The sequence below is a fragment of the Melospiza georgiana genome, chromosome 7, assembly GCF_028018845.1.
Source record: "Melospiza georgiana isolate bMelGeo1 chromosome 7, bMelGeo1.pri, whole genome shotgun sequence".
Lineage (NCBI taxonomy): Eukaryota > Metazoa > Chordata > Aves > Passeriformes > Passerellidae > Melospiza > Melospiza georgiana.
The window spans coordinates 14,633,587-14,704,567 of NC_080436.1; the positions used below are offsets into that span (position 1 = coordinate 14,633,587).

The 70,981-nt window shown below is 43.2% G+C and overlaps 2 protein-coding genes and 4 non-coding genes across 6 annotated transcripts; 5 read left to right on the forward strand and 1 right to left on the reverse strand.

The window, feature by feature from the left end:
- Positions 1-17,172: 17,172 nt before the first annotated feature.
- SUMO1 (small ubiquitin like modifier 1) lies at positions 17,173-26,991 on the reverse strand. The gene is made up of 5 exons (XM_058028418.1): positions 26,878-26,991; positions 21,832-21,906; positions 20,557-20,634; positions 18,874-18,945; positions 17,173-18,039 (listed from the first exon to the last, which is right to left on the reverse strand). Exons 1-5 carry the CDS (start codon positions 26,887-26,889, stop codon positions 17,971-17,973), a joined length of 306 nt encoding a protein of 101 aa, XP_057884401.1. The 5' UTR covers positions 26,890-26,991; the 3' UTR covers positions 17,173-17,970.
- A 3,813-nt stretch (positions 26,992-30,804) lies between these two features.
- NOP58 (NOP58 ribonucleoprotein) lies at positions 30,805-55,135 on the forward strand. The gene is made up of 15 exons (XM_058028302.1): positions 30,805-30,920; positions 33,101-33,177; positions 35,177-35,229; positions 37,340-37,464; positions 38,469-38,605; positions 39,772-39,836; positions 41,135-41,269; positions 42,136-42,281; positions 43,231-43,357; positions 43,988-44,151; positions 44,856-44,990; positions 46,172-46,233; positions 48,741-48,874; positions 53,722-53,843; positions 54,528-55,135. Exons 1-15 carry the CDS (start codon positions 30,876-30,878, stop codon positions 54,582-54,584), a joined length of 1,584 nt encoding a protein of 527 aa, XP_057884285.1. The 5' UTR covers positions 30,805-30,875; the 3' UTR covers positions 54,585-55,135.
- On the forward strand, positions 35,475-35,563 carry LOC131085967 (small nucleolar RNA SNORD70). The gene has a single exon (XR_009114701.1). It is a non-coding gene; the product is annotated as a small nucleolar RNA SNORD70 (small nucleolar RNA).
- LOC131085968 (small nucleolar RNA SNORD70) lies at positions 40,404-40,491 on the forward strand. Its single transcript, XR_009114702.1, has one exon. It is a non-coding gene; the product is annotated as a small nucleolar RNA SNORD70 (small nucleolar RNA).
- On the forward strand, positions 42,377-42,460 carry LOC131085965 (small nucleolar RNA SNORD11B). Its single transcript, XR_009114699.1, has one exon. It is a non-coding gene; the product is annotated as a small nucleolar RNA SNORD11B (small nucleolar RNA).
- Positions 43,525-43,610, forward strand: LOC131085964 (small nucleolar RNA SNORD11). The gene has a single exon (XR_009114698.1). It is a non-coding gene; the product is annotated as a small nucleolar RNA SNORD11 (small nucleolar RNA).
- Positions 55,136-70,981: the final 15,846 nt, after the last annotated feature.

The window sequence follows — 70,981 nt, forward strand, 5'->3', positions numbered from 1 at the left end:
CAGTGAGGATCCCAGTATCTTCTCTGCACACACATATGACAAACAAAGCAGCAATGCTACTTTCAGCCTGCTTTAGTTCTCCAGCTGGATGGAATAATTTTCACTTGTTTAACAATAGAGTTGGGAAAAACACAATACTTCACTTCAGCATTAATGGGTTTGTGTTTCTTTTTACCATACAGAAGAGCAGGACCTGACAAAATAGATCCTTCTCAGGAAACAAGTCAGTTAAAAATAAGTTGTGTGAAATTTAGCCTAATTTATGTGGCACCATTTGTTAGGTGCATCGACCTATAACTTGCTTCTCCCTCATTTTTCTTCTAGTAAACAAGAGTACTGATGCTGAATTCAGAGAGCCTCAAACTCAGGATTGTCTCTCTCTGGAGTTTCAGATTAATGCAGGATAAAGAGATTAAGTCAGACTTTGGTTCTGTGCTGCATTCCTCTGACATACCATGGATACCTGAGGCAGAACAACAAGGTAGCATCAATTCTGTGAAAGGTGCGAGATTTTCCATCAGTTCCTAATGTTTAAATGCAAGCTTGTACATTTTCAAATCAATAAGGAATTAAGGGTGAAGGAATTTATTTTCTAAGGTGAATAGATCAAGTACAGATTAGACTGATTTAGCAAGATTTTTGTCTCCTATTCCCCTTTTCCCCCACAACCAGATATTATCTTGAGGGTCATTGCTGCACTTTTCTTTCCAGGTTAGGAGAAAAAACAAACAATATCCCATTTTTCAAAGCTTCACCAACAGTCAGGTTTCCTTGCCAAATTTTTATTACAAGAACTGTGAGCAAACGGAGGGTTCTCCAGGTGCCTTACACCTTCCACTGATGGTTTCAAAACACAGCAAACTGCAGCACTACCACAAAAAATGAAACAAAACCCACAGATTAGTGCCTATATGTCCATCCTCTCTCATTTATTCCCCTTCCATGTTCTCACTCTGATACTGCCTCATCAACATAAGCCAGCAAAAGCATTTACTTGAATGGATTTGAGCTTAAAACTAACCAAGTAAGAAAGTAAAGCAAACCTCAAGTAAACCTCAATGTAACCTCATTAAAAAGCCATACATGCTTTTTGGCTGGGCAAAGGATGCAGTTATTTAGTGTCAGCTGCAAAATATTAATGAAAATAACTCTCAAAAAGAGTTATACTGGAACCCTCTGATCTAAACTGCTACATTCTCAAAGCTTTTTGAGAAGTGATATACAGAGACTTTTGAAAACATGCTATTTTTCTCCCTTCTGGAGAAGCAGGATCACACTTATCTTCCTGGCCAAAGTCAGAACCCCCCTGAACCCCATCCTTAGTACCAGTACTGGTACCTCCTCTCAACTAGTGCTTCATATCGAGTACTAGGTGGGAGGAGGAAGTTCAGGCACAAGTTTAGAGGGTATTGGCTATTTGGCATTCACTCACCACACAGGCATTAAGCAGAATGTGATTTATTTCATTTTCAAAGCTGAATGAACTGCCATGAAGAAAGGCACCATTACTGTGTGCTAAAAATATCCAAGCACAGGGGGAGCACAGAGGAGTTGGTGCACTGTAAATTCATATTCCAACATATTGCACACTAACTTTCCTGTACAGACAAGCCCTTAGACTAATAGGCACCTGGGAGTCTTCAAGTCTGAGTGCCCAATAAATAAAAAGCCTATTTTATTTTATTTTTTTTACTAGTGCTCTGGAACCAAGCTCTGATGTCCCTACTCAGACAATGCTTCCATTGAAATCAAGTCTTGGTCTATTATTAAATACTATTCCTTTTTCAGCTGCAAGCTTTCCAGGTTAGAGGATAGGGATTTCATATCAAGTCAAATCATTAATCTCTGTCCAAGGGAATTGTGCAGACATTTATTTTGATTTTATATAGGTACCTTGATACTGCTTAATTCAACAGACTTGTGCTGGTGCCTACTAAAGTAACTCCCTGCATATCCACCAACTTCCAACTCAGATGAACAGAGAACAAAAACAAAGCAAAACAAACAAAAATTTTTCAAAGTTGATCTCCTTTTAAAAACTGTTCCAGACTCAGATTTGTTTTGGACAAAGTCAAGGACTATGTTCAAAAATCATTAACACAGCTTTCAGTTCTACTCTCCCAAGCTGTAAGAACGCAGTGAACACTCAGAGCAGCCAATGGTGTGTTAGAAGGCTCCACTGCACTGAGCTCAAAGTACCTTGAGGCTCAGTTGTGTGAGCTGCCTCCCCCAACCACAGCAATCTCCCATACCGAGACAAGCTTGAGTAGAGCCCACTGCACTCAGTGAAACCGCCAGACAAGAACTGCCAAAAGTTCACAACCCAGTTTATCAATTTCCCAGTCCCAGTGAGCAGTCCTGTTTCAGCAAACCTGGCTACCCATATCCTGGCACTGCCCAGCATTATCTGCAATTCTGCACAGCTGCAGGGAAGTGACTGTAGAGGTGAGGCTTGGGCTAAAAAAGGAGACCTGTCCAGCATTTGAGTGTTAGCTCTAGCTGCAAGAAGATGCTCAGATTTTGACACAAGAACTCCAGGTAGCACACAAAGGAAACAATCACATCCATGGTATTTTCACTCCCTGCTATACTTTGTGCTTTTTTAGAATGATAGGTCAATGGCAAACATTTTCCTTCTAGGCAGTTCACTCATTTTTACAGTGGTGTTCATGGTAAGTTTGACAGCTTTATCTTTTCTCAGCTACTTACAGCTGCAACTCCATTACTTTGAAGTCAACTTGGATTTGGTTGGAATGAAGTGCAGACAGTGACTAGGCTTAGCATGTCACCTGCATTTGTTATCTTGCAGTAGACAATTTAATCAATTATAGTTTTTTGTCTAGGCACCAGTACAAGACAAAAACGCTGATCAGCATTTCACGGGGTTGTTTCTTCACTGCTAGCAGGCCATTTAACTTCTGATAGACCATATAAAAAGGTCTTCCCAGGGGCTTAGAGTGTTTGGGCTGTTCTTTTTATAGTGCAGAAGGTCATTAATGAGCAAGCAAAAGCAGTGTGGAAATAGCTAGACCAGTCTTGTTGAGTTAATAAGAAACTGTCATTCTGCTTCAGTACCTTCTCATTAAGCCTAGCAGTGCTCACGTCTAAGGAGACTGATGGTACAAATCTATTTTAATGCTCAATTTAATTCCTCAAGATTTGAATCAAAGAAAGTTTACGACTCCCTTTTTTCCCTTGGCTTTATCTGTTCAGCAATTTCTGAGAAAAAAATCACATTATTTTCTTTTACAAATGCAGCTCAGAAGCTGAAATTCATATTTTGAAAAAGAGCCGGATGTACCTTGACTTTTCTGAACAGAAGAACAGGCACCACAAAACAAATTTTGTCCTCTTGTTCTCATAAAAGTCTATAAAGATAGACACCATATTATCATCCCATTCATATTTTTATGCAGTAGAGTCTTAAAATAGCTTAGTTGTTGGATTTAAGTGTCACACAAATTAAATTCTCCATTGCTTAAATAGGATCAAGGAACAGATACCACCTATAATTGAGTAAGAAGATCTGATCATGCAATGACAACAATAAAATCAGAAAGCCACTTCTTGCTAAGAACAACAAAAGCTTTATTAACTCCTTAACTGCTCTCCTATGCCCCACTTAATTTAGGTGCTTGGACTAGAATCTTAACTGCATTCACCTGCCTTTGTTGTTACCTCTGCAGAGAATCAGCTACCTGCTGTTCAGAGCTTTTGTTGCCAGATCCATTTTCTCTTAAGCAGCTTTCACTGCTGTGATAACTATTCCAAGGAACTGACTTAATAGAAGCTCAGCATCACCCAGATGCCAGGAAAATGCTGCTCAAATGCTTAAAATTATGCACAAATGATTCATGTGCAACAGAGGTGTCCCTCAGCCTGGCCATACAGCTCAGTTAAGTGACGATGGGGTAACACAACATCCTTGCTGTCCAGCTGCTGATGCTTGGTCACTGCAGGCTCTGTTTCTACCATCACCTCAGATGAGGCACAGAAAGCCATGCTGGCACCAATGCAGCATTTGGTAACTTTGGCCTAGCTTTAGGCATATGGATGTCCAAGAGAAGAGGGAAGGAACAGATTAGAGAGAAGTTCATCAAAGGAAATTGATGGAAAAGAATCACATGTTCCCTTTTGTACTCTACATGCACAAAACTTTCATGTGTGTATCAGGCCAGAACTGCTAACACTGAGCAGGGTGAGTTCTCTCCTGCTGTTTTGAACACTAAAGAAAACAGTCCAGTGCATTAGTGAGGGAGTTTCACTCTCTTATCTGTTATTCTCCAGCATTTGTTAGCTGAAGCTCTTAACTCTCCTGGCTACCCATTGCTCACACCAGGGAAGTTCCTAAAGCACACCTTTTCACACAGCATGGGTTTCATCTCATAGTTGATTTCTCCTTTCTGAACTCCACACATACAGAATTTCTTGTTAGTAAGCCTGTAAGGACTGTACATCCCAGCTCTGAAAACTCCCTCCAGGGCTGTTTCCACAGAACTCATTTTTATGTTAGTTTCTTTTGCTTTTCTTCTCCTTACAACAACCTTCCAAGAAGCCCCTGGATCTTTCAAGGCAAAGCACCACTTCCTGCAGTGCAGATACTGTGGTAAGGACCTGAAGTTGCTGAAGATTTGAAACCTCAAATCATGGAGGTCATAGGAAGGTGAAAAGCATTTAAAAGACTTAAAAAGAGGTGAGAAAGATAAGGTGCATCCCAACACACCAAAAATATTGCAGGATCCCAGTAATGTAAATAAACAGTTTTTACTATAGGCCATACTGGTTTTGTGGGATGCTTTAGAAACCCACTGATCTGAGATAACTTCAGAGAACTCTCCCATTACTGTAATTCCGTGAGTGTTTCCCGTTATTTGTTATTCACTGCTGCAGATTCAGAGCAAGACAACTGCAGACTTTTTCCCTCCCAACTACACGTTTGCCAGAGGAGCACTGGTGATTTCCTCAGTACTAGAACTCTTGAAGGTAGTGCAGCTCCCAGGGAGAGGAAAAAGGATGATGTTAGTCAAATCTATAGTACATACCCCCCATTACCTCAAAGCAGATTTAGGCTAGTGTTAGAATCATACCAAGCATTGTCACAAGCCATTCTGCACCGTGTCAAGGCACAGTGGTGACAGCATGAGACCACAGAAGCAGCAGCATGGCTGCAGTAACTACCAAAAAAAGACTTGATCTGCATTTTTCCTAGTGAGGAAGATTGGGACAGCAAGGCAGCAGAAGTATATAGCCCCTAAGAACAATAAGACCTAAACATCCAGAGCAGCAAGCATACATGCTGTTATTGTTCCTGATACTTTCTGAAGCTGCTCAGCTCTGTGAAAAAGTAATTTACATGCTTCCTACAATATGAAATAAGAAATAAAATGTAAAATATTAGTGAGAAATATAAAAATATTAGCGAGAATTCACACAAGGCGTAAGAGCTTCTGAAGGATCAAACAAATGTGAACAAAACCAACATTGTCTCAGGAAGTTTCTTTTTTGTGTTGTGGTTGTCATTGAAAAAAATACTCATCTTTAAAGTCCTCTCTCCATTTTGGTATTTTTATTACATAGCCTGCATGAAATAGGTTAGGCTTTTCTTAGCACATATTGTTGACCCTGGGTACCTGAAATTGGTCTCCTGAAGTCAGAACTCCATACATAAAGAAGAAACTCTGTTAAGCAATACGTAATTTCCTTGCTCTTGCCTTTGCACTTTAACCTTTAGTGACAATCATAAGATATGTCAGCAAAATGCTGTTTTTGTGCTGCCATCACTGCTTCTTTCCAGCTGTCTCATCAGGGCCAGCCTCAGGTTGTACAGGGCTCTCTCTGTGTGCCAGTATCACACACAAGCTGATACCTGACTCCTTCCTCAATTATCACTGAGTCCATAAAATCAGCCAGCATGGAGGAACTATGCAGGCGTTGCCTCCTTTCTGGAGACAAAGATACTGGAGTTTTTCTCCCTCAGGCAAGAAATAAGAAGTGTGAGATGTGATTTGTGATGAAATTCAGAACCACACTAAACTTGCCTGGTTTCAGATTTCATTACCCCCACAGTAGAAGGGTTTGGCAAAGTAAGAAATTCTGCCAATTAAGAACACATAACATCAAGAGTTCAGGAAGCTTCCAGCATGCAGCAAGATGAGAAGTTTCAGCTTTGGTCAAGCTTTCTGTTGAGATTTGTTCGGGCTTTCAATTCTTACAGGGTTTTGCTTCTGGACCATGAAGCTGTCAAGAAACTACACATACCCCAACAAAAGTAAATAGACCCATTTCAGCTTTGCAAATAGTCCTGGGCAACAGAACAGCTGGGAATGCTGTGTTCCTTGCAATATGCCAAAAAGGACTGGTGCACAGTCACAAGGAACAGTCAGAAGCTCAGAGCAGGGTGATAGCAACAGCCCCACCTAAGGATGCACACTTTCAACATTGCTAACTGACAATTTAAAGAAGAACAGTTCATAGTTCATGTTGTTATGCTGAATTTGAACCCCAGCACATTTGACATCAGTTCCAAGACTCATAACTACATACTTGGAATTCATGTCTTTCTTTCTCTGCCCTTTCCTGACCAATATCCCATGGCACATGAGATTGCCCCCACAGTATAAATTCTTTTGAGAGAAGGTCTGCACATACCTTGGGGTAAGTTATTAAAGCCTACACACTACAGGAAGTATAAAAACAGCCGAGGCATGGATCTGGGCCTTTAATGTTGGGTGATCCCTGTGCAAATTTGTCCAGATATTGTGGGGAGGGGGAGCAAGTTTTTAGAAAGTGAAGATCCTTCTCTACAAGAATTATCTCCTTTGAAATCCACGTGAGCTTTTAGAGTCACACTGTTCAGCGTTGTGCCCTGCCAGCAAGTTGTACCATGTATGCAGCTTTCCACATCCTTGAAACAATGGCTCTCTCTGCTGGTGCCCTGACATCCTGTACCACAGGCCAGCTCTGAGAGGAAAAGCACTGAATATCCCCAAGCAGAATGGCTTCCTTTTCTCAGGAAAAATCTGCTCCTTCCTCTTCAGGACCGAAGTTCATTCTTTTAACACAGGTTTCCCAAGTAGTGGCCTTAAAATATATATTGAGAGAACAATCTTTTACTGCTAAATAATTGCTTATTTCTATAGTTTACTTTACTCTTGTACTTTCAGATAAACCTAGCAAGAAAACTGGGGCTTCATCAGGAAGAGACGGAGATTGCTGCTTATCTGCAAGGGCTTACAGATGTGCAAAACACATTGAGAGGTTAAGGCCGGAGTAAAACAAAACCTCAGGATTTTTCTGCACCTTCCTAAGCTTTCTCTTAAGTAGAATCAAGTCTAAATTTTGATTGTTCATTTTATTGTTACTCTCTCTGATCTTTCAGTTTTTTAGATACAGGATATAGAGCTTGAATCTGAAACAACAGTTGAGATCTCCCAGTCATCAGAAAATGTGGGAAACATTCAGATAAAAACAAGTAACTCTGAAAAGCACTAAACAGAGAGAAGGAAAGAAAATACCCAATTGACAGCAACTTTGATCTTGTAAATCCCTATGGCAGCAAAACTTCCTGCCCCTTCCCCTGCAATGTCTTTGACTATCTATTGCTGTTAAAAACTGGTTTCAATCATGGTTCAGACACCAATGGCAATATATTAAGTGCTGTCTGGCTTGTGGCACAGATTCTGTCTGCTTTGTACCATCAGGATAAAGTTAAGGTGGCAAAACAATCACTCACTTGGAGAAATTGTACACAGTCAACTCTCAAGTGATGTATGTGTGCACAGAAGTGCAGATACTACTGATTAATGGTAGAACAGCACTGTTCCTTACACACCCTCCCAAGGCCCTGCAGCCCTGAAAAAGCACAGCTGGAGGAGCAGAGGACAAGCTCTGTCTCAAAGCACACTGTGAGATGCCATCCCTTCTCCCTCAGCTGTTGGTCTAACCAGTGCTCTTAGGGGTAAAGGGGACCAGGAGGTCTCACTGCACAGTACACAGCCTCCCTGGTACACTGAGAACAGGTAGCAGCCAAAACAAAGACCAGCAGCTCCCCAAGGGCAAACAGCAGTTCCCCACACAAATCAGTGGACATTGGTTTAACTCTCACATAAATCCTTAACTGTAATGTATACAGGAGAACAGTTGCCTTTATTTTTTCCTCAGCAATTCTGCGTCACTGGGAGAGATTTAGATAAAACCACAACACTTGGATCCTATTTATGATTTGTTTCCACACATACCTGCACTACAAAAAAAAACCCAACATAAATATAAAAAGATTGACAGAAAGATCAGATTTACCTCTAGACTGAAATGTTTGTTTCCTGAAAGAACAATCACCACAGTATCTCCAGCATTCCAGTTTTCCCTGGCTCAGGCCATCTTGCCTCCAAGAGCCACCGCAGCCAGCACCTCCCACACTGCAGCAGGCAGGAGCAGAGGGGCTGTGGAGATGAAAAAGGGTGCTTGCAGGTGCTGGCAGGGACATGTGCTGAAGAAACTCCCATGAAATGAGTATAAAAACAGAGAACAAAGACTTACCCAGCGTGTCCTTCCTTCCTGGCTGTGGCTACTGCAGCCCGGCAACTCTGCCACCACCATCCACCGTGCAAAATGGCTGCTGCCTCCTCAGGGCACCTGTGGCCACCATGGAGGGACAGTCGGGCTCCCTCCCCTCACGGGTGCCTTTGCAGCCACACTGAGGGACAACCGGGCTCCCCTCACAGGTGCTGTCCCACCTACACTGAGGGACAGCCAGGCTCCCTCTCCCCACAAGTCTTCTCCCAGCCACACTGAGGGACAGCCAGGCTCCCCTCACAGGTGTCTTTGCAGCCACACTGAGGGACAGCTGGACTCCCCTCACAGGCGCTGTCCCAGCCACACCGAGGGACAGCCAGACTCTCTCTCCCCTCACAGGTGCTGTCCCAGCCACACTGAGGGACAGCCAGACTCTCTCTCCCCTCACAGGTGCTGTCCCAGCTCCCTCAGCACATCCTCACCCCTCGAAGCTCCCGCTCAGAGGGGCAGCAGGGGCTCAGTCCCGGGACAGGGCACTGAGGGCCGCCATTCCCCAGCTCCCTCTCTCGGCTGATCCCACAGCCTCACAGCCGGCATGGCTTCACACAACACCTGCCCCTAGGGCTGCCCCATGCCAGAAAGAGCTCCCCAGCTCATTTTTCACCCTAAGCACAGGTGTAGCCAAGCTCAGGTAACTCCAACTCTCTTTTAGCAAGAGGATTTGTGGGTTTTTTCATGTACTTCAGCATCACTCACACAGGCAGGTACGGCATGTCCCTCACACCAGGTATCCATGGCTCTTTGCTCACCTGCCCCAATTTCATGCTCCCCTGCCAATTGGCCAAGGCAGAGGTGCTGGGAAGAGCTGTGGGAGGGAGCCTGGGAGCATGAAGAGCCCTCAGCCCACCCATCCCACTGCCCACTGAGTCCAGACCCCCAAAACCTGCAATTCCAGGACTGTAAATACCCAAGATCAGTCTCACAAAAAACCTGGAGCCCAGAAGCACTCCCCAGTGCCTTCTTTAAAAGAGACACCACACAGCAAAGTAAAGCAGCTGTTCAGGTATGCATCTTAAATCTCTAAATCTCCTGGAAAAGATTTCCTCAGCCCTAGTTTAGAACTGCAGAAATACTGGCTGTCAATAGCACTCCCATTTCACCATTGTGATCCTCCAGCTGACCACTCAGCTAACAGAGATTTATGCTTTTTTAGACCTTACCTGTTTCCTCAGTGTCCTCTTTTCTGGGGCTGGAGGAAACCCCTGTACCTGCCCCCTCCCTTGCTACAACTTCAAAAACATGAAAAAAAATACAGGAAGAAATATAAAGTATGCAGAGGTTCAAGAATACAGCTTAAGTAACAATATTTTGGGACAATAAATACTAGCAAATTAGCATAAGAGTTATCAGGTATCACAAAGGCAAGTATCTACTGGAAGAAAAAAAAAATATAAAAAATTATATAAAACATTTACTATATAGCGAAAACAGGCACCATTGGTCACAGTGACTGGAAAACTCCCACAGAGTCAAAACAACTTTAATAAGTACTTAAAGCATATATCTTTCAGAAATTTTAAATCTATGTTAATAACAGATAAATAATCATTTACAGAATATAATTAATAATGCACTTAAAGTTTATATTCTTGTTCAGATTCTTCCTGAAAAATGCCAAGAAGAGAAATATTCACAGGAAAGAGAACAAAAAAGGCAGAAAGGCAATGTCAGAAGTGAAGAGGAAGAAGGAACAATAACAGAAATGGAGAAGAGCAGTAGGAACAAATGGAAAAATTGAAGGTAGATCTGGAAAAGGAACAAGAGAGGAGCACAGAGGACTTGTGGTTAGTCAGGATAATGTTCTCATTGAGAAGGGAACATTTGAATGGAATGAGGACAGAGCTACTGTTGTCTTTGCTTTCCATTTGCAAGCCAGGAACATGTATCTACACCTAAGGATGTTTCAGCATGAAAAAACAGACAACAACAAAGCATCTTCTAACATTACAGAAGACTAACAACAGAGTGTGAAGAAGCCAGGAAACTGCTTCAGCACTCCCGGGCAAATTCCGAACTCTCAAACACGTGCATAGATAAAGTTCCATCTTTTAGCAGCATATTAGATTTTTCTTAAGTTTAGTATTGCATGTATGTCTTCTAAATTAACTTTAAAAAATATTTTAATCCATTGTCATTACTCTGAATTCTGACTTTTCAAAGTCTTTGTTGATAATGAAAAAAATCAGTATCAACAGTGAATCAAAGGCATTAAACAAATTTAGGTTTTCAACCTACTGTACCTAGCTTACAGTGAGTTTATGAAGATGATATTCCACACTTTCCATACAACGCTAAACCCACTACTGAGTGTTTTGCCTGACAAAAACCTCAGGACGTGGTTATAAAGATCTTGTAGCAATGTAGGTTATTCCTTAATGATATAAGTATATTCCATTTTTAAAAAAAAAATATATATATATATATATATATATATATATATATATATATATATATATATATATATATATATATATTAAAAGGCATTAAGAGCACTTTTGTTCTTTACCTCTGCTGACATAGCTTTAGGAAAAAGTCCAAAACCAAACGCAACAAACACTTGAGGCAAAGCTCTGGGAAACCGATCAGTATCAGAAACAAGCTCTGGTGCAGTATAATTATCACATTTCTAATCACCTTTTGAAATGTTCTGCTCCCACAAACAGCGCATTTGACACCATCTCGTCCTTCGCGTCCCTCGGGTCATTGGAACGGCATTTCCCGGGAACAACAGCGACCTCCTCGGGCGGCCTCGCGGAGCTGCAGCCTACCTGGAAATGCCCGAAGGCACCGCAGCGCGTTCCCGGGAAAACAGGCATCCCCGAGAACGCCAGCAGGAGAAGCAGCATGTTTTAACCACGTGTCTGAAAAGAAAGGCTTAAAAACTTATATACTTTTAAATTTAATTAGTGTCATGCCCCGCCTAACTTTAATTCAGGAAAAGCAAATAGGCATTCAAGTGAAACTGCTGGACTGAGAACACCAAGATGGCTGGGAAATACCCTGAACCACATTCAGTGAGGTGGAAGACCTTTAGTTTTATTTTTCTTAACTTCCCATTCCCAAAATATGGAGAATATTCCTTTGCTTCATGAACCTCCTTGATTTTCTTTGATGCTCCCTACTCTCAGTGCAAATCCTCCTGCAAAAATAGCCCATTTTACTGTCATTCTGTTTACATTTAAATGTCAGCCAAGGCTTTCCATTGCCTCATTTGTTGCATAGCTCGGGTTCTTGTTCTGAGTTTGTGACCTTGTTACACTAAGATGCATTCCAGTTTTTTTCTGCCAGCTCTTATTTTCCTAACTGTTCCTATGTACTCCTCCATCCCTTTTCTCCAAATCTTTGTTCCATGTAAGCCACATACCCATATCCTGTAATCCTCATATCCTTCTCAAAAGCACATGTGAAAAATGCAACACACGTTTTTGCCCCTTTACAAATAGCATCAAGGAAAGTAGAAGTAATTTTAAAAAATATTTCTGAACCAACCAGATATATGCTACACAACACTAATCAGCACCTATTCTCCCTTTATTCTCAGTTCTCTCCCCTCACTTTGGCAATCTGCTGAGCTCCTCTGACTAGGATCTGCTCTTCTGGCAAGAATGCTCAGCAAACCCAAGGTTGCTATAGCAATTAATAATCATTTATATTTTAGTTTACAGAAACAGAAACTAGAGGAGTGGAGGTGCCATGAGGAGGAGGTGGCAGCAAAGAAGTCACAATTAGGGAAAACAGCACAAGAACATATTTGGCAGCAGCAGGATTACCACAGGAAGCTTCTGCAGTTCCAGAAGAAGCAACAGCTAGAGGAACAGGGAGCAGCAGATGGTCTCTAGAAAGACTGATGCTTACTTTAGCAGTAGATGGTTCATTAGAATGGAGGATTTCTGGTAAAGACTTGGCCTGTGTATCTATCTGCCTGAAATTCCTGTGACACTACATCCCAAACTTGCAGTACCTAAGCTGCTTCTCTGTTAAACAGATACGGTAACGATAGTCCTCCATACCACAGTCCCTGCAGCCTGAAAAAAGAGAAATTCCACAGCCTATCTACGCTGCAGTGTGCAAGATTCCTGGCAATTACTACATTCATGCTACATCTGATTGTTTTGTCTCTGGAAGCCCAACTCCCAGCATCTACAGTTAAAAAAAAAAGATATTCTAACAAACAGCTGCAGAGAAAGGCTTGAACAAAACTCCAGTTACAATTAAGGAAAAACTCATGTGAGACAGTATTAAATGCTTGTAATGTCAGTATTGTAACAGTATTTTTTTTATCTGTAACTCATAGTTATTTTCTAAATAGAAAGCATGTAAACAACCAATAGTTGTTGGTGATGTTTCTAAGAGGGACAAAAATGCAGACAAAAAGAAGGGGCAATGTGGTTAGAGGAAGTGTGCCAACAGCTGGTTGACATGGCAATAGAAAACCTGGAATTCAAAGGAAAAAACTGAGAAATTGCAACATATAAGGCTGAGGAGCAAATGAAGAAAGAGGAATATGCTAGACTACCTCTAGAGGAAACCAAAACACAAGCACAGCTTTTAAATTTAATCAGGTATGTAGGTATTAAGCAAAAAGTTATTTTTTTTTCCTCGGTTATATCAATGCATCTCTATACCTAGCACCAGCCTATAGAAAAATAGCTCTGTAGTAGGAGTTCCATCAGTGTAGTTAACACTGGAGAGCACCACTGGTACCTCAGGAGTTAAACTGCCATCAATTCCAGCCCCAAGGTACAATACTCTTCTTTTACTATTTAACCAGTTTTTCAGTATTTCTCCAAATTGCACCAGCAATTGACATCCACCTGTCTTCTAAAATCATTTTAGTGTTCATAACATATTACAGAAAGAAACCCAACTGCATTTCCCTGAACACCTGAAGTTATGGTTACCTTTACACAATCAATCAGAGCAGTCTCCAGAGCTACAACTTCCTGCAGCACCTCTGAACACAGGAGCTGGGAGGCTGGATAGTACGCATGAAAACACTGCAAATTGTGAAACAGGCCAATTTATGAGCCACAGAGCACTGCCAGGGACAAGAGGCTGAGCAAGAACTACAGCTGAGCAGCAATTGGCACCTACCACTTGCTCTGCTCTTAGTGCTGTGACAGGAGGACAAGCTGGCCCACAAGGAGGTGTTCTGAACCTTGCTCAAAGACAACTCCCAGGGGAAGCCCAGGCTCCTGCCCAGTCTCAGTGCTACAGAAGGCACACGTACACTGTGGCAGAGTCACAGGAAGTGCCGGTGCACCAGCAATGAGCTCACCAAGCGTGTACGTGTCAAGTCAATGCACTGGCTTTCTAACCCCAGAAGGAATTGTCTCGTATTAACTCCCTTTGGAGGCAAAGAACAAACCTGAACCACCCCAGCAGTCCAAGGAACATGATCAATGGAAGCTACCAGACAGGAACACACTCAACACGTCCTTCCATCCATGAGTGTTTTCTCACATTCACCTGTTTGAAAAGCTAGGCCTGAAACAAGAATGAAAGAGTAAATGCCTGGTGCTAGGAATGTGTCACTGCAGAGTTCTTGCAGCTGCACTCAAATTCAAGGATCCAGTCTGGTTCAAGAGAAACCTTTTGGCACAGCTGCTACTCACTCACATATTTTCCTAGACTGCAGCACTGGTCTGTGTTGACATCACAACAACAGGAAGTAAAAACATTCATGTTTGGTTGGCCAATAGAAATTAATCCAGACAGACCTGAGGTGCCAAATAGATTCTTTGGTCCATTTTGTGTTAAGAGACAAAACAATGATATCACCAGGTTACAAAAAGGTATGAAGACCTCAGTGCTGACTTCAGGAGGAATTCTGCAAAACAGCAAGTTGCAATAAACATGCTACTGTAAGAAGCAGCTAGATTTCAGATTCAGCAATAAAAAGATTACAAAGATTACAGAGAAACTGTAGCAAAGTGTGGGTTTTTTTTTTTTTTTTTTTTTTGCTTCCCTGATATTTTCTAGCAAAGTGTAACACTTGTAGATTCAATTCATATTGCAGTTCCTGTAGAGTTTCCTGTGGAGAAGTGTTTTGAGTTTTGGCAGTCTCTAAACTGGAGCTGAACTTTGTTAGATATGCATTAAGTACTGGTTCTAAAGCAAACCAAAACCAGTCTAAACATCCAGCACAATTCCTACTGGTCTCTGTAGAGTGCTTCAGAGGTTGATTTTCTCATTTGAGGAAACTTACCTGAACAGCAATAATTCAAGCGTGCACACAGAAGATGCACAGCACAGATCAACATATATATTTTAATACTGTATTCTTAAATAATATCCATTTAAATTATGAAAAGCTAAAAACTACAGTAAACAACTGTAGCATTTCTAAAACAATATATGGCTAGTCAAAATTCATGGCAGAATTTATGTGTTAGCATTATCTAACATTAACTGAAGTCTAAATCCTGCCAACATTTATGCATTTAACTTAAAAACATCCTAATTTTATCAAACTGGTGATCATGTAGACATGTTTATACTGAGAATACACAAATCCTCCAGGCACAGCAGCTTTGAGAAAAGCTGTTAAGACTGATGGTTTTGTAAAGTTCCTTTCAATAAAGCTTTTATACATCACCATAGTGAAAACTAAATATATTGTCACAATTCAAAAGAAAGTATTAGCTTCCACCTTCTGTTCCATTAACTGACTCAGTGAAGAGGGTTTTGTTCTCCCAACCCTTTTTAAAGGAGTTAAAACCAACCTATTTCTAATATACAAGTAAGCAAAGACAAAAATTGCAAGAGGAAAGATTATCTGGTTTTCTCCAACATATGAAAACCAACCTTATTCCCAGTTACAGCATTGGAAACTGTAAGTACTTTAAAACTTCCACTCTAGACCATGTTTTTAAAAAGAAATTCTTTGAAAATGACTAGGCCTTTCAAAAAGAAAAGAAAAAAAAAAGTCCAGCTTCTTGACTTCAAAACTCAGGTTGGTTTTACTTTAAAATTCAGATTTCAACCTGTAATTCCAAAGAATTAACTTCTTTACAAAGAGCACTAGTGGATCTGCAGCACATGTATCTTCTCAATTTGCACAGAGTTCTCAATATTAACCTTTGAGGCAGGGGACAGTTTTCCCCTTATAATTGTTCTATCAAGTTCTATCAGCAAAGGCATGACTTTAGACCAGCAGCTCTATTGAGGCTCTTTGAGGCTTCACAACCAGCCTGAGAAAGAGGTCAAATCAGTCTGTCACTGGTTCCACATGCACTCACTAAAGAGATGTATTTTAGGACAAGGTTACAGAACAAAAAGCAATCTTCGCCTTGAGCTTCATCCTACTGAAGCTGCATTTTGCAGAAAACCCTCCTCCACAGTCTCAAGAGAACCAAATGCAGTGCTTCAGCTAGAAAGCTGATATAAATGAGCATATAAAAACTGATTTGGAAGAGGAAAGTGAGCAGCTAGAAGCAAAGATAGTCAGGGCAGCCACTTGAGTACTAGCATCAAACCCCAGGGATGTGGATTGAGTTCTCAGCTCTGCTTTCAGCTTCCACAGTGACCCCAGTAGCTGCACTTCAGTTCCTAGTTTGCAGAAGAGAGATAATAGGAACTTGCCTACAAAAAAAAGCATTATACCAATTTTAATTTAAAAGATGATCTGGTAATAGTCACGAGGCTGTTTTATTTCTGGTATTCTGAAGCAAATGTATTTAGAATTTTAAAAAGCAATAGGAGGTAGATGCAGAAAAGCTGTGTCATTCTACGTCATCATAGCAATCTCTCTTTCCTTAAGAACTGAATTACATAAAATACTTTAAGAAAATCCCATATTCTGACATTTTGTAAACAAAAATTTTAATCTTTAAAAAATTGCTTAGTGCAAGTACGCATACAAAATTACTAAATCAGGAACAGGACAACCACAAGCATGAAAGAAAATGCACTCTAGCTTTACAGCAAATGCCATTTTTAAAAAAAAGTACTTAAAACCTGCTATTTTATCCAAGTATGCCAGCACGTGCTTGTAATTGAAGCTGGCATTTATATGGAACTTGATTTACCAAAGAAGTCCTATTCACCTGCGAAAGAGGTGAAGCAGAGAGAGTAGTGAAATCTTCTCTTCACACTACTCTGCTCATTATCTCCCACCTCAGCTTTAATATCGAGTAACAAGTTCTCCAACTGACCATTTATAACCTGCAGGCAGCTGGAACATGTAGACCCTGATAAATTATGCCCAATGAACTGTCATGACACTTCCATGTCATCAACCATAGATTATTTAATGGTACCATATCATATGAAATGTAGACATTAAAAGCCATCTTTATTTACTTCCAAGTTGCATTTTCAGTTTAAATTCTGTGCATGAAGTGAAGATTTACGTAACTGTATGTGAATAGTCTCTTCTAAGAAAAGAAACAGCTAGCAGTCTCTAAGAGTCACCTGAAAAACAAGCAGATCAAGTATTTTACGAGGGCAAGTAGGAAAAAAAAATATTTATGAGGTATATTTACAGAGCACAGTTTTTTTCTGGCTTCAACTTATAGTCACAGGAAAAGCATACCCTAATTAGAACTTCTAATGGTTTTGCTCATTTCCAATCATTTGAAAAGAAAATGCAAGTTGTTTATAAAATTGGTTTTCTTGTTTATTTTAAATGAAGCTGGTACAGACAATGTCCATTTAAAACCCACGTCCCAGGCCAAAAGGTACAAACAAGCGTGTCAAAGTAACACCAGTTGGCTGCTGTGAACATTCCTGCATGGATACCTGCGCGCACTAATTGCTATATGAGGTTAAAATGCTTCTGGGCTCTTCTGGTAATATTTAAAAATCATTAGGGTTTTCAATTTCACGTCTTCAGCAAAGCCATCTCTGGAGCAAGGAACAGATGACAACAGTTCTAGCTTTTCCATTTCCAACTCGTCGATCTTCCTCATTGGGCCATCAGCATAATTTAAGCAAAATAGCTCTGAGTTATGGATACACAACTTCTCCACAGTTTAGTTCTCTGAAAAACTTCATCTCGCACTGAAAGTTATAGTCCAGGAGTGAGACAGTCACACATCAAAACTTCAGGGCAGATATGGAAGTCATTAAGAACACTCGCCCACCTGGCAGATCTTACAGCCTTCGTGCCTGAAATGCACGAACCCAGTGAACATACAAATGCATGTGAGTACATGTATTCCTAAAGGGGAGGGCAGAAGGGAAGAGGGGAGCAAGGTTGCAGCTGGATCACAGAAGTTCAGCACAATGAAAACAGAAACAATAGTGTATAATGAGCACGAGAATTCAAAATACCAGACGCTTGAAAGTAAACTCCCAGAGATGGGGTGCCAGTTTCAGTGTTGAACACCACATTACAAAAGAACTATTATTTAAAAATAAAAAAGGATTAAGGGGGAAGAAAATCAGAAGGATCTAAACTGTTGAGTGACCCCCCGTCTGTTCCTGATAAACTTCAATCACATCTTCCTCCTCCATCCCCAGCTGTGAGAACAGAGAAAAAAAACAGCAAATAATTATTAATAACAATTGTATAAATCTGTGTGATGAAATCAGAGCAGGTCCTAGACAAATTATACAATGCTTTGTTCCTTTGTCCCATCATAATTCATCAAAGGGTGAAAGAAGTTTCAGTCTCCATCTCACTAGACAATATTCAAATTTTTGGGCATTTTTCTCCACACTTAGGTATTTGAGTCAAAACAAAAGCATTACAGCAAAGACCCACTTGTGGAGCAGTCCACATCAGCCTGGAAGTTGCTGGCTTTACCTTTCTCCAAGCCCCTTGTTTAGGGGGAACAAGGACATCACCAACATCACAATGAAAGCATCAGCTGTGGAGCCACATAAATTACATCTATAGTGCACTACTAGCTCACAGTGCAGCTTAACACCTACACCTTGCAACTCAAAGCCTGTTTACAACTATTCTCTCAGAGAGAGCAACTTGTTCAATTTCATAGTCAACAAGTTTGTTTGACATTTCCAGAAGGTCATTATTATGGGTTTCTTCCTGCTTTTTTGTAACAATTGGTGGAAGTCACTGGACAGAAGTAACTGTTTTCTGTATATTTACACTTTGATCTACTAAATGTGAACTCAATACGTATTTATTCCAAAGTCATACTGAAGTTCAAGTTCAACAATGGGAAGATTCCCTTTGTGTTTTCCCCCCCCAGCAAGCAGTGACTACACCCTCCTTTCTGGGGCATTACACATGGAGGTCCAAGCAGGCTCTTTCTAAACTGCCTATCTGCTGTACTAAAAGATCCTAGTTGAAGAAATACAGTCAAACCATATTTCTAGGAAGAAACTCACCTCCTTGGGGGTATGATTATCAGTAATCCTCTGACCCTCGAAGAGAAACCTGAGTGAATTCATTGGAACACCCTAAAAAAAGAAACACACATATAAGGAAAAAGCCCAACTTACTGAATCTTGTATGGGTTTGCAAGAAAAAAACATTTCAAATCAAAACAACACAAAGTCACAAAAGAGTGTTAGTTCCTGTTACACAGGGAGCTCAGATATTCTGTTGCATTCAAATAGACTACCAAGAAGTGACTCAAAAAGTATGATAGTGCCAAGATGGGTTTGTTCCAGAGTCTCAGTGGAGTTGTAGCTAAACAACCTGGACATTTCCTTAGCTTTTTTAACTTGTCTTTATTTATTAAGTACTGACTATGCCCTCTTTCCCAAGATATGTTTACACAAGTATTTTTCTCAACAGTGTATCAGCCTTATTTAAGGATCCTAAGACAACAGGAGAAACATGATGTTTACTTCATGAACTCCTACCCTTGCTTTCCCAATCTTCTATGGCTACAGGAAGCAATCACAACCTTTACCATTATCAATTCTGCAAATGCTCAGCACTGGGAACAAGAAAGAGCAGAGCTGAGGGGAAGAAAAACGAACAGCATTCAAACAAAGTGAAACAAACATCCCAAAGGTAAACAGAGTTAAAGTATGTCTATTGCACAAGGTGCCCATGTTCTGGCAGAACGTCATACTTCACATCAATAGATAAGGCAAACACCTCATCATCTTTTCCTTCTCTTACAGGTTATGAGCAAAAAAAGCTCATGTGGAATACGACACAATTTTATCACTTAGCTCTCAAATATCGCTTGCAACTAGGGAGAAAATTGTCTCAGGTAAGGACAGATCTTCACACTGTTTCAACAATCCCTTTGGCCAATGGGGAAGAAATGTTCATAGTCCCTTTACCAGAGAAAGGCTACTTGATACCAAAAACTGCACTGACTGCTGCAAAGGAAATCACAGACCCTCCAGAATTCAGCTCAGGAGATAAGAGTTGTGTTTACTCAATTATTTCTTTCTTTAAGAAAGAATTCCACACATGCATGTTCCTTAGTCAGTAAGAATGCTGCATTAATTATTTCCAAGATGATTTAAAAAAAACCCCAGGTTTTTAAAATGAATCATAATTTTAACCATTTGGATTGTGCTACAAATGTATCTGGTGTTTGATCTTTTCTTTCCTCCTACACCAGAAAGGCAGCAAAAAATAACGTTTCATGAAAGAACACTTCAATGACAAGTTCAACTTGTCTCAAAGTATTAGGAAAAAGCCCCCAAAGTATTATTACTTATGATTATATCTCCTGAAGTGAACTCCAACACACTTATCCAAGAAAAGGCCACACAAGGCATCTATCCCCAAAGCTGAGGGCAAACTAGGCCAGGGCTTCTGGAAATAGCAGCTGTGAATCCACAGTATCTGCCACAGAATCTGGAAGTGAAGAGATACTTTTGGTCTGTAACAATTGTCACTATTTACCAACATACACAATTAATATTGCAGATTTCTTTAACTTAGAGTATAACTTCACAATTGTCTTACATAGGAGCACTTTTACTTGTTAAAAGAAACAAGGAGATCCATTATGTTTGCACCATCAGATACCTCCAAAGTCTTTATTTGAAAGCACAGTGGGTTTTTATTTTCTTTTTAAAGAATGTCATTGTTTCACAAACCTGTCTTTGACAGTATGATTCTTTGAGTTTCTTGAGGTGTGTTGTCATTTTCACCTTGAAGTGAATTTCACTGCTGTCCTAAGGACAGAAAAGAAAAAAATTTACTCTCCTTGTAGTAACTGCTAACTTCATCTATTTTATTTTTAAACATTTCATTAAGAAAAAAAAAATTATATAAAACTTACATGAAACATGGAATGTGATTTAACTATCACCATGCATACCTTGGTGCATCATGATGTGAACCTCCAGGATGATTTATCAGTCACTAAATTTGCTGTGTACTTCCACAGGAAGCGCTTTTTAAAAAAACAGATGGCATCGTAGCCTTAGGCTCAACATGGAGCTTTTGGATTTCAAGTTACTAAAATCCATCCATGGTTCAGTCTGTGCTGCCATCTTTACCCAGATGATATACGTATGAAATACAAACATACATATGCAGGGATGTCTGTTCTAAGATTCTAAAGAGACAAGTTAAAGCTTGCACTTCAAAATATATACGAAACCTCGTTCAATTAAGAGTAATTATCTAGAACTTAGGATACAGGCAGACTTGGCAACATGAGACTAACCTAAGGAGAACTCACAGATCTTATTATTCTGTAGTCCTTCCCCTAAGATGCAAGTAGCTGCAACTGTCAAAATGGCTACAGATAAAACAGACTGCAAGAGGTTCTGTGCAAAAAGCGTGCGGGCCACTTCCAGCTTTTCAATGTGTTCTTGTAACTGCTGATTAGGCCAGCAAGACGTAAGGCAGTTTCTCTGTCAGTCCTACTTGAAAGTCATCTGCCTCCACCCAACTGCAGCAAACACTACATCTCCAACAAACAATCCTAGCTGTCATCTGAGCTAGGGGCTCTTTGCACAGAAGATGCCAACATTCTCAACATTCACATTCCAATGCAGCCACAATTCAGACTTCTAATCCACCATTCATCTAGTTGCTACATCTACCAGCAGGGAAGCCAACAATTCTGTTCCCATCCCTGAAAAATGAAGCTGATCTCATGCCTAGGATACTACACAAGCTTTGAGGACCTGAATTTATCAAGTTTGCCACTTATTTCATTCATACCCTTGGATAAATTAATCCCTCAATGCATAAAAAAACATATCAGAGTACACTAATACACATTTCTGGAAAATGCAACTGGAAGTAGTTTATGGCAGAGGAGGATCCACACTGAAGAGCTGAAAGCATTTGGTCATTTCTACCATGCAAGAAGTCACACCTACATCAAATGTCAACAAGCAACTATGTAAAAAACTCACCTGCCCAATGACTTTGAGTTTAATGTACTCCCCTTCTTTCTTATCTCCTAAGTCCTCAGCTGAAGGTTTTGCTTCCTGCAAGAAATACATAAAAAAACCTGTTCAGTTAACACTTTATTATTTTCACTGGACAGTATGGCAGCTCTCATCCTCTATTGTGTGAAATCAGACTGCTCAAGGTGTCTTCTTTCCTTCCCTGTATGTGTGTGCACAAAAATAACAGCAACATAGTATTATGAAAGGTTGTCTGTCTACCTGTGAGACGTTCAATCAATGAGAGAAAAGAAACACCATGAAGAACATAAGAAATGAGAGACAAACCATTTGGAAATAGATGACATACAAAAAGAAGTATGATTTTATACCTCTAACTCCTGGACAACCAACAGCAAAAACCCACAGGAAGCATACTAAGGGTACTACGAGGCTCTGCTATTTGATAGAAAAAAGGAACATCATGAGGAGAGTAAACAGAAAGTACTTGTAACACCCTATCAACTTAAAGAGAGTGAAACATGCAAACATTTTTCAACCCACTGCATCAAAGGTAGTCCTTATTTTCAAAAGGCTGGCCAGCTAGCTTCTTTTCTATGACAAACAAAAGAACAAGTTTGTCTTAAGACCACAATACCTCAAAGTTTAAAAAGGTGCAGGTCCAAGCGCTACAGTGTTTTGATATCTTTCCAGGGTAAGAACTAACTGTACAGACAAGTTTGATTCAACAGCTTGAGCACTAAAGCTCATCAAAAGGGTTTAAGTGTTATACGCTCTAAGACATTAATTAAGGACATCAGACTTTTCATGTCACCAGTTGATAGATGAAACAAGGGAGAAATCAGGTGTTATTAACCCCATTCCTTGCCCGTCACTACATATCCTGCACCAGGCCTTTAGCTATGTTCCTCTGCAGGACAAAGGGATTTACACAGACATCAGATCTAGAGGGTGCTCCATGAAGAATTGTTCCCAAGTAATCATAACCACAGGTACCCTGCTGATCATGTTGGAAATCATCCTTTTCTAATAAACAAAACATGTACAGATGTCTACCACAGGCTCCCATCCCAAAAGAGATTTTTTGCAAAATGTACAGAAATATCCTTTATATGGTTGGGCTTGAAATTTAGGATCGAGTGCCAAAACCACACAAAATAATAACCTTCTCTATTAAGTCCCTCCAGATAGGTCTCTAACTCCAGATTAAAACATTTTTAAGTTTTTTCCCCCTGCTCCCTAAAGAAGTTAAACACACACTACTTCTTTGAACATTAAAAGATCAGGGAAAGGCACAGGGCAAGTCAGCAAACACCCTTCCCAGCTGTACCAGTCTCAATCTGGAGTAAAGAAAGAGAGGAAGTGTTCTTTCTATCAGTTTGACTCACTGCCTCAACCCAGATCTATTCAGTTTCTACAATGGAAAGAAGTATGAGCCAGAGACTCAGGTTTGAATACCTTGTATTTTTTTAATACCCATCCAGGCACAACCTAAACAGCAAAGACTGATTCATCACCCTGCAAGCTCAAATCCACAAACTCAACCCAGGCTTTCAAAAGGCCTGATATACACAGGCCTTCAAGCAAGTCACTTGAGAAGCATGAAAGGAGTTCTTCACAGGTAACACAGTCAGATCACCTGTGCTCCATAAAGTTTTCCCTAACACATTTGGACTCTAAGCTTCTGGGACTAGTTGCAGGAATAGAAACACACTGGTATTCACTCCTGACAAGAAAAACAAGAAGCTGCAAGTTGTTCTGATAACTTGCACAGCTGTTTCAATGCAGCACTACTAACTTCCAGGAATCAGACCAAGATTCAGATCTCTACTGATCTGGTTTGTAGCTTCAAAACTAGCTCCTGTTTCACTACTACTGAAAGAACCTCTGCATGACATCTCAGGTCAGTCACTGTCTAAATTTACTTTACAAATGGCATGACAGCATATTATCCCAGCAGTAGAGGTATTTGTAGTAGTTATATAGTTCTGTACATTGTAACAGATCTACCTACTCAGGCTTCCAAGCCAAATCATCCTGTACAAGGTATTACTAATGATCATTGCTGCTATGACAGTGCCTCTGGCCAATATGAGTGATAAAACTATGATTCATATTTGATTTCTACCCTCAGGGAAAGAGGGCTCTGGTATTAAACACAAATAGGGAAAGCACCAAACAGTAGAATAAGCAGAGGGAATTGAAGTCTTCAAAACGTAAAGATGAGGGGCTTGTTTCAAGCCCCACAAGCTCTCTCACCCACAAAATAAGAGGAAAGAAAGCTGTGGCTTCAGGAGAAGAGAAAAAATATAAAGTCAAATAATAGAAGTGCCAATAATCAAAACTTAAAATAGGAGAAAAATACCTTACACTAGGATACAAGACCCAGCAAGTCTGAAAATGCTCTCTGCAGTTTGTCAGTGAACTATAATGCCATTCAATGCCAAATGGTTAAGGCAACACAAAAACACTTAGGAATAAAGAAAGGAAGAGGACTGCAAAGTTGTTAAATTACTAGCATTCATTAACAAAATCCTGATCAGCAATTAGCAAGCAAGCCTCCAGACTTCTTGCCCTATGAAAAGAATGGGTGCTTTAGGGTACCTCCTGAAATAGGACATAAAAAAAGACCACCACACAAAGGGAACAGAAATACCACAACACTCCAAGTCCTAACTTTTCATTAGATGCCTGACATTTTAAAGGCTTCATTGCAGTTTTCCTAAAGAGCACAAAATAAGGCGACTAGCACTGTCCCACACTTACATAAGGACCCTAAAAAGCACGAAAATTTCTTGGATGAAACACACTGGTATTGCTATTGCAACTAACAAAACCAAAACACACACAAAACAAATATCATGAGGTAACATATTGCAAGTTTCCTCCTCCAATCTGCAGAAGAGCTCAAACTTCAATGTCTAACCTTAAAAAAAACCAAACTCTATTCTCAGCATTTTCAAGAAAAATCATCAAAACCAAAATTACTAGAGGAACAGATGTACAACATACTTCCTAACAAAGCAAATACACTTACATTTTTTTACATACAAACTATAGCATTCTTTATAAGCAGTACATGAACAGATAACCTTTAGATTGAAATAACTCAAAAACGGCCTAAGACACTTGAAGGGAGGGGAAAACAATTTGTGTTTTGTTTCATTTTTGCTTAGATCCCACTAAGCAACCGTGTGGGTTTTTTTTGAAGTCTGCTCTTCTTTCCTACTTCTCATAAAAGTCAATTTCACACTGAAAACAAAGTAATCCCTTCTTTTACTGATGATAAATGATCCCCCTCTTGACTTAATTCCAGGGCCAAAAAGAATGATACTCTAAGCAACTCACAATTTTAGGTAATCCAGTTATTCTTGTAGGATTGATAAAGAGAGGAATGAGATTTACAGTGCTGCATAACCTTATGTTATCCTTCCACTTAAGCATCTGTTTAGCTCTTGTTGCACAGTCCCCCAGAAATGAATGACACGTCTAACAGTGTTTTGCTTATCTATTAAAAATAAACAGCAGGCTCCTTATTCACAGACCTTTAAAATACATAGCCACAACAGGTTATCACATACACGGAATTTTACATACTTCAAGGAGTCCCAAAGACAAAATACACATGTGTTTTAGCAGAACTTGCCTGGGGAAGGATTCACCTAACTAATGAAAGCTGCTATTTGTTAAAACACGCCTTGGTTCACATATGCAGACAACTACAGAGCAGGTCACATGAACATCTGCCTACAAAATCTAGTTCAGAAATTGTCGGTGGGTTTGTTTGGCTTTTTTTAAAATGCAGTCACTTTCACGTATTTTGCTACAGAGACAACGCGTCCGCCGAGGAGGCGGCAATCGCTGTGCTCGCAGCTGCCCCTGTGGCAGGCACAGGCCGGAGGGGCAGCAGCAGCATTGTCAGCTGCATTGTGCCGGGAAGCCGGGGGCGGGGAGGCAGGCAGACCACCAGCGCACACGGCGCTGGCTCCTCTTCACCGCTCACACCGCACCGAGGCTGCTCCCCAAAGCACACACGGCGTGCCCTAAGCTGAGCCTTGTCTCTGGGCACTTTTCATTTCCCGGCTGGCACCACTACTACTCCTGACTTCACAGCACTACGAGAAACGTTTGTAGGTACTGACATTATCGCGACGGCTACGCTCCGGGAAAAGTCAAAGGTAGGAAACAGTGCCCTATGACGACAATACAAAAAAATAAAGCAAAACAGAATACCAATTAATACCGGAACGCTGTTTTAACGTTCCAGCAGCAGGTCACATAGCCTAAAGCAATAGTTGTAAGCAAAGCACTGTATTACGTGCCAGGCCGAGCAACCCAGGAACTTGCGGTACAAGCAACTATTGAGGTCCCCGGCTCAGAAGACAGAAATGACGGGGGCATAACGAGAATATTACTTGGAGCGAAAGCAGGACAGAGCCTTGATAAAGGTCGGGGTGTTTAATCCAGGCTAACAACGCTCAGCTGAGAAAGGAGGGGGAGAAAACCAGGCTTTCGCATTCCTAGGGCGAACAGAGGACCTGGCAAACCTAGCCTAACCCGCACAAAGCCCGCTCCGGGGGAAAACCATCCTACCACACACCCGGGAAATGGAAACGGAAAGAAAACAACAGTTGTGCAACACAGCTCATCCCTCGCTGCATTCCCGGGTTTCCAGGGCCGGGGCTGCCCCGGCGGCGATCCCGCTCCCTCCGGACGCCGCCCCGGCCCCCGAATATCCCCTCCTGGAGCCCGACCGCGCTCCTCGAGAAACACCCCGAGGGAAGAGGGAAAAAGGATTAAAATACACGGGCAGAGAGGCCCGAATCTGGCCGAGGTCGGAGATCGGCATCCATACATACACACACACTCCCCTGGGGGAACGTTCCCCCGGCGCCCTCCGGGCGACCGCGACTCTGTTCGCCCCGGGCCGGGGCTGCCCCGCGGCGGCGGAGAGTGCGGGCGGGGGGGAGGGGGGCAGGCAGCTCCTCCCGCGCCCCCGGGGCCGCCGCGCCCACCGTGCCGTCCCCCCGCGGCCGGGACAGCCGCCCGTACCTGGTCAGACATGGCTCGGCCCCGTGTCGTGCGGCAGGCTCGGCTGGGCCGCTGCAGGCGCTCCGCTCCTTTCTCTGCCCGCAGCGCAAACACAGGGCCGCGGCACGGGCGGGATTTCCGGTGCGCCTGAGCTCACTTCCCTGCCGGGCTCCGCCCGCCGCCGCGCCCGGACCTCGCTCGGAGCGGCACCGGTACCGGCTCCCACCCAGGCCGCTGCCGAGAGGCGCGATCGCCGTTGGAAGAAGCGACGGACGTTAAGGGCACCGTGGCGACCGGAGCAGCTGGGGAGAGGCCAGCGGATGGCACAACGATGCCGAAGGGGCTGCAGCATCTCTGCTCATGAGGAGAGACTGCGGGAGCTGGGCCTGTTCGGTCTGAGGAGATTGTGAGCGGATCTCATGGATCACAGAAATACCTCAAAGGCGGGTGCCAAGAGATGGTGCCAGACACTTCTCAGTGGTGCTCAGTGACAGGACGAAGAGTAACGGCCATAAACTAAAGCATAATAAGCTCCACCTCAGCTTGAGAAAGAGCTTACTTTCATTGAGGGTGGCAGAGCACTGGAACAGGCTGCCCAGGGAAGCCATGGAGTCTCTGTATCTGGAGACATTCAAACCCCACCTGGACATGTTCCTGTGTCACCTGCTGCAGGTGACCCTCCCATGGCAGGGGTTGGACTCGATGCTCTCCAGAGATCCCTTCCAACCCTGACAATTCTGTGAAGTCACATAACCCTTTCCACAACAGCAGATCTTGGAGCAAAAGTCACTTTCATTCTGCCTACCTTTGATATCTTGCTGAGGTTGTTACTAAGATGTCATAACAAAACTCACTTTTCTGTTGAGACACAGTGCATTTTTTTAAAGTCATTGCAACCATGCAAGCAATGGGATCTGCATGTATTAAGCAAATCTGCCCCCAGGCAGTTGCATTTGAACAAATTTGCAAAGATACATCATTAAAACAGAACAGGTGGCCTGCTTTACATTGGCACAACATGGCTATTCAGAGGTGTGCACAAAAAGTAACATCTACCTTAAAAGATTACATTTAGGCTGCAAACTGTTTGGACTATAGCATGGACTCCTAACATCCCCTCTCCAACTGCTCAGGCAAATCCTACATGGCATCTCTGCTGGCACAGGCATTAGCTTTAAGAAGCCAGCAAGTAGAAAAAAAACTCCACACATCAGAACCATAAAATAATGTGAATGTAAAATCAATGAACCAACAGAAATTTGCTCAATTGAAATAGGAGATTATTATCCTCATGCTACTAAACAGAGTTTTAACTTCATCAGCTACCTTTGGGAAAGGGCATTAGCTCTGGGCAGGGGGCATTCATTAACACAAACACTCCATGCTCTGTGCCATGTTCCCCTATAATAACACCAAAGTGGCTGCACTCTGCCTGCATTTCTGCTTGTCACTGAATGCCAAGTTACAAACACAGCTACACCAAGAGGTGCACTTTTACCAGCCAGGGGAATAATCAGTATCTAGACTCATGGGAATTATTTTTGTTAAACAACTGTTAAAACAATTCAGAATTAACAAGGGAGGGAAAAATAAATAAAGAGAACCAAAACAAATGCTATACAGAGCTACAGAATGAAGAAGATCTTTTTTAGGCAAGGCCAAGCAGTTAGAAAAGCCAAACACGTTCATGCCATGCCAAGCTCACAGTAAGAGCTCATTATGAGCTTAATAACAAACACAATGCACCAAAATAAGCCATGCAAGGGCTCCACAACAACACACAATACTAACAAAATGGAAAATGACAAATATTCTTTCCTGAACATTACTGCTTTTAATTCTGAAGCGATTTTTTAAAACAGAGTCTTACTGTGCTAAGGCCAAAGTCTCAGACCCTGGCACAAACCCAACTTGTTCAAGTAATCCCACAATAAAAGCTAACACTCACATGAGTCAGAATGCAGTTACCTATCCACATACCTAGCCATAAAGAGTTAGAATGTGCTCATCAGCATACACACTAAATGTAGCACCACCTGTCTTGACTCCTTTCTTATTCCATCAGTTGTGGCTTCATTAGCTCTTCAGGACACAAGCCAGATTTGTACAGGATCTTCAAAGTTAATCTCCACTGAGCCTGTGAAAACTGTGGATATACAGCAGTAAAGCCCCCACTTTTTTCTTTTTCGACTGCTCAATTCAACATAGAACACACTTAATCAGAAAACAACAAAAGCTGTTTTAAAAATACCACAAGTACTTACACGAGTTTCTTCCCACAAAACCCTAAATCAGCCTTGTATTTACACACACTGCTAATAGTACGTGCCCTGATAACCTCATTGAAATCTCAGGTGTTTTATAATGTCTCTTATTTCCCTATCTGCACTTAATCTCTGTCACCTGAAGCCAATAAAGTTCACCTCCACTGATGGATTTCTCCCAAGCTGCCATATAGTTTAGGAGCCAGTAGCTGTAAGAGGTTTTCTCAAAGCCCCACACATACAGTCTGTGCAAAGCTGCTTCAGTCCATCAGAAACAGATTTCTTAAAAAAGCAGACTTTAACCTAAGAACAATCTGTAGTCTCATCATGCCAATTTGTTTGCCTGAGAGGGGTTAGTGCTAGCAAACAGGATGGATGCAGTGTTCTAGGGCAGCCAGCTAAGTAACAGTGGCTCTTACATAATATCGATCCTCTGCCAGCCGGGCCAGAAACAGTACTTTAAAACTAGGTGGAAGCTGGAAATTCTCTACCACCCCGAACATAATTTCTTTGGCAATATTACTGGTTGTGGGATTTTAAGAAAATTGGTTGTGTAATGTAAAGTACCAAAGACTTTCCTTTGAAAAAAAAAAAATCTTCAGAAATATTCAAGTCCACAGATTACTCTCACTGTTGGCTTTCCAGCATACTCCTTACATGGAGGAAACAAAAGCGTGCTGACTCATACACATGGTTGCATAAAATGCAGCAATGAACGCCTGACATAAATCAAAACCCAAGCGTTTCTCGGAGCCTCTCTTCCTGCGGGCAGGAAAATCTCTGCCTGTTTTTCAGTACAGATAACCCTGCCTGTGAAATAAGCGGGGATTTCTAAGGGCAAGGAGCGGCGCCCTCCGCCTGCCTCCCACCGGCCGGCAGCTGCTCGGTTCCGCGGCACAGAAGTAGGTCAGCCAGGCACGGCGCTGTGCGCGCCGGGCTGTGCCAAGGACAAAGCACGAGGTGGCACCAAAGCCCGAAGGGACACCAGAGTAGGAGGGGGCACAAAGGGCCGCCCAGCGCCCGGGCCCTGCCTTCCCCCGGACAGGACTGCCCCTGCCCCGGGAGACGGCAGCAGCCTGGGGAAACACGCAGCTTTCAAACGCGCGGTCTACGTGAGCACAATGTGGTGCTTCTCTGGCGGCGAAGCCAAGCTTTTAAACACGCACAATCGCACTCTGTCAACAATTCCTTATGTAAATAAACTGTTTTCGGTGCGATGAGCTGCAGGTGAGGGAGCGGAGCGGGCGGATAACGCAACCCGCCGTGTGCGGAGGGCCGGGAGCGCCGCCTGCACCCCGGCACCGCGGCCGCTCGGGCTAGGGGTCGCCGGGGGGACCACCCGCTCACACCCGCTCAGGGATCCGTTCGGGAAACAAAGTCGCCAGCTGGACCACCCGCGTCCCGGGGAACACACCCGCTTCCTATCTACGGTGGCCGACCCTGCCGCCAACTGCGGCACCGGGGAAGCGGGGGCAGCTCGGGGGAGGTGCCACAGGGGCACACCGGCGGCTCCCGCGCCTTTGTGCGTCGGGAGGCTCGAACCCGCGGCGGGGGCGGTGACCGGGCGGGGGCGCGGGCGCGGCCCCGCCACGTGGCTCGCGGGCGGAAGGTGGCCCCGCCGCTTCCGCTCCCCGCGCGCGCTCACTTCCGTTGCCGCCGCCGCTTCCCGTTCCGGTTCCGCTGCGAGGCGCGCGCGTGCTTGAGCGGGTCCGGTGCGGCGGCGCACGTGGCGCCCCCCTGCCGCCCGCCGCAGCGATGCTGGTGCTGTTCGAGACCGCCGCCGGCTACGCCATCTTCAAGGTGAGCCCCGGGCTGCGGCGCGCTGCCTCCCGTCCGGCGGGGCGCGGCCGCCGACCTGCGGCGGGGCAGAAGGGAGGGCGAAGGGGAGCGCGTCGGGCCTGCGGTGGGAATTACGGGCATGAGAGGGAGGGTCGGTCCCCGCATCCCGTGCGGCGCCTCGCGGCGGGGAGCAGGGCCGGGGGTGGGAGCAGAGGGGCCGCGTTGTGAGCGAGGCCCCGCGGAAGGGGCGGCCGGAGGAGGCTGAAGGTGCTCGGCGGGCAGAAGCAGAGCTGCTGGGGCCTGCCGAGCGTCACCCCTGGCCCTCGCTCCCTCCCCTCTGCCGGCCTGGATTTGGTAGGACGTTGTGCTCTCGTGGCCGTGCCCCTTTCCCCGGGTTTGGGAGTGCTAATCCCTTTGTTCCCGGCCGTGCCCTCGCTGTTCCCGCCGAGCCCCGCGGGTGCGTGAGGGAGGGGGCGGCGCGAGGCGGGCAGCGCATCCCGGCCGTGCGGGGCCGTGCCTGGAAGCGGGATCGCGGGAACGGTGCGGGTCCTCGCGGGATTCTCGTGTCCCGACCTCGCTCTCCCAGAGGGACAAGCAGCCACTTTCCCAGGGCTTTGCCAGCCTCCTGAGCGGGTGGCTCAGGCTGCAGCTCCCTGGGGCTTTGAGCAGCCTAAACTAGAGTTGCTACAGTGTCCTGCTCCTTTCTGGCTTTTGTCTTGCTCGAGTGTTGATTCATGTACAGTTTTACCAGCTTGGTCATAGTTTGACCATAACATCCTTATTTTTTTCCCTCCAACCTAGTCTTAGGGTTTAACTTGTGTGAACATGAGTGCAGGTGTGAAGAGAGGAAGGCTCTGGTTTCCTCTACCTTTGCCTGCAGCAGAATTGCACCCTTGCTGCTCTGGAGCATGATATTTCCTTCCTATGCCCTGAAACCTTTTCTGCTCATTGGGATGAAGCCGTGCAGTTCAGGCAATATTTTAATATAAATTTTGATATTTTAATTTCTGAAGGTAGGCTAGGTATGAAGCAAAGGTAGGAGGAGGAACATAGAGAACTGCAGGGAGGTATCTGCAGAGGTGCTGCAGTGTTTGCTGCAGCTGTCAGCAGTTATCCATAGGTGTGTCATTTTTATACACTAACAGTCTTGATTTTAGCACTTTCTATGTCTTTAATTTTCTTTATGTCCCCATGTCTGTTTATAGAGGCTGAAAATTCTGTAGGTCTTGGTGTAGGAAAAATGAACTGCAGGAAAGAATTGTCTGGCTGAGAAAAGGAAGAGTTGCCCCAGGGTTTTGCTGTGCCTAACAGTGGGACGTTAATTGCTAGGTTTATTTGCTCAGCTACTAATTGAGTTTAAAAAAAGACAACCTCCTTCAACCAGAGTTAAAAAATCTTCCAGGGAGCAAAATTCATGATACTAGGAGTGATTTCTGCACTGGGTTGAATTGCAATTGCATTGCATTTGCGTTGTGGGGACAAAACCACAAGGAGTGAGATGTAAAGAACACAGTGTTGTAAAGATTTTGACTATTCCCCTGAGCCATTTTCTGGGAATTTGCCATGCACTACACATTTTGTGAAATGCTTATAGGTTCCAAGAGCATAAGTGTTAATCCCGTGCTGTTTAAAAGCTGAGGGGGTTCCCCGTGTACAGAGATGGGATTGAGCCATTGCTTTAGGCTCTTGGGCAATTGTTGGTGTGGTTGATGACCAAGCTGTGGTGACCACTGTTCTTTACAGAGATGTTTTCTTTTTTGTTTGGGTTAGCTCTGATTAATGAAAGTAACTTGGGATCACTGCTTTCTGTTCGATTTCCCAGATGGTTTTTTTTTTTTCCAAAACAGTGGCAAATTAGGGTTTGGGTCATTGTGGTTATGAGTGAGTCTTGTAGAGGAGGTGGGGCAAGCCCAGTTTTGATAAAGAGGAAGAGGGTTTTGCTTTAATGTTCCAGATCCAGGAGGACACAGCCGTTATTGAAGAACTTCTGCAATCCAGGTGAAAGTAGAAATGTTGCACTATTGTCTATTAGTAGGGTAAAGCTGCTGAGTGAGAATGGTGAAACAGAGATCACTGAAGATGAGTTTGTTGACTCAATCAGTGTTAAATATTGCAGAGTGGTTGGATGCACTGTAAATGTTTCAGGTCTCCTGTGTTGAAGAACTAAATATAGTTGTGTGTTGTGGTTTTTTTCCCTGCAGGTTGTGAATGAGAAAAAGCTTCAAGAAGTTGACAGTCTATGGAAAGAATTTGAAACTCCTGAAAAAGCAAACAAAATGTAAGCAGGTTTGTGTGGGGATAGCTGTAGGGGGATAGAATATAAGGAAATAAAGATAGTGTAGAAAGTAATCTTACCCCTAAGGGGTTGCAGCTGGGCCAATTAGCAAAGATGAGAGAGAGGCCTGACTAACAGGCCACAGCTGTAAGCAATGAGAAGCAGATGCTATAAAAGAGTGGGGTGGCTGGGTGAGAAGGGAGCTGGAGTCAGTTGGCTGCTTTGTGAAGAGGAAAGAGTCAGTGCTCTGAGAGCTGCCCATGAGAAACACCAATAGGCATGGAGCTTTTGTGATAAGGAGACAAATTATGGAACCCCTGCAATAAGAAGACAACAGGTAGTACTGGGGCTTGTGGAAGGACATGGCTGCCTGTAGTTACACACAGCTGAGGTTCAAAATGAAGTACTGATTTTTGGGTTTCAGTATTGTAAAAGCTGTGGGCAATGATAATGTGAAATTAGATACTCTTGAGATGCTTACAATGGAATATCAAAATGAAAGAAATATTTCACAGTGTAATTAAGTAGCAGAAGTCATTACCATGTGTTGCCAAAGCAAAAAAGCTGACCAATACTTTAGGGTGATGTGGGTGATTTGACAAATACATCCAAGCTTGTAATGCTGAAAGTGTCAGTGGAATGATAGGGTTTTGTGCTCACAGAAAATTCTTTTTGGGAAAAATGAAGCTTAATCCAGGTGGAACTGTGTAAATCACTGATTTGAGAGCTGTGTTGTTGCCCATGCCATCAGTGAGAGTTAGCACCACTGCAGAATTGCACAGGGAATGCAGGCTCCACTAATCACTGGCCTTTCTAGCAAATTGCCCTAAAGCTGGGGACAACGGTGGATTCCTTCCAAGTCTTTCTAGTGGTTTTATTGGAAGATTTCTAACCAGCTTTGATTATAATGGATGCATGTGAGCAAGCTTTGCATTTCATATTTATCCTGCTCTGTAGCAGTACTTAGAGCAGAGGCTGGAATATCCCACATCTGCCTGTTTGTAGTGTGGTTAATCTTGTCCTGGAGACATCATCTTGTGCACTTGTTACACAGGATGTGGCTCTTAATGGGATCTCTACTCTGATAAAAATAATTCCCCTTTTGCCTTTCTGAAAAGGCATCAGTGTAAGCCTGAAGCTTTTGTTGGGATCTGCAAATGCTTAACTCAAGTATTCAGCTGTATCTGTGACCTTGCTTCCTTTGCTGATACCTGACTCACAACCAGCAGTGGTTAATCAGAGCTGGATTAGTTAAATGCCTGTCCCTGACAAGGAATTTACTGGATTGAGATAGCTTCTTAGCTGTAACTGTATATCAGCACCACAGGCTGTGTGAGGGGTAGAGGGAAGCTGTGCCTGGGGATCTGACACAGTGTGGTTAAACACTCTTCTGATGATTCTTGGCTCTGGTCAGCACTTAGGGCTTTAAAGAAATTTTTGTTGTTTGTCTTAAACTCAGCTCAGAACTTGTATTCTAACATCTAATTACAGGGGAGGACTTGAGCATTCATGGGCAATGAATCAGTTCAAATTTAAAGTCTTTGAAGATGTATTTGGTTGAAAAGCATGTTAAATCTGAGCTGTGCAGGCTCTGCATTCCACAGAGGCAGAATATTTCCTTTTGAAGATGAGTGGAAAGATGCTATCATCAGTCAGTCAGGGTGCAGTGTTGAAATTTAAATGGATGATGTCTGTCTTTAAATATGAACTACAAAGCAAAAGGAGGGGGGTTAGATTTTCAGGTGATGTCGGTCCAAGAAATAACAAATCAAAATTCCCTTTTTTTTTTCCTTTATATATTTATTGTGGGACCCAGCTGAAATGTCACACCAGACTCAGTTGGCCGGTTTAGTGCTCTCAGTCCTCTTTGAGGGTCTGCATATTGGTCTTTACTCTCTTAAAGCCATAGGGAAAAGAGAGGAGCAGAGGCAGAAAATGATAAAATGGTTCTAGCATGTGGTTTATGTACACTTGCTTACACACTTCTATTTTATTTCTGTAGAGTAAAGCTGAAACACTTTGAAAAATTTCAGGACACAACAGAAGCACTTGCTGGTGAGTTAACACTTACTACAAAAAAATTCAAATCTCTATCATGCATTAGTTCACTCATTACTTGCCTGTGTTCATGCTCTCTTTCTTTTCTTAGCTTTTAAATTACAGGTTTTATACGTGAGCTGGTTTTGATGGTTATGAGGTCACCTATCCAGTGTATAGTGCAGTAAAGATGTAATAAAGTCTAGTTTTTTCCTTCAGTGCATATTTTTAAGCAGTTTAATGTTGTGACTGATACATACAGCCTGTCTGTTGTCAATGATGCATTCTTGTTGAAGCTGAATATCACTGATTTGAGTCAACAATTCGTCACTACCACTGAGACAACAGACAGGTATTGGAGAATGTTCATTATTACAATCACCTGGGTTTTATGGATACATGTTATGCCTGTGGTTTTCAGCCTAAGAAAAGTCTGTGTTCTCCTCAAATTCAGGAGTTCAAGCAAAATGGAAAACCTTATATTCAATAATTTTACTGGGTTTTGCACTTAAATGCTTGATGTGTGGCCTGATTTGAACAGAAATGGTAGGAATTCTAGGCATTAATTGAGAAATGGTGTGACACTTACTGCTGAATGTGCTGTATGATTTAAGTAGGTGAGTGTTCCAGGTCACATTTATAATTAAAGATCAGTTCTTCATATTCTGATGCAGTAGGGGGAGCTTATAAAGGAAGCAAAGAAACAAGAATAGAGACACAACCATGAAACATGAGATGCAAATAAAAAAGCTGAGATTGAAGCTGTTGTATGTTCCTCTCCATGGCATATTGTTTGGATTATTTTGCTTTTGCATAGGTTTGGATTCAGTTCATGTGTAGTTAGGCTAATTAAAAAAGCCTCAAAAACATCCAGCACCTTCTATTACTTTGCTTGAAGTTGACTTATCTGTAAAATGGAGATGTTCTGACTACTTATGGCTCATTTATTTTGAAGGCAGGACTATATATGTGACTGTTTGCAGGGGGATAGAATGTAAGAAAATAAAGGTAGTGTAGAAAGTAATCTTACCCCTAAGGAGTTGCAGCTGGGCCAATTAGCAAAGATTAGGAACAGGCCTGACTTTAACAGGCCACAGCTGTAAGCAATGAGAAGCAGAGTGCTATAAAAGAGTGGGGTGGCTGGGTGAGAAGGGAGCTGGAGTCAGTTGGCTGCTTTGTGAAGAAGGAGGAGTCAGTGCTCTGAGAGCTGCCCATGAGGAACACCAAGAAGGTATGGAACTTTTATGATAAGGAGACAACAGTATGGAACCCCTGCAATAAGATGACAAAAACTGTTTCAAGGGTTTAGATGCTATTGGCCAGCTTGTAGGGTAGAAAATTATCTGCGTTGCAGAAAGGTTGTGCGGAAACTCAGCACAGCACTTTGATTTTACTCTTAAATGTTATTAGGTTCTGGAAACCAAAAATCACTAGCTGCTGCTCTGTTACTGTGGTGGAGATGTATCAGTCCCAGAAGTTTAGTGGAGCACAGAGCTGACCCTCAGAGTTGTATAAGTGCCTGCTTAAAATATATTGTGTGGGATTGTAAAGCTTTTACAGGTCTATTAATATTTAAGAATTAAGAACGTCCTTTAAAGATTCTTCTGTCTGCATGCTGTATTAAAAGAGTCTGTCTGACTGTCCAGTTTGGCATCGTTCCTGGGGCTTTAGATAGTACATTATCCTCACCAGAGAATGCAAATAAGCCATTACTCAATTTAGGATATCATGGTTGCTACCTAAGGGACATGGCAAATTGTTTGTTAATTTAATTATACACAAAATATTCCCATCTAACTTTGCCATTGGAAATGTTAAACGTGTATCTAAAGCATATGGCATACTGTTTGTAGAGATCCTTCAACAAACTGGCAAAAATAGAACTGAAAACATATGGAGAAAGGAGAGGCAACTGGGAGAAAAGTTTTTTATTTAGGCCTTCAGAGGAGGATGTGTATAATTTTCTTCTGTATTGATTTTGAACTATTGCATGGTGAAGTAGTAATTGCAGCTCAGACTAGAGCTACTGTGGACAGTTAAAATAAATACATGAAGTTAGGAGTAATATTTTTTACATATTTTTAGGAGGGGAAAGAAACAACATCTTTGGTCTTTTTGTTTTATACAGCATCCACAGCTCTTGTAGAAGGCAAGCTCAGCAAGAACTTGAAGAAGATTCTCAAGAAGATAGTGGCAAAAGATGCCCACGAGCAGTTGGCTGTGGCAGATGCCAAACTTGGAGGTGTCATAAAGGTGATAACTGATTTTGCTTTTTTATCTTTTGTTTTATGCTACTGAAATGCTATAGTCAGATTCCAGAGATTTTGCAGTTGCTAGCAATGGATTATGCTGCCAGTGCTGTGTTTGCAGCATAGAGGATAGTTAATCTCAGTATGTGCACAGGGAAGATGTTGTCTTGAGAACACAGGTGACTGACATGGTAAGAATGCACTGAGGTCTTCAGGTTTGCTTGATTTCTCTCTTAAATATTTGTTAGAAATCTAGCAAGTAGAAAAACTAATTTTCTAATTATTCAATCTAGAAAAAGAGTGGAGGCAGGAACCAACCAAAAAACCCAAGCCAGGCAGACACATATTCCTCACTAACAGATGCAGCAATAGTAGGATGATGATTTATTGTCTTTCTGGGAGTGGGCATTGTTGTGCCTTCCTCAGTGTGCCGGCAGCTGTGCACACCCCTTGTTCCTTGTGTACCCAGAGGAAGGAGGTGGTTCAGTGATGGTGGTTTGCCTTTTCTGGAGTCTCCTAGGTGTCAAATACCAGTTTCCCATCTCATGTCCAATTGCTCCCTGTTCCACTGAACTTTGTTCTGACAACCTCCTCATGCTGTCTTAGGAGACTGTGTAGGCTGCAAAATGAGGGCTTAATGTTAGTAAATAATAGCAAGGACTTTGAACTAGTTATTCACTCTTGTTCTCTGAAAAAGATGCAAAGCTCCTAACCCTTACCTCTGTATTTTCTTTCTGGGACCAAACTGTTTCTAGTAGACTTCAAAATCTTGAATGTTCTACATAGCAGATAGAGCATTAATTATAAATCTGCTCTTCAAAGTGGAATATTCAACTGTGTGGGGAACTGAGGGTGTCACTACCTTAAACATCAAAAATGAATGAAACTTGTGTGATCACAGGATTGCAGTGGAATAACCAGTTAAAATGATGTAAGGCTGCTGGAAGAATGACTTCAGAGGAATGTTGTGTTGTGCCTGACTTTGGACCATTGATTTCCACACTGCAGGAGAAGCTGAATTTGAGTTGTATACACAGCCCAATGGTTACAGAGCTGATGAGAGGAATTCGCTCACAGATCGAAGGGCTCATAACAGGCCTCCCTTCTCGAGAGATGGCAGCTATGTGCCTGGGTCTGGCACACAGGTGAGTTCCTACAGCAGCTCTGTTGCATCCTGTCTGCCCCTCCCTGTGCTGTGCTGCTTGAGGTGTTTCTGAGTATGTGGCATGGTCTCGCACTCTGTGAGTCAAGATACTTCTGTATCTGAAATCTTGTTTTAAAAGGAAAGGCTTTCAGTTTGCACCCACCCTTTAGGGATAGGCTTCGTCTTCACCCAAAGTGGAAGCTGGTAGCTTTCCTTTTCATGTTGTATGCTTGAAGGTACACTTCTGGACTGTGTCTGGAGCAGTCCAGGGACTCATTTAAAGCTCCATTGCCACTAAGAGACAATGTGGAGACCACAATTTGATGATTTCTGCAGAATAAATACCCATATAATAGATAATGCAAATATTAAAGGCGGGATTGTTCTTCTCACCTTGTTCTTGCTGCTTTTTAGATTTAGTGGAGTAGTAGTTAAATACCAAGTTGTTGGATCACCATGGGATCAAGTATCCATTAGCAAGTCACTTTTTAATCCATATTTTGACATGAGCTTGTCATGTCACAAGCCATTGGCAAGTTAGAGAAATGCTTTGCTGTAGCCAATTCCTTAAAGGTCTGTTTGCTTACAAAATGGGCATTAATATTGAAAAAGGACTTTTAAGATGCAATTCCTCATTGATACCGAGTGACTTTCACTGTAGCTTACAGAGGAATTGTTAACATAACATTAAAGCCAGATGGTAATGGGCTTTCTCAGACAGTGAGAATCTGTTCCAGGAAGTTTCTTTTGTTGCTTCACATTAGTGTTGCTGGTATTTGCTGCGGGGGAGGTGCAGTTTTGTGGATTGCTTCCAGCTGCTGCCCAACTGGAAATGCTATTGACAAAGACATTTTGTGGAGAACCATGCAGAAAAACCAAGAGCCAATTAATTTCCTGCCACAGCACTCGTGTTCAGTCTGCAGCAGGTGGTACAAATAACCTTCATTTTCACCCTGGTCACAGGGTATGGGAGGGACTCCTGTCAGGGCTGTTGTGGAGCTTGTGTCAGTGTGGCTTCTGGCCCCAGCTGAGAGCAGTCAGTGGCACAGAACTGAGCTTGGTTTCAATGAACCTGTGAACAACTGTATTTGTGTTAAAAAGGAACAGGTGGGGCATATTCTGCAGCAGGATGTCAGGATGCTGATGAAACTGTGTTTGTCTCCTCAGCCTTTCCCGATACAAGCTGAAGTTCAGCCCAGACAAAGTAGATACCATGATTATCCAGGCAATTTGTAAGTATATTTAGAGCTTACATTATTAATGGATTTGGCTTCAGATAGCTGACTTCTTTACATCGGCTAAAGAAAAGTATTGCTGTCAATTTCCTCCTAGGATGTCTGAGTAAATTGGACACTGATGTTCATCTAGGCATACAGTGTGTTTTCCACAAGCAGGAACATTTTTAGGGCAATACAATAAACTGGCATGCACTTTTTCTTAGCATAGAAATCAGCTGAACTACAGACAGTGTTAGTTCAGTCCTTTGAGGGCTTTCCTTCCCCACATGCCTCCCTTCTGAGTGGTGCTGTGAGAATGGGCCCCACAGGATAGCATTTTCTGACCCATCATTTAGGTGGTGTCTTGCATAGAGGGCAATGTAGAAATGGACTCCTATGTAAGTCACACTGCTGTGTGTAATGCTGCATTTTGTCTCTCTGCTTTCTAAATGGGAAACAGACTGAAATTGTTAAAGCAGCTTGGAAAGCCCATTCCTCATTTTTCCTTGAAGAGACACACATCATAATCTGCATGCTTGCTGTGAAGCAGTGGTGAGGAATCCTGTTTGGAATATTAATTCCCAGACTGTTGCCAATGATGAAACATAGTTAAACTGAAATTAATGATGTAATTCAGTTCCTTCGTCACTACCACTGAGACAACAGATGGGAATGTTGGTATTGCACTAGCAGGAAATATTTTAGCCTTAGGGCTCTCTAGCAATACATACTGTAGGTGCTGTACTCTAATAAACTATAAATTTGGTTATTTGTCATATCTAGTAAATGGTGAACCCGTTGGCTTTGTATTTGGTATATTTATATTATAACAGTAACTATAAAAGGCTTACTTTCTTAAATCAAGTAATGGAACACGAGATCGTTTAGTTACCAGTAAAACACTTTTTCCTCAAATTTAATTGGATGCCTAGATTTTACATCAACCTTGTGTCTAGCCCTTTGGTTGACTAAGAGGAAGGAGAACTGGATGCTGTGCTCCTAGGGGAATGTGCTTTGCAGCTGCTAGGGAGTTTGTCCAAGATGGTCACAGTGATAGAACTTTGAGGCCACGCTTACGGGAATTCCAACATTTCTGTAGTATTGTGCCAACATATTCCAACATTTCTGTAGTATTACACAGTTCTCTGAAAAGTAAAGACTTCTAAGTGTACTGCAGTTGGGCATATTCCAATATTTAAAGAGTGAAATACTTCAGGTAGTCTCCCTTTATACTATTTAAATTGGTTGGTTTGACAGTACCACATTTTTAGGTTGCCCTTTTAGGAAAAGAACTCTGTCCTTCTTTCCTTTAGCACTTCTTGATGACTTGGACAAGGAGCTGAATAACTACATCATGCGCTGCCGGGAGTGGTACGGCTGGCACTTCCCTGAGCTGGGCAAAATCATCACGGATAACCTGACCTACTGCAAATGCGTGCGCAAAGTCGGTGAGTGGTGAGGCCGTGGCAGGGGGCACCGTGTGAGTGAGTGGCACTGGTGTGACACCCACTCTGCTCGTCCAGCTGCCATCACCCTGAGCAGTGCTGCCTTCAGCAACAGGGTAGATGGGGCCAGCAGAAAAGGAGAGTATGTTTGCATCTGGATCGTGGTGCAGTTTGCCATTTGGAAACTTAAGTGAAAACTAATGCCATATCACCAACAAGTCCTTCATGGACCACCAGCACATCTTAGAATCTCAATTAGTCAGCAGACCAGTTTGGAAATTAGCTCTTAAAAACTGATATAAAGAGAAGTGTTGCCTGTCTCTGGATGTTCTTGAAGAGAGCAGTTAGTAGAATTACTTACAAGAGCAGAAAGAATGCCATATTTTGGACACTTGCCTCACCTCTTGGGCTTATATACTTTGTATTGATTTATTTTTTGCTTGGTTGGTTTTTTGTAACAATGAAGTTTGCAGTCCAGAGAGAGTTGTGGTTTTAAGGTGGCTTTTTCCCCCCCCAGTTGTAGAAACGGTTAAATAGATTTGGTTAGTGGTACGTGTCTGCTTCCTGGAATTCTCTTCTTCTAATATTGTCATTGAAAATTTTGCAGCAACCAGCTACTGAAAAGGTGAAATATGTAGTATGGACTTTCTGGTTTTTTTTCTAGTTTCAAATTTAATATTGCCAACCGTTCCTAGTTGGTATAAACACAAAGTCAGAACACTGACATATATTTTAGGAATTCGGAATAGTGTGATGGCAGACTTGACTCACTGTTTTTATTTTGGCCTTTTATCTTCATCTGTTTCTGTGCCTTTTTTGCTAGTTCATCTCGCCCCCAGCACAAACATGCTTTCATCTGTCCCCCACAGGAGACAGAAGCAATTTTGCTTCCTCTGATGTTTCTGACATCCTACCAGAGGAGATTGAGGAGGATGTGAAGGCTGCTGCTGAGATTTCCATGGGGACAGAAGTATCAGAAGAAGACATAAACAACATAATCCATCTCTGTGATCAGGTATGTACACATGAATGGATAGCAATAGGACTCTATTGCTGCTCAGAAGAGCCACATCTGGCAAGGAGAGCTTTTCCCAGGGCAGTGCTAACTTGTGATGGCAGTGATGATTCCTACATTGTTGCTCTCCTGATGTTCAGACATGAGGGTGCACAGTCACTACCTCATCTGAGCCATCTCAGACTGTTAATGCCTGCACAAGGCCTTCTGAAAGTGGCAGTCTTACTTTTGGGGGGAATTTTGCTATCATTGTACTTTCAAGAATTTGAGATAGTAGCATTGTATAGCCTCTTTTTAATCTGTCACTGTGGAAGCTAGGTGATGAACCCTGGGTTAAAAATGGACCACTAAGGCCCCAAAAGAATTAGGAGTTCTACCCTGCTCTTGTCTGGGCCGTGTGTGAACAAACACCCTCTGACTTCAGTTGTGTCAGTTGGATCCCTTTGTGACTTCACCAGCAATGGCAGGGTTAGGAGTTCCTGTTCTTGGTCTAGACCAGGCTGCTTTTTAATGTGCATTCTAATTGTGTCTGTATGAAACAAGTAAAGAGCATGTATCCCATTTCAAGAGAATGGTGGCAAAGATTTATGTGAAAACTGAATATTCCAGAGTTTTGTCCTAAAGAAAATGTCCTTACTAAGTATTTTTGTTCTGCTTCTCTGTCTTTGTGGCATGTTATCAGCTCCTTTATCGGGAGTTTTGCTGAGAAAATAAGTTGCATAAGGGAATTAGCAGAACAGATCCAATATACTTCGTGGATGTAGCTCTGCTCTGGCAATATGCTCTACATAAAGCTTCCCATAAGTCTGGCTCTTGGCTGTTTGCATTTTGCAATTTGTTAGTCTCCTACAGTGGAATTCTCAGCACTTCCTCATGTCAGTATATTTATTTCTTTCCATTTTTTGGTTGGCTGATACTGACTCCTGTAACTAAATTCTGTCTGTGCCAGGTGATTGAAATCTCAGAGTATCGGACCCAGCTCTATGACTACCTGAAGAACAGAATGATGGCCATTGCTCCCAATCTCACTGTCATGGTGGGAGAACTAGTGGGAGCAAGACTCATTGCTCATGCAGGTGGGTTACAGTGATCAACATGAATGAATCCTGGGTGATCTCATCAGAGGTTTTCTCTGAGGAGCTGGTCAGCTAACAGCATTATGTAAGGCCTGGTGCACATATTGTGGTAAATGGGGTGAAGGCAGCACTTCAGGAATCTTGACAATACCGGCATGAGCTTGGTAGTAGTCTGTGATGACGAAGTTCTCAGTTGGCCTGAATTCTTTTTGGAATATGAGGACAACTTAAGTCACTACCTCTTCTGAGACACTTACTGAGCCTCCTGCTGGTAGTTCTGTCACTTGTGAGGTATAAAACCAGCACTGGGCTTTTATAGTCAGGGCTCAAGATAGCAGCCTTATTTCAGTTATCTGTGCTGCAGTTCTGTGATAAAATGTTCTTGCTGTCAGGAGTAGGCATTATTCCAATGGAATATGTTTTATTGAGTCAGCCTTCTTTCCTGATGCTCAAATCAAACCAAGACAGTTGAGGCATGAAAGACTGAAATGGTTTACCTATCCTTCAGGAAGCAAATGGGAAGCAGCTCTCATGGAAACATGGATCTGAGCTTCTTACACTATTCAAAAGCAGGAATCTAGCCTAGCTGTTTGTCTGACAAATTCCTCTTGCTGTGTCACCTCTTCCTAGGTTCCCTCCTGAATCTGGCAAAACATCCAGCTTCTACAGTTCAGTTGCTGGGTGCTGAGAAGGCACTCTTCAGAGCCCTGAAGACTAAAAGGGACACACCTAAGTTTGGCCTTATCTATCATGCCTCCCTGGTGGGACAAAGCAATACCAAAAATAAAGGAAAGGTAAGCTGCGTAATTCTTCACTGGGTTGGCTTTTTCCAGGGCATTAATATCTTGAGCTTCATGATGGCTTGAGCTTCACAGTGAGGCTTTTCCATGGCTTGCTTTACTGTATTGCTTTGTGGTGACATGGAAAATACCACTGTCCTACAAATCCTTGAATATTGTTCACTCCTGTTCAAAAGAAGGGGATAAAACTGTCTGTTTGACATAGCTGAGCAATAACAGGTGTATTCCAGATGAGTTCAGATGTACACTGGCTTTCTCAAGGGGTATGTTACTACTTTCTTCTATGTGATAGTAAACTAAGATGTTAAAGGCTTTGGTCTTTCTTGAAAATTGGACTCTTTTAACAGCTTGGTCTTAAAGTCTTTCATAATGCAGGTGGATGAATATGTGTTTAAATTGTGGAGAAATCTGGAAATTACACTTCAGGCTAACCTGGTCTGAAGGTTGGGGTAGAGTAGGTAGGATATGTGTAACTGACTTGCTGTCTCAGACATTTCGTCTATTTATCAAGGAAGCAAGGTGTTACATTAACAGTATTTCAGTGTTAAAAGAATGAGACACTAATTACTTCTTGGACTGAACACTGCTAGTAAATGGTTACTTTGTGCTTTTGTATGTGGGTATGGTTTCCAGATCAGAGTGAATCACACTGCCTTATGTTAAGTTTTAGCATTTAATATTATTTTTGGCTTTTCCAGATTTCTCGAATGCTGGCAGCCAAGACTGCCTTGACTATTCGTTACGATGCCCTTGGAGAGAACACCAGTGCTGAAATGGGAGCTGAGAACAGACTAAAAGTAGAGACAAGGCTGAGGCTTTTGGAAGAGAGAGGGGTAAGTCTTACAGAGAACTGCATGAAGCTGTTGTTTTTGTTCAGGGTGTGATTTCCTGACACTGCTTTTTGACTCTTCTCTCTCAGTAACATGTCACTCTTACCCTGTAGTTTCTCCCAGCTTTGGCTGGAGTGGCCAAGTGTGTAAGTTGGCTGCAGGCATTTGTGTATTAGCTGTTCTTGTTTACAGGGCTGTCTTTATTTGCTTTATACTGAAAAATCTTGATAGCGACCAAGGTTAATAAGATCACACCTTTACATTCCCTCCATCTCTATGAATTGCAAGGGATAGGCTTATTACTTCATAGTTTCTTTCTCTTTACTTAGAAGGAGCATTTGTGTCAATATTTTTTCCACTCTGGTTCCTGGAATCTGAACAGAATCTGGTGGTGCTTAGTCTTCGGGAGCTTTCTCTGTAGCTAAAGCAAGATGTTATTCTGCAAGTTACTGCACTGCCCTCCTACCACCTGATGCATATCCTGGCTCTCCACACCTACTGTTCCATGTTGCCATCAGCACAGGGTGCTGGGAGCATAGGGACCCTTTCCTCTTTCAGTGGCTACTGCATGTGATCTTGTGAATGACAGCTAGGTTCAGCCTTCCAAACTAGACCTGATGCCAGTGCTCTAGTACTGGCATTACTAGAACAGAAAAGAAATGTCCAGAAAAACCTGCTTTCTCTCCATGGACAGTGAAACTTCCCATCAGAGCAAAGGCAAGGAGAGATGTTAACACTAAAAGACAAACCAATCACCTGACAAGTACATATTTAATTTAGTTTGGGGCCTGTGTTGTGGCTTTAAAGGGTGGCTTAATGCCAGCTGTAGGGTGGTACCTGCGCTTAAATGCAGTTAATCTTGCCAAAGGAAGAAAGTGCACAAATCTGAGCTGCTTTTGGGAATTTGGAAGTACAATGTTATGTCACGTTACTGTTGCATATTTGATCCAGTGTTAGATATACCTTACTTGGATTGGGCCCTTGAAGAGCAGCATTAGGAAGGCCATTCTCACCTCAGTTACACTCCCTGTCACTACTCTACAGTCAGGTGTAAAGCTAATGCAAGTACACAAGAGCTTGACCCATAATGCATCTGTCTTTCCATTTCAAGAGCTGAATAACTTGTGTTGTGAATTCTTTTCCTTATGAGTAATTTGTTTTTCCTATCTAAATTTTTCTTGTAGATAAGAAGAATTAGTGGCACTGGAAAAGCCTTGGCCAAGGCAGACAAATATCAAAACAAGAGGTGAATAATTTTTCCTTTCAGCTTGGCTGAGTAAAAATAACTCTCCATGGTTTTATTTCTGAAAAGCTTTTTGGTTGTGGGCTGGGTTGACCTAAGATCCAGGAAACATTTTCTGTGCTATTTAAACATTGCTAATAAGTTCTGTTGCTAACAAGAATTTCCTTTTCCCCAGATTTTCTAATAGTAAATCACTGACATCATCAGATAGCAAGTACTTTAGGTGCTACCAGCAGCACCCCAAAAAGCAGGGTCTTAATATATAGCAGCTTTATTTATTACAATTCCAAATGAAATAAATGGGAGAAAATCAGAGTATTAATTAATTTATTTGACATGGAAGCTGTCCTGGAGACCTACTTATTCCACTTATTCTTGAAAAAAGGAAAAAAACTAGCCACCTCTTGTTCTAAGTGAAGCTTCATCTCCTTATTTAAGTCATGTATGTAATAAATAACACGTCTTGAGCAATAAATAAGGTGTTTCTGTACTCTGGACACTGTTAGAACAGTTTCTGGTGCCCAAAGTGACACTGTAAATTGCAACTGGGGCAGCTAAACATCTGAGGATTTGAACAAGGTATTATTAGTCTGTGCTGTGACATCTGGGTTTACTGCTTAATTTGGCTGCAGGCTTCTTGCTTAGCTTGCCCTGCTTATTTTGCTGAGCTTTTGGTGTAGAGGGGGCAAGAGCTCAGCAAAACCAGGTTTCAGTGCTTGTTCTGTGATAAAAAATTAGCACAGTTGCACCCATCTGCAGCCCCCAAACATCTTTCTGGAGTCTAGCTGTGACTTCTATTTCCATATGCCAGGCATTTCCAAGTGTGGTGACGGCTGTGATTTCTGGAGCAGCTTTTGCAGACAGTGTCAGTCAGTAAAGGAAGCATCAGGGCGTGTCAGGAGGCAGGAGCTGAGGGAGGAGGTTGTTAAAGAGACAACATAGATGCTGGGGTTTGACCTCTGGAAATGAGGAATCATGAACTCCTGCCAGGACATGTTCCTGCTGGTAGACATGCTTTGCAAACATGTCTAGGCTTGGGGAGAATCCGAAGATAATTCCTGGCTATTTGGCATAGTCTGGCTACCTAAAAGGGAAATTAAACTCAGTACTTGTCAAATTGTCCTTGTAGTACAAAAATGGCAGTACTGCTGCATGAGCATGTTAGAAAGGCTAAAATAGTGTTTTAAGGAGATGGGCAAGAATGTTAGTCTTGTATGGAACTATGGATTTTGTTTGAATTAGCTAAATTAAAGTAATGTATCAGAGGGTAAATGAGTTAGTTTTTAGAGATGAGATTCAAATGAAACATTTCTGTATGCTTTCCAAAAAAGATGCAAGTGGTGCTATATTTGTCTTATTTATGGTTTTGTGGTTTTGGTTTTAGTTTTTGGTTTGGTTTTATTTTTAATTAGCAGTATTATGACAATGACAAGGAAGCCATTGAGCACTCATTTGTGTTTTTCTGAAGTAGACTCCACCTTTTGCAAGAGGCTGCATAATCAATTTCTTTAAACCGATATGCGGTGTTAATACCCATAACAATAATTTCCCATGTTTAGAGAATGAGCTGATGGTAGAGAATGTCTGCTGGCATTACCACATGCTTGCTAGCCCAGTCACTCAGCTTCAGTTGCTTTTATAACCTGTGCAAGCTATCTTTTTCAGATTCCTATTTTAGAAAAGTTCAGATGACCATTATGTATCTGGGAACGAAATATTTTAGACTTAGTGTTTTAAAACAACTTCTTTCTTCAGTAGGAATTCTGTTCTGATTAAGAAAAGAACTGCTTCATTGTTATTTGATGATTCAGTTGTTCCTTACAAGTTCCAATTAAAGAGCACTGGACAGCCTGTAGAGGAGTTTGGAAGTGAACAAATGAGCATGCAGTAACTGAGAAGAGGCAGTTTCAGACACAGATATTTGAATGTCCCATAAATTCAGTGATACAGGTGCTATAGCAATGAGCTGTAATGTTTCCCTGCCTTGTGAGTTTGCCCTCTCAGTTTAATGGTGGAGAGGCAGTGTAGAAAAAGCAGAAGTAAAGCTACTTCTAATGCTTTGTGTGTGTGTATTATTACCCCTAGGGTGCAGTTATGGGATAATATACCAAATACAATGCAATAATACACTAAGTGATGGGGTGCTGTGTGCTTGTGACCATATGCCTATGCTGGATAGGCTTTCAGCATCAGAGAAATCAATGTAATGGGTAATTCAAGTGCTCTGTAGAGCCTTGAGCAGGTATAAACCAGGATGAAACTCTTAGTTAACTGGTATTTTCAGATCAGACAATTGTACTTTGTGGGATATCTCTTTCCTAGTCATGATTACTGATAAAGGCACTTATGTATTGGTGGGAGGGCCTCACTACCTGTAGATGCTTTGTCAGCTGAGCAAAATTGATTTTCAAGTATTCTTGGTAGGTTGTATTGGAAAGTTTATGTTCAACTGCAGGGTCTTCCCTGAAGGTTTGCTCTTCTTGATGCATAAACCTTTTTCTTCATTACAGTGAAGTGAAGGTGTTTGACCCCTCTGGTGACTCGACACTTCCTGTTGTTTCCAAGAAGCGCAAAATTCAGGAGGTGGATGAACAAGACACAGAGGTTGCAGTAAAAGCAAAGAAGTTCAAAGCAGAGTTGAAAGGTTGGTTGCTGTACCTGTGCTGCTGCCATGTCACTGTTTGCATCCTGCAGTTGGGTTTAGCAGTTACAGCCAGCCACAGTACCTGGGTATTCTCCTTGAGAATGGCAGTGTATTTAAAAAAGTGACTGACACCAGACTGCAGTCAATTTACAAGTAGTTGTAAATGTGTAAGAACATGTAAAAACAAAACTTTGCTCATATTCTTGCAGAATTTCTTGCTCAGCAGGTTTGTATTTAGTATCTTGAAGACAGAAAAGATGCTCTCTGTAAAACAACCAGAACTTGCCCTATTTTCTTTCAAGAATACTATTTTATTCTGTGTAGAAGTGTTTTCTGGCATTTCTCAACATATAAAAAGGTCAGAATTTGACTTGAAATGACACTTGGAAATTTCCATGTGAATTTACATAGTACATTAACACTTGTTATTCTCTGGGGAGCTAAAACTGAACTATGTCCACAGTTCGTTCTTTCTCTGATAAGTTACTGTGTGAAGAATGTTTTGCAGTTACAGCTCAGAATCTATCTAGTATAACATTATGGTTCATTTTAAGAAACATTCTGTTCTCACCAGTGTGTAACTTGTGAGGGGGAAAAATGAGGAAAAAGATGACTTAAAGTCACTTCTGTGAGATCCAGAGCCAGATCTGGCCATGCACTACTCATCTTTTGCCAACTACCCGTGCCTGCAGCAGGTGAGGCTGTCAGAGCCTTCCATTTCTGCCTTCTCTGCTGCTCTGCTCTAGGGGATCAGAGTGCAGATACACTGGTTCAATGCCTCTTCATGCTCAGGTGATGGGAAGTGTGATCATTCCAGACGCCACTTAGTCCATGGTGTCTGCATATAGAGGGAGCAACTTGCAGGAATCTAAACACAGCTGAGAAGTAAAGTTACACTGGGGGAAAGGAGAATCCTTTGTGCTGTAAAGCTGAGATCTGTGCTCTGCCTTGTTCACTTGTATTTGACATAATGAGAAAAGGACATGAGTACTTTGGAAGCTTGAACTTTGCCTATTTGCTTTTGGAGAATGTGGGTGTTCTCACAGCTACTGCTTTTGAACCACCTTCCCTTACTGTAGCCAGAATTGTTCCCTTGGGCTTCCCTTGCACTATCAAAGCAAGTGTTGACATCTCACAGGCAGGTGAAATATTACGTTGCCTTCCAGCCTGCTCTTCTGTAGTTTGAGAAGGATATTTCAGTTCATAGTTCTATTATTCAATGGTTGGTCCTTTTATACACAAACCTACTTGTGTTTGCTTCATTTACTTTATTTCCAGATTTGGGGATTGGGTGGAGCTTAGCAGATATCCTTGAGCTGGAAGTAGTGTCCAGAACACTTGTGGACTACTGAAATCTGTGCTGTTTGGCTGTTTGTTTTGCAAATTTCCCTAAACCTGAAGTACAGGCTTCAGATGTATTGCTTTTCTTCCTTAAAAGATGGGTAATTCTAAAAATATATGGTTAATAGCTCTTACTTTTTCCCAGATCTATCTAAAAACTGGGTTTTATTTGACTACCTGGGCATTAGTGCTAACTATGCCAGTTGCTTCAGACTATAGAATAAATGTTTCCAGAGTGTTTATTTATCTTATGTTACCTCTATGCAGAATTAATCCCTTTAGCCTGTCCTCTTGTACCCTTGAAAATAGCATTGCCTCATGTTTGCAAATTATATTTGAGCACTCAGCATGGGTACATGAATTTCCCTGACACCTGCTAGACAGAGCATAGCCTTGCTGTTTTGCAGCATGATTTCTCTGACTGCAGTGTGCTGGTGGGGGCTTGGTGGTGCTAGAAGGTTGAGGAGTTCAGCAAGTCACATAATACACAAAAGGGTGCAGAGGATGTCCCAGCATTAAGATTTATATTGCACATCCACTTGAATGTGCATGTGAGCCTTTAATGTCTGCTGTTCTTGGCTCTGTTGTTTTTTTGCTGCAGTGCTCTATTCAGCTTTTGCCTGGTCAGAGATAACACATCCAGACAGTGTGTTGTGAAAGAAGTCTCTGCCTCCTCCGTCCCCATGCTGTTTGTGCAGCTGCATAAAAAATGGGGGCGGTGGGAAAAGCAGTCCCAGAAAAAAAGGCATTCTTCAGCCAGATTTTTTTATTGGGCTTGTGTTACAAGAGGAAGGTAAAGGACAGGAAGGAGTGGGAAGCTGCCACTGAAGAGTTTTGGTCAAACCATTGCTTTTAATATCTGTTGTAAAGAGGGACAGTATTTTGCATTATGCCAGCCTGAAGTGTAAATGTTACTGCAAGATGAGATGTGTGGTGTGTTCTCTCTCCCTGTTTGGGGTGCATGAATGGCAGTGCTTTGGATGGAAGCTGGCAGGGGATTGGGTTGAGGTATGTATTCACCTTTTATACCTATCAGGAAACCAGGTGGAAGGATTAGTGCCTGAAACAAGTTACAATCCACTTCAGGAGCTGTTAAAACCTGGTTTTGTGTTGGTGAAGGGAAATAGGGCAGGTGTTTTTGTGACTGTGGTCTCTGCAGTTGGATGTGGCCAAACAGCATTCATACCACCAGCAGGGCTAGCCAGTCTCCTCAGGGAAGCCTTCAGCTTGCATCTAGCATCAGGATATAGTAGCAGTTAGTGACTTGGGAAGGTATCTCTTGAAAAGAGAAATATCTTCAGTTAATGGTGTTAATGGAGTGAACCCTGCAAGTCACAAAAGCAACAACTTGGCAGGATGTTCTTTTCTGATAGACAGTGTGACTTCATTCTGTACACTCTGTGGAGCATTGTCTGGAGGAGGGAGGGTACACCAGGACATCAGGCTTGTGTGTAAAAGCTTAGACAAAAATGGTGAGTGGAACTACAGCTGGTGATGTCCAGCACTCCCAGGGCCATCAGTCAGACTGATCCTCAGGCTGCTGCTGCTTTCTGTGCTCTGTGCCTGAGTCAGAGCTATTGGTTTCCTTGTCAGCTGCTGTGTATCACAAAGAAACCCCCACTGGCCTTGCCTGACTTGGCAGTATTGCACCTAGAGGGAAAAGACCAGCACCCCTGGAGCCTTTATTCTCATTCTAGGTACAAATATGTGAGGCCTTGTGATGAGCTTTGCTAGAAGGCAACGGCTGAAATCTTCAGAGAGGGCTCGCTGCTTGCTGTGAGAAGTGACAGTGCCTGTGAGTGCCCAGTGCATAATTGCACAGCAAATTGTGCCAGGTTCCACTGCCTGCTGTGTCAGAATTGATGACATCTAGGGTAATAACAAGAAATAATTTTTTCAAGGTTATCACCCAACATTTTTCTTGGAAATGTATATCTTACCAATCCAGCTGAGTAAAAACATGTAGCATAGCAAAATACAATGTGTATGCTCCTGTTATACAGTGTGGCTTTAATATAGTTTATGCTTATTTTTCAGCTGCTTTTACTTTCCCCATGTCATTCATAGGGTGGTAAGGACACTTATTTTTATACCTGCTTTGAATGCCTTATGCTTGCACACTGTTCTCTGTGAATTTTGTGGCACAATCCACTCAAAGTTATATTTACCAGGTTTTTTATCTAGAATCTTTTGCTGGTTTGTTTCTGGTATGTTTTTTGATGTCAGAAAACTGCATGTGTTGGCTGCATTCTTCTGTAGACATGTCTAGAAATTACTTACCCTGAAGCCAACTTTTTTTGTCTGAAGCTAATGTTAGAGCCAGAGTTTGAAGTGTTATTTTTGACTCATATAATCCTTTTTCTGGCTTGAGGAACTAAACTCGTGACAAAGTACAATCAAGACATTAGGAGGTTATGTGGTTTGGGTCTTTTTTGTAATTGAACTTGTTCTTTTTCTAAGTGGTGAGTGAGTGTTCTTGAAAATGAAATTGGTTCTTTCCTGGGGGACATATGGTGAGAAAATGACGTCTTGAGTCAAACCTGCAGTAGCAAAGATACATACCACAAACACCTCTGGTTTCACCATCAGTTTTGTAGCTACTGAAGGATAGTGGTTGCTGCATTCAGAACTTAGTCATGAGTACTGTGTGAAACTTGGTATCCAGCACTGACTCAGCTGTGCAAATAAATTTAACTTGGGTATGCTCCAGTAACAGCCTGGCTGCTGCATAGGCTGTCAGCTTGGTAATGATTTTTGCTTGGTATCTTTACCTCGAGATTCCTAAGACTGTGGGATGTATTCTAGGAAGTGAGTGGTAAATCACAGTTCCATTACCCTGTGATTAGATAGGGCAGCTGTTGATGAATTGTTCTGAAAAGCAACTCTAAGGCCATTAGTAAATCTTTCCCTGGGTTGACATTCCTCTCAGCTTATATAAATAATATTATAAATAATTCCTGCCGTCCAGGATAGGAAAGTGTTTCTGCATTAAATGCTTGAAGTTGCATTGAGATCATTGTGTTTGCCAATCTAAACAGTAAGGAAAACCGGTCTGCTTCTTCACAAATTTCCAACATCAAGATGGAGAAATCAGTTGTGACCAAGCTACTGCTGGCTAAATGTGTTTCTAAGGGGGAATTTAGAGTCCTTTTGCTGCTCCTGTGTTGCTGGTAAAAATACTTGCCAAACTGTGGACAGTCACTTTTCCCATGAAATACTTGAAGGTAATTTGGCAAACAAAACATGCAAGTTTGTTTTAAATTCTGGGAGCAGCATATAGGAATAGGATGATGTGAATTCACCAGGAGCTGGGAATAGTGCTGTCTAAACACTGTCACTGTCTGAAGTAGCTTTATGTTTTGATTATAGCAGGGAGTAGTTCTGCAGGTAAGTTAACACAGACAGTAAATAGGAGTCATTGCATCCCCTGCTGTCTCATAGCGTTTCCTTTTGCACTCTCAATAACTGACAACCTGCCTTTCATTTTTGTCCTTTTTGTGCTACAGAAGGGGCAGCTGTAGAAGATGGTGAACCTGTCAAAAAGAAGAAAAAGAAAAAAGATAAGGAAAAGCAAGCTGAAGAAGATGTGGTAATGAGTGAGGAGCTCCCCACCAGCCCCATAACTGAGGTGAGGCAGAATTGCACAGCTACCTGATCCTTTTTGAGAATATTCTCTCCAAAACATAGTGTAGAGTGAGGGGTGGGGAGAAATTCTTCTATGTGTAATCCATGGCATGCAAATAGTTTTGCTCTAGTAACTTTATTTTGTGATCTCCACCTCTGTAATGTCCAAGAAGATTTGCATTGCAAAATAATATCTGGAAAGTTTGTGACCGCAATGCCTCCATTCCCCTCCTGTCCTCTGCTCACCCCCAGCTCTTGTCTTCCCCCTCTTTTCATCTTTTCTAGTGGGAAGAGTGTCCCTTGAGGCCAATCCACAGGCATCTGTCTCCACTTTGGGACCTTTAGGGAGCAGAGGCTGTACCTGTTGATTTGGTACCTTCTAGAGCAGCAGAGCAGATGGGACCAAACCCAGCTTTTGGCCCAGTTCTGAAGTCTTGTTCTTAACCCAGGGTTGAATTTTGTCCCCTTGGTGTGTGTCATTGCAGGGCTGAGGACAGGGCTGAGCTGTGACAGCGTGGCACAGCCTCCCTGGCCCTGTGAGCAGCTGAGGGAGGACATGGCCTGGGCTGTGCTCTGCTGAGCATGGCAGCTGGGGTGATGCTTGGGCTCTGAGCCCTGTTGCCTAGCTACTCGTGTTGCTTTGCTCTTCCACTATGCTTTGTTCATGGCAACATTTGTTTGTTTGCAGAATCCAGAGAAAAAGAAGAAGAAAAAAAAGAAAATGAAAGATGAGGGTGAAGACTGATGTGGAACAGGGGTAAACACTGGCCCTTGGACAGCTGCTTTGGAGTAGCATTTATCTACATAATTTGTTTAGCCTCTTGCTGAAAACTAACTTCCCTGTGTTGCAAGAGGGCAAGGAGATGGGTTTGATAGCTGTCTTCTCCCTGGAACAGGATACCCTGGTGTCTCTGATAATTAGGAGGATTACTGGTTTCTTTTGTTTAAAAGCTCACAATAGGTCCTCTTTTCATAACCAGTCTCCACTGATAAGGAATAAAAACATTTTTATGGAGATTTTATGCCTCTATCTTTTAACTTGTTTGCTGTTTTCTCTAGCCATTATTGGGACTGTTTCTAAGATATATTGTTTTAAATGACTCGTCAGTTCTGAAGTTCTGAATTTGTAAATGTTCTGTTGCAGTTTATTCCCCAAAGATTTCAAAGGTTGTAATATCCCTACATTTTCTGTAAAATCGATACAACTATCTGTGCATGATACCAAAGATGCTTTGAACAGTTGAGGTATGTTACCAAGTCTGCACTGTATTCTCTTGATAAAACCTTTTTTAAGCATCTTCCAAATGTTTTAGTTTTGCTGCATTGGCTAACAAAATTCAGATGCGTGTTTTGAACAAACGTGAGGTAGCTTTCAAATTGCTTCATGGTGATTGTAGCAATTTCCCTCACCTGATTTAAAAACAAAACAAAGCAAGAACCAAACAAACCCTTGAAACTAACAAACAACAATCCAAGAAAAAAGCCCCTAAATCCCAGCCAAGCCAAACCCAAGGCAAAATTACTTCAGCTATCTGATAATGAAGCAGAAAAGACAAGTGTTTTATTAGTAGCAGAAATCAACCATTTGCTAATTCTGCTTTCTTGTGGGAATACAGATGCACTGAAGTAGCATCATGTGATCAAGACTCTAAAGCTCTTATGGTGGAAAAGGAAATTTTTTTTAAACTGTGCTTAGCACTCAATTTATTAATTGTTATGAAGGACTTTTTTTTTTCTCCTGTATAGTGGTAGAGTATTACCTGAACAGAAATGAGTTTCTTCAGCTGAGTAACCTTTGGTAACTGCAGCCAGTGTAGCTGGTGGCTTTTCTGGAATACTGGAGCTTCTTCCTGAGCAGCTCCTTGGTACTGAACTGCCCATGGCCTGGAAGAGCAAGTGGATCCCTGAGGAGATGGGTAACAAGTTACTAATGCACTGTTCTACCAGTATCAAGAATATGAACTGCCTTTTTTCCCCCCTTAGGAAGGTTGCAGTGAGTTTAACTGCTGTAATTGAGATTGCTTGGGTATACTGAGACCATTCCAGTTTATCTGCTTTTTGCTAGACAAGTAAAATGAATCTAAGCTGAAATGTTTAAATGGGCAGCAAAGGTATTAAAAAGTATTCATAATGAAATAGAAGAGTTGACTATTGCTGGCTTTAGGTTTTTTTATTGTAAATGCGTTTTCAAACAGGAGTCCTACCAGACATAAAGTTCAGTTTCCTCTGAACTATTAATGTAGTTTCTTCTTCAGATGTGTCAGATAAATTATGTATGTGCTGTTCAAGAAACTGTCATGTATAATTTACCCTAATCAGAAAATTTATATGAACATCAGTTGCTAGTAGATCTAATCAGTGGGATTGAAATGGAGAGGTTATTTTTGCATGGCCACTTTTTCCTTCCTTTTGCTTATTCCTCTGATAACAAGGGAATGAGATTCACCTCTTTCCTTACCTAGCACATTTTAGTGGTTTATCATTGCAAGCCAGTGTCCAATGCAGGCCAGCTTCCATCTCCCAAGGCACCCATTGGAGCTCAGTCATGAAGCAGCATGTCTTCCCTCTCCTGCTCCCATGCTGAGAATGTTGGTTTTAATATCCAGTTAACTAGAACTTCTGCTTTATTCTCTTTCAAAATGTCTGTGACCCTGAAATACTGGGTGGAGATGAGGAAGCAAATTTGAAGTTTTTCAGTGCTGGATAGACCACACTCATCTGCCATCACCTCTTTTAAGCAGGTAAAGGAAAATAAGTACTCTGGGTTCTGGTTTGAGCTGTTACAAACTCCTCATCTTCAGAACAATGAGCTGCCTATCCACGAGGGCTACTGCTGAAACACTGGTAAGTGTATTCAGCTCAAGTGCTAAATATCATCAGTGAAAATAAACAGTGGTGATAGACTGCAGTCACTGTAGGCCAGGTCCCTGCATTTCAGGTTGCTTATCAGTTCAGGCTGATTACATTGGTTTTCTCACACATGGTTTTCCACAAACAGGGGTTTGGGCATTTATGTACAGTCTTGCACCTTAAAATAATAATAAATCCTGTTGTTGTAGCTGGGAAATATTGCAGCCTCTTTGCACAGAGAAGTGGTGATTCTTACCTGAGAAGTGTGACAGGCCTTTAGTTGGGACCCAAACCTTTTATCTCTACAGTAGGTAGTAGTAAGATACAGTAGTAAGGATAGAGGCTTTGAGTATTTTGAATGCAGAAAGAAGAGTTAGCCAGACTGATGATGGCACTTAAAGCAAAACAGCAAGACCTGTAGAACAGAAGGATGTAAAATGACCATGTAATCCTTAAACCATTTTACCAATAGGGGTTACTCTAAGCCAAAACTAGCAGTGGAAGATGGTTGATGAACTAGAGCTAAGCCTAGAAGAGGGTGAATGAGGGTGTTTCAAAGGGATGGTTGGCAGTTTGAAAGGGATATAACATGACTTTTGAAAATTATTCTCATGTTGACTGAGAGCTGGAGAGACAGGCATCCTTCCTTCACAGCCCACAGTAAGTTTCAATTCCTAGCTGACAGTCCCCTGGACTGAGCAGTTACTGGAGAAGGAGTTCCACACAGCCTGCACTTCTCTGCCGGAGGCACAACCACAGGCCCAGCCTTCTGGGAGCTGCCAGGTGCTCATCCAGTGACAGTGCAGCCTTTCTGAGTGTGCTGGTGACAACATCTCGTGTTCCCTCTGAGGGGGCCGGTTCTGTGAGGTACATGGGCCTGGCAGCTTCTGGCTGAGGTCCTGGACATTTCCTACCTGGTTTTCCTTGTCATTCACACTGACCCAACAGGAAAGCCATGCTGGCTGTCAGCTGCAAAGCACCTGGCAAAATTAGTGGTTTGGGTTTTGGTGGGGGCTTTTATTGGTTTGGTTGGGGTTTTTGTTTGGGTTGGGGCTTTTTGAGGGGAGTTTTCTGCTTGTTTTTTTCTTTGGAACTGAACAGCTGTGTTGTGCTCTCATCCCTGCTCTGCAGGATGGGCATCAGTGAGTGCAGGGGCTGCTCACTGTCTGCTTCTGCTGGGCACCCTCTCACCAGAGACATCATCCAGCTTTTTGAGTTGCTACTTAGCACCATGTCAGGAAATGAGTGTTTTCTTCAGGCTAAGACTGTAGTCTTTATTTGTTTGTTTGTTGCCTGGGAATTTGCCTGGTAGCATTCCCTGTGCATGAGGAGTTGTTTTCATGGGAGCATTGAGAGGCCCTGCAGCAGCCCCTCACCCCAGTGCCTAGAGGCCATGGATGTGCACTTCCTTTCAGTCTCCTGCAGGCAATCCTGCTTGCTCTAGCATCCTGAAATTGTTCCTAGCACCCACAGACACTCCAGAGCCCTTCTGCTCTGCAGTGGAGAAGTTCTCCAGAGCTATCCTGGGATTTTGTGTGTCCCTGCAGTGAGAGGTGCCTGGTGTGGAGACACAGCAGTAACTGCTCAGGGATCACACAAAGCCTGCCTGCTGTGGGAGGGACAGAACCACTGGTGTTTTTCAGGTAAAACCTTCAGCTCACCCATCTCTCTCAAGCTATTTCTTTGCATGGAAAATCCCACAAGTCAGCTTCCTGCTGTCTGTGCTGCATCCTGGTGCCTGTGTGGTCCTTCAGCAAGGCTTCACTTTCACTGGAAAAAATAATAATTTTATTATAAACTATAGACAGCTCAGCAGTAGCTTCCTGTTTCTCAGGGAGAAGCACAGCAGCATGTTGTCTTTTGGAGCAGCTTAAAATTGGGACTAGAAATCTTGTTGTCTGAGTTGTCAGGTTCAGCCTCTGTGCCTTTCCAGCCACAGGGTGTGATGTGCAGCCCTCAGCATCAATCAGCCTGGCCCCCACAGAGCTGCTGATGCCCTGAGATGGAGGCTGCCTCTTCTGGCTAACATGGAGTGCTGTCAAATGCTCCATCCATGCTTGCATTTCCTTATGCTTAATTAGCCCCTGCTGGAAATCCAGGAGCTTCTGCAGGGAGTGCTTGTCCTCCAAGGGTGAGCCCTAGCTCTGAGCTTTCATTTTATTTCCATGTCCTTTGCACTTTGTTGCATTTCTTAAGAAAAAGGTTGTTCCTCTTACAGGAGTGAACATCCCTATGTTCAATAATTCCCACGTTTTCAGCAGTATTAATCTACAATAGATTTTCTGATGTTTAATTTCTCGTCTTAGTTACTGTCCAATGGAAACAGCAATTTTGTCTCTACAGACCTCAAGCAAAATACAGTGAGTGGCAGACAGTGATGTTCCTGTGTAAAATTTGTGAGGTACCCTGGACAGAAGGGATGGGGCAGGACAGAAATGCTAGGATGAAGTAGTGGAAAAGCTGGGCTGACTGTGCAAGCCAGGAAAGGGTTCCAAATGTAAGGGGAATGAATTAGAAGAACTCTTGTTTGGATCACAGCCCATTGGACTTGCCACCTTTAATCTCTGATCTTCATATTCCACTCTTAAAAACTGAGATAATGCCTCCCAAATCCCACAAGTGTACAGGGCTCTCATTATCGCATTATTTATGAGGCACTAGAAGAGCTCTCAATAGGATGTGATGTAGAAGTGTTGGGAAGAAGAGGAAGGAAACCTGTCTGACAGCACAATGGCTGCGAGCGAGGTTGTCTAAGTCCATGATGAAATCTCTGTTGATAAAGCTCCAGCCAGTCCCAGGGCAGCCACACTGAGCTCCCCTTTCTTGAAAAGGATCTAAAGCTGGCTGTGCCAAAACCCAAACATTTTCTTTTGCAGGGTGGCAATAAGGTTGCTTTTGTGGCAATGTAGAAGCACATTTTAAAATTACTTTCTTAGAACTGGTGTGGCACTGGTTGGATGGGGAGCAGCCCCAAAACATGAGCTCAGTCTTCGGTGCTGCTCTCTGCTGCAGGATCAGCAAGGTCACACACAATGGAAGTTACCGTGGATGGGAGGCAGGCTCCTGTTTAGACAGCTGTGAATGTAACACCATAACACTGCAGATAGAGATAAATGCAATATAATTGCCAGTTGCTCAATCAGTGTATTGCAGCATGGTGAAGCAACCATGGGCAGTGCTGTGGCAGGGGAAGCTGCTTCCTCCCAATGGCCAGCCTGCCTGTGCCCACCTGGAAGAGCAGGACAAGGTAAAAACCTTCCCCTTAGTACAATTCTCCGTGGCTTTGCTTGGCTCACAGCAAGGAGGTGTGGGCAAGGAGGTGCCAAGCTGGGTGAGGCAAGCCAAGAGAGAGCTCCTGTGCCCAGGCCCAGGTGTGCCACCTGCAGTGCATGAAAGGAGGGGGTATTTGAACCTTTGCACCAGTGTCAGGTGCTTTCCTGCGAGACCCCTGTGCTGCCCCTTGTGCTCCTCAGATCAACTGAGGCTTCTCAAGCAGGGCTGACACATGCCCAGACCCACTCACGGTCTCCCCAGGAGGCAGTTTCAGCGCAGGCAGCTCTTGTTCCTGCCTGACAGCCCATCCATGCAAATAGTGATACCCATCCATTAGAACCCCAGGGGGTAGAGTACTTCTAGAGTGTAGTGGTTTAATAAAACAACCGAAGATGTGGAAATAATTTCCAGCATGTTCTGGATGTGTGAAGCTGTCACAGGTATCCACAGTGTAAAAATAGAAATTTAAGTCTTAGGATCTGTACTGTAGCATCCTTTAAAAATGTCATCAAAAACAAATCAAAAGAAGGCAGCTTTGTCTAGACGTTTGTTTCCTAACACCAAATGCCAGGAGTTATTGCGCCTGTACCTTTCTGGAGACTTTCTGGCTGGGGAATGTTCTCTTTGCAGAGGAAATCCTTTTAACTTTCAGCAGTTCAAGACTCTAATTGGGTGAAATAATAGCTTGGCACTCCCCCAAGCAATATGATTTTTATCTTTTTTTGTTGTCTGCAAAAGCCTGACTTGTCCAATCCTATGAGTCATGGAGGGAATGTGGATGTCAGACTGCCCTTGCATGCAGGGATGGGCTTCTGGTGAGACTGGCATGGGGTCCTTGGTCAGTGACCAGTGGGGAGCTGAAACATCCTCTACAGAACTGCCCCCTCTGGCCTCACCTGGGCTGAGGATGTGGTGTTGGTGATGTGCACGTTTTTAGGCATTTTCTTTCCCATTGAGTTATTCAGAGGGGTTTTTTTGTTGGCTACTGCTCCGGTTTCTCCAGGTGACTCACAATAATTATGGATTCATGCTTTTTCTTTGCCAAACACTAACTATTCATTAGTTGCAGCTAGCATGTTTAGATGTTTTCAGCTGAGACTTAGATTTTGATGGTTTATTTAGCCCAGAAATAAGCCTGATAGAATAAACACTGGAGCTTTGAATCTCTCAGGCTTTTGTTTCTGTACGGTGGATTAAACAAACTGAGATACTTAGCACAAGTCTCTTTTCCTTGTTCTGGAAAAAGAAATGACCTTGAGCCTCAGGGCACAAAGCAGCAGCTGTGGCTTTCACTGTAAGTACCCTGCCATTCCCTGGGGTCCCTGGGGTGTGCAACTGCCCACGGTGCTCTGGCACAGCTGTGGACCCTCTGGCCCAGTCCTGTTGCTCCTGTGCTCCAGGTCCAGTGTATGCCAGGAACCACAGCTCAGCCACTTGTGAGGACAAGGTGCTGGTTTAACTTGGAGATGCATCAAGCCAAAAAGTGCAGTAGGAAGCTGTGTGGATTATCTCGGGTCTTATCTTGGGTCTTGTCTCAGGTCTTGTCTGGCTCCCAGAGTTTATCACCAGTCAGTTGAATTCCAACAGGACTGAGCCGGTCCCAAGCCCACAGCTCCTCTCTGTGCTCTCAGCTGGGCTCCTGTGGGGCTACAGGTGCTGGGTTTAGCCTCCAGACTGCAGAGAACCAAAACCACATGTTGTGCAGTGCTGTTTCCCACCTCAACATGTAAAACTCAGCTGCCCCTGGCCTCCCTGCCCTCACACCATCCTCACTGTCCAGCTGGAGACTCCATCCTCCTGTTGTTGTGGATTGGAGCAATGGAGAAAGGGCCATAAACCAGGAAACTATGCTATATAAAATACCTGTGGGACAGGTGAATGCAAATGGGCTAAACTGGAACTAGGATTTCCCCTTGAATCCTTGCCTTGCTTGAAGCAAGATGCTCAAGCAGTAAAACCTTCATCTGTAAGGAAGTGGTGCCCTCCGTGGACCCTCTGTGAAGGTCCTTGTTCTCTTTGTACATCCACAGGACAGACTGAATGCAGGGCCTCACTCATGGATGCAGTAGGAGGCTAAATCTGGAAGAACAACCAGGCATCCCAAACAGCAAATGTGAGAGAGAGCCTGAGTGCTGAGCTTGGTTTGTGAGCAGCAGGGGCTGCTGGGATGGCTCTGCTGTTCTTGCTGTACCTCACCTGTCACCTCTCCTGTGGGAGCAGCCTTTGATCATCCTCCAAACTGTGCCAGCAAATGCTTCTCCTGCTGCCACTGAAATACTGACCAGGTGAGCAGCCCCACAAATTGTTTCCTAGGTAGGTCTTGTCCCTGTGAGCACAGCAGCCCCTGCTGCAGGTGGCCTCACAGCCAGGGTCCCAGCTGCTTGTTCAGGACAGTTTGCAGGCAACATGGGGTGTGGGTGGACTGCACCACCTCCTGCCGAGGTCCTGGCACCCTGCCCCAGCACTGGCTGCCCTGGGAGGTGCAGAACACACAAGTGAGGGGGGTTCTTCATGCAGGACATGACTTGTGCTGTGCAAGTTTGTCTCAGCCTTACTGTGCCCTTCGCTTTGTCTCCTGCCGGTGCTGCTTCCCTTGAGGCATATTTTCCCTTCTCCTTTTGCCATCTTTACAGCTTGTTTTCCTTCCTGCATCTGCAAGGCTGCCTCCAACAAAGCCCTGGCAGACAATCTTATCTCGAAGCACAACCAGTCCTGCTCCTTTCACTGGAGTACGTGCCTGCTCAAACACTTGGCTGGAGCATGGCCCCACACACAGCCCTGCCTGGGCACTGCCAGCTCTGGTCCCTGGCAGGGGCATGGGAGGGCAGGAGAGGGGCACTGCAGGGGCTGGGCTGTACACAGGCACCCAGAGAGGTTGGCTCTGCGTGTGCCCTTCTGAAGTGGAATGCTATTAATGAAATGGGTAGGAGAAATTACTGAGTCCGTTTTTTCCCCCTTGGCTTATTCACTTGATTTGAAAGGCTTTCCCCCCACCCTGAGTTTGCAGGTTTAATATTTTGGTGATCAAAATAGCATCTGTGGGAAAGTGCCTCACATTTACTTTGGGAGAGAAGGCAGGGGAAGGCAGAATTAAGAACTGTCACTGCTTATGCCTTGCAGCGGATATTCCTGATAATTTGTGCACCTGAAACTATGAAAGAAAGTGAAGATACAAATAGCAACAAAATTAATTAAAGAAAAGGAGCTCTTCCTTTTGCCTGACCACACCTTGCAAACCAGGAAATACTTCCTCTCATGTGGAAACAGAAAAACTGTGCTGTCCTGGCCAGGGTAGTCTGCAAGTCTCAGGTAATTTGCTTTGTTAATGTTGTTGGGGCAGGATGGTGAAGTCAGTAGAGCTACAAGTGAAAGCCTTCATTCTCCAAAGGTTTGTAAAAGCTTATTTTTTTCTTGAAAAATCAGTAGAAAACAGAGTTGGGTGCAGCATTTCACCTGGATCCAACTCCTACTGTGGCCAGTGGTGACCTTTCTGTTTGCTTAGACAGGCACTGGTAAATGGCCTCAGCCTTATGAGTGAACACTTAAGCCACTTGGTCTGGAGTGAGGGTCAGGGCCCTTGTTCAGGAACCAGGCATCTGTTCTATCAGACTGTTCACCTTTTGTTTCCAAAGTCCAACCGATGTGCATCATTTTGCCAATAAAGGAGGCTGAGAAGACCATTTTTATCAAATGCTCTGCCTAAAGCACAAAGCAGGACTTGTAAATATTCCTTTGTACTAAATATCTTCTGATATGCTAGGCTGAGATTTATTTTTCCTTTGTTGCTGCCTGCAGCACTTTCTGACTGGCATTTCCTGGAGACTCCTGACAGCTTCCAGCAATGTAAGCTGTAAGAGCAGGCACATCTGCTGATCCTGGTGGAGGTTTGCACAAGGCTTGACTGGATGCCAGAGGTGGTGGATGATCCTCCAACGCCCCGTGGTGCTGCCCTGAGTCACAATGCAGGTACTGTGGGCATGGGAGCCTGTGACAATGTAACAGCACAGTCCAAGTGTGCAATCTGGAGGTACAATCTAGGCTATCATCTAAAAGTAACTCCAGGCAGTAAGAAACAGGACTTATGTCCCACACCATATCATCAACTAAAAAAAAAATAAGACAGTGTTTTCTCAGGTAGCAGCCTGTGGGGTTTGGCTGACTCCTGGTATACACATTTGTAGGACCAGTTTATTTTCCTTTCTTTTAGCAGAATGTGTAGAAACTTAGGTTGATAATAGCTGAAATGCTGATTTATTCACATGAGTCTCCAAGCTGTCAGAAATACCAGCTAGCATGAGAGTTGAATAAATCACTGGAGCTCACAACTCTGACAGTTGAACAACTGCTGTTTGCTCAGGTCAAAGCTGCAAAAAAAGAGCTTCAAGTGCATTTTTAACCTAAAAGAAAAAAAATTCTGGATGTAGAATAACAGACTCTGTGCTTTCTCTGATTTCTCAATCAGATTTGCTCAACATGCAGCTTAAACATGTGGGCTTCCTTTGGCTGTCAGCTGTTGATTGCTATCCCCTCATGATGCTCTGACCTTCAGAAATTGCTGCAATGAACTGTTTTGCCAACCCATAGTCAAGTTCCATGCCTGCAAAAGATGCAGGTCTTTCTTCTCTATTTTTAATTCACATCTCTTTTTTTCTGGTCCCTGTGCTGTCAGCTCAATGGCAAAAACCACAGGAAATGCTGCCCTGTGAGGGCAAATCCCTTGAAATAGTAAGTCCTGCCTTCATCTTCCTCTAATTAATGAATTCAGATGGACAGATACAGGAGCCCACAGTGACCCTTGTGGGAGCCTGTATCAGCCACCCCTGCTCTCTGCTAGGGAAAGGTTTGGGCCAATTTCATTCAAGTTTTTGGTTAGACTGTCCTGCCAAGCACAGAAATGAGTGTCCTTACTCTGGAAGGTAGTGCTCTGGTGCTGGATCTGACACAGCTCTGCTGTTGCATCATACAGACATGTCAATGCCCTTCAGCTGGGCTCTGTGAATCATCACAAGATGATGCCTACAGGAAAGAGAAGCCAGCTTGGTGATGTCTTCTTCTGGCAGCTACTTCTCTAAGATGGACCACAAAGTCTCTGTGTTCTCTCATGTGCCATTTCTACAGGGAAGAGAGTTTTGCTTGTCTTTCAAAGAGCACAGCTAAAAGTGGTGCTATGCTTTATGCAAAGGTGGATTTTTTCCCATGAACATGCTTATGAAAGCAAAGAATCCACCATTCATCCTGGGAGCAACCCCGTTATCCTAAGCCACTCTCCTGATGTGAGGGGGGCAACCACGAGGCAAGCCCTGCTGTGCCACAGGGCCACGTGTGCCACTGTCCCCACGAAGGCACCTAAGGAAAAGGGTGCAGAGACTCAAGGCTGTTCCTGTGTGGAAGGAACATGCTTCCCATGCATCTGTGGGCTGGAGGAGACTGTCTGGCTCTGCACCTACCCACTGCACAGACTGCCCATCTTTTTCCATTTACATGGGGATTAGTCATGCCAGGGCTTCGATGTTGCAACGTTGATGGTGTAATCCTGCCATGTCTTTGGTAACTCAGTGTCTTCTTGAACAAGATGGCAAAGTTTCATGTCTGATGCGAAAAGCAAAAATATCTATAAAGGTGAGTATTAAAGTCCTTCTGGATGAATTAATATGTCATAAAAAATGAGAATAGCAATGGTGCAGAGGGGATTTTCTTTTTTGATCTGTCATTGCAGACCACTTTCAACTGTGAATTTCTTGATAAACATTTAATATTCATTGCACAATTCCATTTTGACATGAAATCTTCAGGGACGCATAGCTCAAATACAGCAAAAAATGCATTTCTAAAAGAAAGTTAAACTCCTCCTGGTCCATGTACTTATTTTAGTCTTTCCAGATTTTTGCAATCTCTTCACACCAGTTGAGATGCTGCAGAGACCCTGGTTTGCTTTGGCTGGTGATCCAGCAGGACTGGGATGTCTCACTGGCAGTGACCCACTGAAGTCCCAGGGGATGAGATGCTGGAGGGAGCCTGTGGTCCTTGCAATTTGTGGCAAACATCACAGACAATGAGCTGCCACTGCTGGGGACAGCCCTACCCCCATTGTAGTCACGCAATGAGGAAAGCACGTGAGGAGAGGGTGTCTGGCTCTAAGCAAACTGTAAGGGCTCCTGCACACCTGTGCCTCAGCCCATCCCTCCAAACCAGGTGTAATTCCCCTTTGGAGGTGCTTCAGTTTGGCCTCTTTAGATTCATGCATCAAAAGCACAGCTCAAACTAAACATCACCTTTACTCAAAGCTGCACAGGGTACAAAAAATACAGAATGCTTACTGTGGTTTGTTTTGTGTGGATCACATCCTGCTGACAGTGAGTTTTTGTTAAACATCTCAAACACAGTTTGGGGGATTTCCCTTCAGCCTTCACAGCATCCTTCATTTCTCACCCTCTGGGGTCATCCTGTTGCTGTTGCATTATGGGAGCAAAGAGTTTTGACCAAGTATTTGTGAAACTGCCTGCACCCTAACAAACCTCCCTGAGCTTTGTCAGAGCCTGGACTGATGCTCTGAGCAGGGGAGAACCTGAGGGCTGTGCATGAGCACCAAGGCAGCCCAAGGCCTGCTGGGAGGAAGGTGAGAGTCCTGCCAAGCTGGGAGATGCTTTTGAAGGCTGCAGCTTCATCTGATTTGATTTCATAAAGCTAACATTTAAGGGTCAGATAATGAGATATCCTGCCTTAGACATTGCATACACAAGCCCAGCCCACTGCTGAGACAAAAGTGGCTTTAAGCCCCATCTATCCATCTATCTGATCCATCTGTTTGCCTTTTGCCAGCTGGCATGAAAGGTTCTTTTATCTAAAACTATTTCCAGCTATTTCTTCTCTCAGAATCTCCAGAGTGTTTGCATGATTTGAAAGAACTATTTCCAGGATTTTTGGCTGCACAGCATTCAAGCTTCAGATTTTACAACAGGTATTTCAGCACATTCCCTTGCTTTTGTAAGGGCTTTTACAGCAGGTCATCTGTCATGGGAAGGGTGTGTCTCCTGCTCCAAATATTCACTTTCTCATGTTATTTTTGATACCTCCTTAGCAATTGCAGGTTGGCAGCATGTTACTCCTGGTAAGCCAAGTCCAAAAAATTAGTAGGGAAGTTACATGTGTGTGATGATCTCCAACTGGAATGGGGAGAGGTTCTGGGAGGTGAGAGGTATTTCATTGTGGCTGCATCTCCTTGGGCCTTATTGGGCTCTGGGATTTGCAGATGCCCCATTTTAAACTACACTGAGTCCTCCAGGAGTGAAGCTCAGAGCTGCTGCTGAGCTCAGTAATGCCCAGGAAATGGGATAGGGAGAATCTTTTTGCTGTTCTTTTGAGCCTGCCACTGAGACATTGGTATTTTTTTCCCAGATCAGCTATTTTTAAAACACATTTTTATTGCTGTTCAGCACATGGTGGGCAGTGATGATTGCTATGTTTCCTTATGGCAGTACCCAGGCTTCTGTATGTTCAGTTTTTCAGGAGTAGCTTTGATAGGTCCAAGTGGGAGGAACTGTGATGAGGATTGTACCTGACTTGTTTCAGGGAGCTTGAATAACATGTACTTGTCTTCATACCAAACAGCCACAGTTCCCACTTCCCTGGGTAGCAGCCACATAAGGGAGCAAATCCTGAAGATTGGCCTGTCCCTCACCGTGATGCTGGATGGTGGCATGAAGCAGAGGACTTCAGCTACCTGCTGGAGAAGTGTTTGATGCCAGTCAAAGCTATTGCTTGCTATGTATGTCCAGCCAGCATAAAAAAGAAATCTTTGTTTTGTTGTGCCTTTTTTTTTTCTTTTTTTTTTTTCTTTTTTTTTTTTTTTTTTTTTTTTTGTAGGGGGCAGGGGGAGCTGTTTGTTTGGTTTGGGTTTTTATCTATTGTAGCAATTTGTGGCCAAATCACAGGGTCTCGAGGGAGTACTCTTGGATGAAAAAATTACTTCAGGATTTGGCCTAGCATAACTTTAAGGTAAAAACTTTTATGTAATCACTAATTCACAGTCACAGTTGCTTTGGCTTCTCTCATTATCATTCCTAAGTTATTCTTTTCATGCTGGGAGTTGGATTTTCCTGGCACTGCATCTGTTTTAAGCAATGTATACACCACAATTGCTGACAACTAGGAGTTGGATCCCATGTTCCTCGACCCTGGCTGTAGCTTGTTTTTCCTGGCAGCACTTTAAAGTCTCCCATCTGCACTTGTCTCCTGATGACCAGTGGCGGTCCTTCAGCTGTGTGAGAAGTGCCTGATGTTATCCTGTTGTTCTCGCACTCCTCCAGACCCGTTTCTCGGCTGCACAGCCCTCTCCTGTTCCTAGATAGAGCCTTATCAGGGCCAGCCATGGCAATGCTCCCATCCCTTTCCAGCCCTCCCCTGTGGCCACTGGAAGGTCTGTTAGCTCTGTGCATTTTAGCGCAGCAGAAATGCTGCTCTGCTGCTTCTCTGGTTTTCCAGCCCTCTTTGCTTTTCTGTAGAAATGTCCCCCTGCCTCTATTCAATCTAGGCTCTTTAGGACACCACCTCTGCACCCTTCAGTTGCTGAGAGCCAGAAGGAGAGCTGTGTGCTGGTGTCTCTACTTGCCTCTCATCTCCACTGGGCTATTTTTGCTCAAGCCTGGTGCTGGTTGCGCCGTATCCAGCTTACTCATAAGATGCCGCTGTTCCTCTTAGCAGTATTTTGAATGAGTACAGCTGTTCTGTGCTTGAATTCCTCCTCCTCTGGCTTACCAGGAGTATGACTTTTTAAGGGATGTGTGCTGTTTGGTAACAAGCAGGTGCCCTTGCTCAGCTAGGAGGCTGGGTATTTCTCTGGGCTTACTCTGTAGTTTGATGTGGGCACGGTGTACTTGACAGATTAACAGTGTGCTCATTCCTCATCCACTACTTGTCTGGGTTTGTTTATTTCTGTTATTCCTGTTATATTCTGTTTCATTTGTTATTTTTGGCTCCGTTTTCCAGGCCTCGCTCCTTTACGTACTTTCGCTCAGGTTAAAGGAATCCTTCTTTGTGCTTTCTTAGTATTTTGAGGGAAAACTGATGAGTGTTTTGTGCTTTTTAATCGTGCCTCACCAGACAGGGCAGGCAGGAGCTTGCACATACTTGTTCCCTCCCTGTCCTCATTCAGATGTCAACTGACTTTGATCTTCCTATACTTCCCAGCATGTGTTGAAGCTTTACTAGGCACTCAGGGTTTCCATTACCTCCACACCACAGCTGACATGATGTAGCAGTTTTCAGCCATCCCTCTTTTTGCTGTCATCCGCTGGCTGCCGCCAGAAAGCATTACCCCAGGCTGGGAAAGGGCTGGGAATGGCTCTCTCCTGGAGGCCATCTCCCACCGGCAGCAGCACTGGTGGTTAGGCACGTAGGCCTCCCTCAGCCAGGAGGGGAGCAGTGTCCCAGCCTGGCTGCATTTCATGGAAAGCCATTTTTCAGCTGATTTCCTTTCCTGCCTGCCAGTGCCCCACTGGTTTCCATGGTATTCGTGGTTGTGTAGGGGTGGCAATTTCAGTATCCTGGCAGCCTTCCAGGCTGCCTCTCCATGAAACCCTCTACGGTTTCAAATGTGTATGTATATATATAAGGTTTTTTTTCTTATTTTTCCTTCATCCCACAGAGCTGCTGTGTGCTTTTAAGCAGTTAATCTATTCCATCCTTCGCTTATCTCACAGGCACAGTGTGAGGTTCTGCCCATTCTTGCTGGCAAGTTGCTTTGAGGTTCCTCTGATGAAAGGTTTGCTGTAAAGGCAAAAAGTGATCAGAGCCATGTTATCGCTCTCACTTCCAGGGGCTCATACAGAACATCCTTCTGAAAGAATAACATGGTCCCAATGACCACAAGCTGATTCTTGGAGCTGAACTTAAATGGGCTGGCATTGCCATCACTTCCATCCTATCACATTAGGGCTCCTTCCACGTCTTCATCCACTTCTGAGAGCTGCTGTGGTCGCTGTCGGTGGGTGTGAGCTCCCAGCCCGGCCACACATCTGCAACAGCAGTGCAGAAAAACATCAGAAAACCTTTTTTGTTACAGAGGAGATTCTGTCAATCCTGTTTTGTTTAAAAAACAAAACCAAAACAATCCAGGGCTTTGCTCTAAGCAATATTTGGAGTGAACTGAGCACACATCTGGTCTCAGCTTCACGCAGGCTTTCATAATGGTCTCTAGCCATAATAGTCTCATTTTTTGGAAGCGAGTCATTGCTGCTCTTCGGGTTGAATGAACTCTGATCAGGCGTGGACCTCAATGCGTCAGGGTGAAAAAACACCTCATGTCTGGGCTGTGGGAGGCTGGAGGGGTTGGAGAGAGGGGCTGCTGTGCTTGGCTATGCACAGAATGGCCTCTGTTACACATAACTTGAGAAGAGTGATTTAATGGAGACCTTCTTGGCTAAAGATGGCAGGGCTGTGATTTGTAATTTTGGCTGTTGTGGGCTCCGTTTCATCTGATAGGATACATCTGGCAAAACAGGGGAGTACCAAATTGAAGGCCCTCTTTGTTGAGATGGATTTACTGGCCCTGAATTGAAGGAAGATGGTCCTTGGTCTGCTAAAGGGAAAGGAGCTGTAAACTGCAACATACATTAACTATTTCTATCTGTAGAAACCACAGGAAGAGATAATCCAGTAGTAACAGCTGCCCCTGGAATTATTTGTGCACATGTTTGGCTCCAGAGCTTTTTACCCAGCTGGCTGGAGGTCACAGTGAGTACAGATAACTATTTGCCAAATGCTAAGGAGAAGACAGGACAAGGTCAGAAGCTCTTCTGGTAGCAAGGCAGAGTATGTTTAGCAAATGGTGCTATCTCCTGAATTGGGGTGAGAGATTTCATCAACAAAATACACAGGGGAGCTCTGAATATTAGTGGAGAGCAGGAAGAATATGCTTTACAGCTTTTGGTTAAGCCAAGAGAAACTTGAGACTTGCTGTTTCCTTCTGCCAGCCTGTCCCAGGGACCTACTCCTGCAGATGGGCACTGTGAAACTTCCAAG

Bases quoted from the DNA above. Each gene is read 5' to 3' on its own strand.
- SUMO1 (XM_058028418.1), bottom strand. The intron at 18,946-20,556 runs GTTTGTGAAACA...TTCTTTTTTTAG, and splicing joins AATCATACTGTCAAAGACAG to GGTGTTCCAATGAATTCACT. The intron at 18,040-18,873 runs GTGAGTTTCTTC...CTGTTCTCACAG, and splicing joins ATAATCATACCCCCAAGGAG to CTGGGGATGGAGGAGGAAGA.
- NOP58 (XM_058028302.1), top strand. From the start codon at position 30,876: ATGCTGGTGCTGTTCGAGACCGCCGCCGGCTACGCCATCTTCAAG. The intron at 35,230-37,339 runs GTGAGTTAACAC...TGTTTTATACAG, and splicing joins CACAACAGAAGCACTTGCTG to CATCCACAGCTCTTGTAGAA. The intron at 44,991-46,171 runs GTAAGTCTTACA...TTTTTCTTGTAG, and splicing joins GGCTTTTGGAAGAGAGAGGG to ATAAGAAGAATTAGTGGCAC.